The sequence below is a fragment of the Ipomoea nil genome, unplaced genomic scaffold, assembly GCF_001879475.1.
Source record: "Ipomoea nil cultivar Tokyo-kokei standard unplaced genomic scaffold, Asagao_1.1 scaffold1407, whole genome shotgun sequence".
Classification (NCBI taxonomy): Eukaryota; Viridiplantae; Streptophyta; class Magnoliopsida; order Solanales; family Convolvulaceae; genus Ipomoea; species Ipomoea nil.
The window spans coordinates 1,717,152-1,788,092 of record NW_017617835.1 but is presented as its reverse complement, the minus strand read 5'-3'; the positions used below and the strand labels follow the sequence as shown (position 1 = coordinate 1,788,092).

Genomic DNA, 70,941 nt, shown 5'->3' with positions numbered 1-70,941 from the left:
CCCACTCAACACTTTCCCAGAAACTTCACCGAATATACCTAACTACGCACACGCCCATACATGTATGTGTGTATATATATATATATATGCTTGAACCATCTTTTCTTCCTCAGATCAGCTCCATTCATTTTCTCTCTGCATTCAAAGTTTAATTTGAATTTTCTCCGAACCCGTTTTCCGTTTCCGATCATTATACTACCGAGAATGAATTCCATGAGGATGGCTGCACTCCCAATTCTTGGATTCATGTTGATGGCTCTGCTTCAACTCGGGTCGGGTCAAATCACGGCTCCTTCTCCTGCTCCGGCCGCCGCCCCTTCCAATGATGGTAAGTTGTAAACCTTAAACCCTGCCGGCAAATCTGCTGTTTCATCGTTTGGGTCGAAAAATTCACATTAATTAATTCAGGTAAATGAAGCTAATGATGTGATGTTGATTTGGTTGTTGCAGGCGTCGCCATTGATCAAGGAATTGCTTACGTTCTTCTGCTGGTTGCGCTGGCGGTTACATATTTAGTCCATTAATTAACAGAGTAGAAGATCAGAGATTCTTTTTTAGACATTTTACTAAGCTACCAAATTCTTTATTATTATGTATTTGATTTTCTCCTACACCTGGAGAATTTCATACTTTTGTATTCTTTCTTGATGGGATTGTAAAGGAGTTTTTCTTCGGTTAGTTACTACATATATTATATGTATAATACAAATTCGTTTACAGTTCATATATTCGCCAAGATTTCTTGAAATTGTTGGAACGAAAAGTAGAGTTAAATTTAGAAATGAGTTTTTTTACTTTAAAGTTATTCAAATTCAAATTTTAGTTCTCGGAGTATTAATTTCAAATGGTTGTGTTAGTTGCATTGGTTTGTTTTGATATGGAATATATAGTTAATTTGATTATGTTTTAAATGTTTTTAAAAATAGAAAATCAGATACTATATTTTAATAGAGTCAATAATATAAAAAAAAAGGAATAAGGGTCAAATAGGCCACTGAACTGCACACAATAATACAATTAGGCCACTGAACCTAAAAAAACAACAATTGGGTCCCTAAACTAACTAATTTTTTTCAATTTATCCAATTTACCAGTTTTCACAGTTTTTAACAGGTTACCCTTCCACCTAGGATGCATATGTGGCATTTTTTTTAATTAAATTATTTTAATTTTTTTAAATATTTAATAAATAAAAACTAAAACAATTTAATTTCCTATTAAAGAGACTAATCACAGTAAACAATCGGCTTCATCAATCATCGCACCTCCACCGCAAACCACCATTCGGAACTCACCACTCATTCTCCGTTCACAATCGGAACTCACCACACATCACTGCTAAGTTTTCAACCGCAATAACTTCCAAAAGGTATGGTTTAGCTTGATACTTAAAGTACATATAGGTATTCGTGTTTGTTAGTTTTATGTTAGGGTTTGGGTTGTATGTATTCTGGGGATTGGGTTTATGTAAGGGTTTTGTATAATTTATAAATTGTATTCCTGTAATATGTATACAATGATTTTAATTATGTATTCTAGGGTTTAATTTATAGATTTTAGGTCAATGATTTTAGATTAGGTTTATTTTATATTGGTTCATTTCAACATTTTTATTTTTACGGCATATGTTTGGGTTGTATGTATTCTGGGGTTTAATTTATATGGTACTGTTTGGGTGTAATTGCAGCTCTCTCCCAAATTTATAAATTGTATTCCTTGAATATGTATACAATAATGCTGACAAGTTTTTTTTTTTTTTCCTGAAAATGTGGTCCTTCTTTGTTGTTTTGATGTTGGAATTTTTTGAAAACTGGCCTGCAAATGGGGCCCATGCTGAAACTTTGATGGGTATGCATCATACTAAAGTTTATTGAATTTTTTAGAGTATTTAGTTAAATGAATGCTAGGTGTCATGTTTCTATTTGTTAAATGGTACTTAGTTTGCTTTATTGTTTGGTAGTACAGTGTAACAGTGTTGTTAAATGGTACTGAGTGTGTTTGGTTGTTTGGTGGCTTAAAGATGTGTTTTGTTTTTAATTTTTTTTTAAAGTTCTAATTAACTTCTTTACTGCACTGCTAAATAGTTTTTAATATTACCATAGTTATTGCAGAAATGTGTGCAAGTGTTGAGTTAGTAGTCCACCATGGTGGAAATTTTGTAAGAAGTCCTGAGTTCAAGTATATCAATGGTGAGGTTAATAGGATACAAATTGACCCCGATCTTATTTCATATCCCCATTTAGCAAAATATATAAAAGATGGGCAGTATGGAAATATGCAAAGTTTATACTACAAAGCAACCCATGAGCCTCTGAGACAACTCAAAGTTCTGTGGAATGATGAAAGTACTTTGGACCTCATTAGTTTGGCAACAAAATGGAAGAAATGTGACATCTACGTACATCATGGAATTGATGAACCTGAAGTGATTCCAGGATTGTTATTATGTGTACCTGAGAATGTTTATGAAGGACATGTAGCTGAGAATGTGGATCAAGGTCAGGAGATGGATCATGTAGTTGAGGTTCCACTTGAAGATGATTTTGAAATTAATTATGAAGCTGAATATGAGATAGATAGTGAACATGATGAGGATGATAATGGATGGGTTACACAAGATAATGAGATTGGAAATAACTCTTGGTTAGATGTTGGGTTGGATGCATCAAAAGAGGATCTTAACATGGAAGAAAATGATGTCAGACATGGAAATGATAAGGGAAAGGGTAAGGCAAAGGCAAAGAATATATATAAAGCTAAGTCTACAAGATCAAATCAGAATGAAGTTGAGGGAAACAAAGTATGTATTGATTATGGAAGTGATAACTACTATTATGACTCCGAAGATCCACCAACTTGTGATTCAGAAGATGATGTTGAAAGGGAAGCCTACAGATGCAAATTCCCATCTTATAACCCAGCTTGTGATTATCCAGAGCTTGAGATAGGAATGTTGTTTGATGATGCAAGTCAGTTTAAGAGTGCAATGATAAAATATGCAGTGCATGAGAAGAGAGATATTCAGTTCTACAAAAATGAGAAAATGAGAGTTAGAGTGAAATGTCTGCCTGGTTGTCCTTTCCTCTTACATTGTAGCTGGGAAGAGAGGTTTAAATGTTTCCAACTGAAAACAATGGAGTTAGAACATAGGTGCAATTGTAGATATAATTTAAGGGTTGTAAGTCAGAAATGGCTTGAAGAAAAATATGAGGAGAAGATTATAAGAGATCCTACCATGAAACACACTAAGTTGAAGGATGATATAGAGTCAGAGTTGAAGATTAATGTTAATGTGATTATGGTAAGTAGGGCGCACAAAGCTATCCGGAAGAAAATTAATCAAGGCTTTTCTGAACAATTCAAAAAAATAAGAGATTATGCACAAGAATGTTTAGATTCCAATCCTGGAAGCAGTGTGCCTATTACAACCAATAGAGTAGTCCCTAATGCACCATGTACATTTCAAAGAATATATGTGTGCTTTGACGCAATGAAAAGGGGTTTTCTTGCTGGGTGTAGGCAGGTTATAGGACTAGATGGTTGCTTTCTCAAAGGAACACTTAAGGGTGAGATTTTAGTTGTAGTTGGGAGGGATCCGGATAACCAAATGTATCCCATTGCATGGGCAGTAGTTGAGATAGAGAATACTAATTCTTGGGAGTGGTTTTTAGAGTTGTTGATAAAAGACTTGGGCATCACCAACAGCCATGCATGGACAATTATTTCAGACCAACAAAAGGCTAGTGATTTATTGCTTCCTTATTTGATTTTTACTTTATTTGATATATTTTTATTAATATGATTTACTGAATTTTTTTATCTAATTTCTTTACTGATCTGATTTCTTATATTTCTGTACTTCTATTATTTCTTTACACATTATTCTTTATTGCTAATAACACTAGTACTACTTCTTTTTTATTACTTCTAATACTAAAACTATTAATAATGGTTTTGTTTAATAATATGATGCCTTTAATTTACTGCTTTCTAATTAATATGAAGTTTTTACTGCTGCTTTCTTACACTTTGTAATATGTTTTTTTTTTATTATTATTATTTGTTTATGGTTTTGTAGGGTTTGGTTAGTGCCATTCAACAATTGCTTCCTAATGCAGAACATAGAAATTGCGCTAGACATATCCATGCAAATTGGAGCAAGAAACATAGAGGCAAGGTGTTAAAGAGACTATTTTGGATGTGTGCTAACTCAACAACTGAGGACCAATTCAAATTCATGGTTGAGCAATTGGGGAAGAACGATATCCAAGCTAGAGATAATTTGTCCAATTATCCTGCTAAATATTGGTGTAAGGCATTCATTAGGACAGAATCAAAGTGTGATTCAATTGACAATAATATGTGTGAAGCATTCAATGGAACAATTGTCAAAGCAAGGTCAAAGCCAATCATCCCATTGTTAGAGGATATAAGAGTTGCCATGATGACAAGAATTGCAACCAAAAGACAAGCTTTGGAGAAATGGCCAGGGAACTTTGGACCAAGAGTGATGAAAAAACTTAATGCAAACATAATGGAGAGCATTGGGTGGCACGTTGACTTCAATGGAGATGATGGTTATGAGATCAAGAAAGGGAGACAGCAATTTAAAGTTAAGTTACAAGGAAGAAGTTGTTCATGTAGAAGTTGGGATCTAACTGGTATACCCTGCCCTCATGCTTTGTGTGCAATTTTTGATAAGGGTAGAGATCCAGAAGAATTCATTAATGATTGCTACTCCAAAGAAGTTTACAAAAAAATCTATAGCTACACAATTCAACCTTTGAATGGAGAACTTAGTTGGCCTAAAACTAATGCTGAAGAAATCCAAGCCCCTGTACCGAGGACGATGACGGGTAGGCCAAAGAAGAAAAGAACTCGTGAGGCTAATGAGCCTCCTGTTGGAAAGATGTCACGACAAGGCAGGATTATGACATGTTCTATATGCAAACAAAAAGGTCATTCCAAAACAAATTGTCCAAGTACTAGAGGTCAAGGTCCACCCCCTACTATTACAGGCACATCATCAACTTCTAGGTCTTCTGGTGGTGGATTGGGTATTTACACAAATCCTAATACTGGAGCAGTCATATTCAATGTAAGTCATTTTTTTATGAAATATTTCAACTAAGCATTCTAGTATTATAATATAATTGTTATGACCTAAACATGTTTGGGAATTGATTTATTCGTTGTATTATGTAGCCCGGACAACCAGGAGAACATGTAATTTATCGGGGAAGGAAGAACGCAGGTGTTGTGGCTAGGGGCAGACTGTGAAGTCCATATTTGAAGTGCAAATTGTTTGTTGAAAATGTCAGAATGTTATAATATTGAAGTGCAGATTTTATGTGTATTGCTAGAATTTTGGATGCTCATTAGTACTTAGGATGGTCAGTATCTTATGAAAAGTATTTTGGAGTTTGGATGTTGAATGTAACATTTTTTTGTGTTTTGCCATCTTATTGCTATAATGGTGTACTTATTTTGTATTCTAACTATTCTCGAAAGATGTTGATGCTAATATGTTTTACTTTTTCCATCTAACAACTGTTTTTTTTTTTTTTTTTTAGAACGAAAGAAGAAAAAAACCGTTAAAACAATTCAATTACTGCCAAATATACCAATAGTTCAATTAATCGTGGCCAGGAACGTTCAATAGTTTTTTAAAAAAAAACCATCGTTAATTTTTTTTTAAAAAAAAATTTCAAATTAAATTATTTTAGTTTTTATTTATTAAACATTTAAAAAAAATAGTTTAAAAATAATTTTTTTATTTATTAAACATTTAAAAAATAATTTAAAAATATTTTTTTTTAAATGCCACATATGCATCCTAGGTGGAGGGGTAACCTGTTAAAAATTAGGAAAACTTGTAAATTGGACAAATTGAAAGAAATTAGTCAGTTTAGGGGCCTAATTGTTGTTTTTTTAGGTTCAGTGGCCTAATTGAATTATTGTGTACAGTTCAGTGGCCTATTTGACCCTTATTCCTAAAAAAAATCAGATAGTGAACTAAAAGAGATAAGAAGTTAATACTTAAGGAATAAAATTGAATTGATTGAGTGATTTTATAATTGGTATTAAAATTGAAAAAAGGGAAAATGACACTTTTTCCCCCTAAGTTATATACTTATAGCACTTTTTCCCCCTCAATTATTTATGTAAGCACATTAGCCCCCTCAATTATTTTAAAAGTGGTGGTTTTTCCCCCTGATATATTAAATTGACATTTCTACCCTTAAAGTAAATATTTTATTTATTTTACTTCTCCAACAAATTATTGTGTATATGTAGCAATGACCACGGTTCGGTTCGAACTGAACCGGACACTATAGCAATCGAATTAAAAGTTTCCGGTTATGATTCAGATCTAGAATCCAATATTTAGATTTCAATTTATTAAATTTATGAACCAAAAAAACTGGATCATGAATCGTGAACCGGCGATTTCGGATCCGGTTCGTGATTTTGAACCGTCTTTATTTTAAATTTTATTTTATTTTTTATTTTAAAATAGTCTAAATTCAACAATAAATGTATTTTATTTTTTCAATTCGGAACATGAACCGGCCATTTCGATTTGCGATTTTAATAAACTCTAAATATCGCGTTTTGATTCTAAATTGTAATTGGAATATTTTGGTTTGGTTGCTATAATATCTGTTTGGTTTGAACCAAATTATAGTAATAATTTGTTGGGGAAGAAAAATAAATGAAATATTTATTTTAAGGGTAAATATGTCCATTTAACATTTTAGGGGAGAAAAGAGTCACTTAAATAATTCAGGGGGGAAAAATGCTATAAGTATATAACTCAGGAGGAAAAAGTGTCATTTTCCCTTGAAAAAATTCTTAAAATTAGAGATTCATATATAAATTTAACACTGGCAAAGTAATTCACTAATACCTTGTATATGCAATTAATAAAAAAAAATTAAAATTATGAGCTATAATAATTTTTCCTCAATTAATTTCAAAAGTGTGACTGTGAAGGATGTATCCTCTGTGAATAGATATAACAATACATGGTAAAAATAGAAAAAAGAGACAATAGATACAAAGAGAGAATCATCCATCTATAATTAAATAATATAAACAAGATATACATAATTCTAGTATAACTAGAATACTACAAAGGATGGGAATAAATTTTAATATACTATAATACATATAGTAATGTCCATATATATTTATTCACAACAAAAAGCTTTTTTAATAATAAGTCTAATTTGTGAGGAAGACATGTGAATTGACATTGATATTAGGGTTTAAATTTCTTTATTCATGCTCAAATTGCAATCTTAATTTGAAAATAACGAAAATACTCTTGATAATTTCATACTTTAGTATGTCTTAAACGAAGGGGTAACAGGTGTGATGAATTTTGACACTAAAACAATAATCGTTGATGAATATTAATAAGAATTAATCATGTGGATCAACAATGTCATTTTACTAATACTCGTGAAATCAAAATTAGTATTTGCTCAATAATAATATAATAATAATAATATATGGACTATACAAATGGGCTGCTACTATATTTCTTTTAATTTTTTCTTTATTTTGTTTCCTTTGTAAAGAGTTGCAATCATTGGAGCCCAGTCTGTCAGTAGGCCCAACTTCTTGAGTGGCATAGGCCTACTAAATTATAGTCCAATAGTTATGTTGTGGAACCGTGTTCATCATGAGCATGGTGAACAAGGGATAGATTCATAATTTTTATACTGTAGATTCATAACATTTATACTGTAGATTCATAATTTTTATACTATAGATTCATAACATCTATACTGTAGATTCATAATTTTTATACTGTAGATTCATAATTTCTATACTGTAGATTCATAATTTCTATACTATAGATTCATAAATCATAATATCTGTACTGCGAAGATGAAATAATGCGATTGCGAAGAGAGAAACGTCGTTAACAACAAATGAAAAACAAAATTATGAATCTACAGCATAGAAATTATGGATCTACCACTGTGTTCACCATGCGCATGGTGAACACTCCACAGCATAATTTGCGATTATAGTCAATCACAAACCAATTTCATAATCAAATTTATTTGTAGTTAACATCGAATCATTATGTTTAAATAACGAGAAAAACCCATAGTTGCATACATTCAAATATAGGAACAAGAAAATATCACTCTTGTATAATAACCTACAAATTACACAATATTGAATTATCATTGACTTTAAGGTTATATGTCTCTCTATATATGTAGCCATTTAGAGACTAACAATTTTAATTTTTTAATAAACTTGAGTATTTATCTGTTTAAATATTTAAAATTATGTTAACTTGTTAAAATATAATTTTATTAGGATTTTAAGTAACAGATGTAACAATAGTGTTGTTATGAATTATAATTGACTTTAAGTAATATATGTATTTCTTTACAAATTTTATGTAGCTAATAATTTATTAAAAATTACAATGAATTTAAATTATTTATTATTTAAAATTTCGAATTGTATTAACTAATTAAGTGTTAACAATATTTTTAATTAAATATAATTAATTCAAATATATTCTACTATCCATACTCTATTATATGTCTTTATTATCAATTATTTATTTATAATTTTAATTAATGATCTACAGTTCCCAATTAAACACAGTACAATTATATTGAAAACTTAAGAGAGAAAAAAGTAAAAAATAATTTATTTAAAAAAAAAAAAACTAATTGAATTTAACACTGTTGTAACCGCAGGGACATTTTTATTCAAAAGAATTGAAGGAACATCTCTTTAAGCGTAAGGCATAACTCGAATCCTAATCCAATGTTTCTCAAAAAGAGGTTCTACGGTTTAAGTATAAATAATTCCCCTGTTTCGTTAGTTAGTTGGCTTTAGCGATAATGATTCACATTTCCCTTATATTAAATAGTTTATAGTTTATAGAATTTTTTTATATATGGTCATACACTCACACCATACATTAAAATGATAAAAAATTCTTTGTTTCAAATTGTTTTATTTCTCTATCTTTTAATAAAGTCAACAAAATACCATATTAAAATATAATGATTTTTATTTTAAAATATGACAATTAACACAACAAAAATTTAAAAAATTTCTTTTTAACCCTCATATTCTCATACAAATGATTAATTTTCAAACCTTATGAAAAACCTCCAACACGTGCTCCATAGGCTTCAAGCTAACCTAGTATAATAATATAATTGATTGATAAGATTAATCTAAAATCCTAGTCAACTATGCATTTTTAGACTTATCATAATAATATATTAATGTCATATGCTTCACACTCTCATAATTATCACTTTCACATTAAAATAAAACTACTTACTTGTCTTTTTTTTTTTGAATGCTACTAGCTCTATTACATTATAGTATCTGTTCATATACTTTCTCAACCTACTGAAACACAGAGAGCTAATAACGCCTCCACTGAGGCTCAAACTTACAACCTTCCAAATGGAAGTCCAACCCGGATACCATTAGACCACATAGTCCTGGTTACTTACTTGTCTTTAATTTGCTCACAATCTACTACTCAAGTTAAACTAATTGAGTTGTCCATACATGCAACAATTTATTTTTATGAATTACCGCTATTATATTGTTTGATTCCGAATTAATAATCAATCTACATGTTTAATTAATGAAAAAAATGACAAATCAGATAATAATTAATAAAAAAATGATAATTGTAAAAGTCTTTAGTATAACCTTACTAATAATAAGATTTGTGTATAGTATTGTTAATAACCAATAATTAATAATTACAGTAATACATATATATAGCATCAATTAACAACTCCCGTGTATAATGTAGAACATTCTTGGTCAAACTTCGCCAGCCATGTAAGTGCCCACAATAAGCTAATGTGTTTACATCAATCTAGCTGCCCCAGCATCCTTAATTCCTTATTATTTCGTCGTTCTTGAAATTTAATAATAGTATGCTCCTATGCTAGCCATCTTAGACTGTTTCCTAAATCCTTATAGTCATCAAAGGCCACCTAATTAAAGTATAAGCTAAGCATTCATATATAAATAAACTTGTTTCTGGATAAGACCAGACAACATATTACCACTCAATCTTGAAGAACAGAGAGAGAGCAGAAATGGAAGCTAACAAATGGTTCAGAAGCTTTAGCACAGGAGGAAGGAATATGAATATCCAGCTGGGCCGCCATTACGATCCTGCAACAGTTGAAGATGAACCGATGAGCAAGAAAGGGTCGATTTGGAAGGTGATTTGGAGGAAGTTTTCGAAAGAGAAGAGGAACAAGAACAAGAAGAAGACGATGATGATGATGAAGAGCAGATTTGAGTTCTCCAGATCTGTGCATGTACAGGTTCCTAGCTACGACGAGTACACTTATTCACAGAATTTTGATAAGGGTTCTAACTGGGATGAGCCTGATCAGCTCTTGAGATCTTTCTCCGTTCGCTATGCTGATCGATCAAGGATGATGATTTTCAAGTAGCTTCGTTAATTAGAATGTGATGATCATAAGTGAAGCTACAGAGATTCATGAGTTGATGTATATCTCTGCTTGTGCTCTTCATTTCATTTTTTATTTATTTATTTATTTTTTTCCTTTTTGGGGTTATATATGTATACCACTAACATGTTTGGTTGTCTTGTAAATTGTTTGATGCTAAAGCTTTTGGAGAATGGAAAATCATGAGAATGCCACTGTAAGCTTTTGCCAAAGATAATGAAGATTATATCAGGAAATACGTACTTTCAATTTCTATTCTTTGCAATTACATATCTTTCAAATAAGATGAAATCTTGTTTAAAGATGGACAAATCATTCTACTTTGGTTTGTGGAAAAATGTATGTAAAAATTGTGAACAAATATGAACTGTCCATTAGGTTTAATGGTAGAAAATTGAAGAAAAAAAAAAAGAAAAGAAAAAATGGGTCTTTTTATAAATTTTACAAATTTTGAAATTTATACATTTATCAAACTTATCATATTCCTTTTTACTTTATTTTCAATAGTTAAATATACTAAAAATAAGTGTAATCTACTTTATTTAGCAAAATGTAAGATATCATTCAATAAAAATAAAGATTAAATATGAAACAAAATTAAATGAGAAAATATGTGGGAGAAGGATGCAAATTGGAAAATAATTGTAAAATTATTGTTGTATATATCCTGAAATTTGAGGAACCAATCTAATTCCATTTAGATGTTGATTATTATCATTTTGTTGGACACAACAAACTAAAAAGAAATACAATGGGGTGTTTGAAAATTACTTATCAATGAATGTTTGGCTTATTTATTTGACCAATCAAACATAGTAGATAATGAAGTGTTCTGAGTAGACCCTAATCTTATGAGACATTTTTTTTTTATCATACTCAGACTAATCTCCTTTCGTATTGAATCGGTCCAAAAAGGGGTAAAGTGCGGCTCAATTAATCCCCTTTCGTATGCCACAATAGTCCATGACTAAAAGTGAATTTTGCTCATTTTCAAATATTATAAAACAATGAAATAAAATTTTAAATTACATAATATAAACTCATTTTAAAATATTCAAAATAAAATAATTCGTATTATATAAATATTTTTTTTGTATTACGTAAAATTATTTATTACTCCGTAGTATATTATTTCAAATTATTTTTAAAAAATTCAACTATATAAAAAAAATTTAAAATTATATACACACAAATATAAAATTTAAATTTAGTAAGTATTTTTTTAACTATTAAAATGTGCTTATTATATTATTTTTCAATTGATAAAGTTGTGTTTTAATGGATAAATTTTTTTCATTGCAATATTAAACTTAGTATCATATATCAAAGTAAAGCATTTTTCATATATTGTAATATTTTTAAATCAAAATATAAAAACAATACATTTTCTCAATAATAAAAATTGTATTCTTAATTAATATTTACACTTTTTAGAACAAATATTACAGGATAAGACTATATGGTCTAATGATATTTAGATTAGACTTCCATTTAGAAGGTTGCGAGTTTGAGCCTGACGTTATTAGGACAAATTTTTACCTTTTGCACATGGCCATGCTTCAACAATTTTCTTGGTTCTCTCACAATTATTGTCATATATATATCAAGTACTCTTTATTGTGTTAAGGGAAAATGATACTTTTTACCCCTGAGTTATATACTTATAGCACTTTTTTCTCCTTAATTATTTAGGTAAGCACATTAGCCCCCTCAATTATTCTAAAAGTGGTGCCTTTTTCTCCTAATATATTAAATTGACATTTATACCCTTAAAGTAAATATTTTATTTATTTTATTACTCCAACAAATTATTGCGTATACGTAGGGATGACCACGGTTCTGTTTGAATTGAACCGGATACTAAAGCAATCGAATTAATAGTTTACGGTTATAATTCAGATCTAGAACCCAATATTTAAATGTCAATTTATTAAAATTATGTATCAAAAAATTGAATCTTGAACCGTGAACCGGCGGTTCCGGATCTGATTCGCGATTTTGAACCGTCTTTATTTTAAAAGTTTATTTTTTATTTTAAAATAGTCTAAATTCAACAATAAATGTATTTTATTTTTTTCAGTTCGGAACATTAACCGTCCGTTCCGGTTCACGATTTTAATAAACTCTAAATATCGAATTTCGATTCTAAATTGTAATTGGAATATTTCGGTTTGGTTGCTATAGTGTTTTTTTAGTTTGAACCAAATTATGGTTATAATTTGTTGGAAAAAAAAATAAATTAAATATTTAGTTTAAGGGTAAATATGTCCATTTAACATTTCAGGGGAAAAAACAGCTACTTCAATAATTTAGAGAAAAAAAATACTATATGTATATAATTCAGATGAAAAAAGTGTCATTTTCCCTTGTGTTAAACAAATTAATCAATCACTTACATATCATTAATAATTAGTGTTACCATCTTAAAGTAAGATGTTACTTGCCAAACCTCAGCACATCAGTTATATATATATATCTCCCACTCTGCAATCCTGCAATCTGCATGCTCTATTCGATCTCTTCACTCTTTACTCCTAACCCATTCAAAAAAAACAGTAGAGAGAATTACAGAGAAATGGCACCGCCTACACAGTCCAACGGGAACACGGAGTCTCACGTTAAGATTCCAGAGATAAAGTTCACCAAGCTGTTCATCAATGGAGAGTTTGTTGATTCCCTTTCAGGTTCTTCAATTATTTTCTTCTCTTTCCTTAATTATCTATGCATACTGTTGGTTTACTTTTGAGAGAAAAGAATGATATGATGGTGGAAAGTGTACTGTAAACAGGGAAGACGTTTGAATCAATAGATCCGAGAAATGAGGAAGTGATTGCAAGAGTTGCAGAAGGGGATAAGGAAGACGTTGATTTGGCGGTGAAAGCTGCACGCCAGGCGTTTGATAATGGTCCTTGGCCTCGTTTTTCTGGAACTGTAAGTTCTCATCTATCTATTCATTCACTCTTCTTCTTCTTCTTCCTGTCTACTTTTTTATTTTCTTCGTAGATTAATTCCACTAAATAATTGAAATTAAAGTATTTAGTTCAATATTTTCTTCGTAGATTTCATTAAATAATTGAAAGTAAAGTATTTAATTCAATACACTAGTTGCTTTCATCTTAAAATTATCTTACTTTCACCAAGTACCTTATCCATGTGTTGATAGATTAAAGTGAACTGCAAAAATTAATCTTACTTTTTCTGTATAAATTTTTTTTAATGATATATTTTTATTATAGTAAAGATAATGTTTAAATTATTGGTGGTTGAGATGCCTCAGCTCCTCTCTATCCGCTAGATTCTTCAAGACGACATGATATGATTACAGACGGCAAATTATTGTGTGGATCATGTTTGATATAATGTTGTTGTATAAACCATAATAAAAAGTACATTTTTAATATATTAAAAAGTATATTGTTTTGAATATACATTATATAAAATAATGTATTTTTAAATTTGAATATAATATACATTTTTAATATATTAAAAATACATTATTTGTGTAGTGTATAGTATAAATCATAGTCCATACAATAATGATTGGATGAGAACCACTCCCTCTTCTTGGTAGGCTCGTGTTTTTCTTTTGGGTTGTCACCTCTTTTTTATCCAAAAATTTATTAATATATTGAGTTATACACTTTATTTTCATGTTTTGTAAAAATTATAATTATACAAGAAAAATGTTATAAGGTACAAACTGGATTACATAGTAGTAGTTTATATTTGGAACCCCTATTCTGCTATTCATAATATGATTTTTAAATAGTAGAATATAATATTACTAGTTTCGTATATTGTATTGTAATTTGGTGATGTTTTACATTGTCTGCATGAAAAATGATATTTGGCTTGGAATTTCCGACAGCCTTATAACTAAGGGGGTGAATTTATTTAATCAAGAATTATGTAGATTTTCGACATTATAATTATTTTCAAAGTAAGTCATAAAGGCATTATATTCCCGAAATATATTTGAATTTTATAAATATAAAGAAAAAAAATCTTAAATACAGACATGGGAATCTGAAAAAGTATTTTTGTCTGAAAAGATTGGCAGCAGGCATTTGCATTCACGGGAGGCTGTTATGTGCTTTCACAGTATCTACCTACTGCAATTATTGGCATTTGGCAAAACTTAGGGTGGCGACAAAACATATATAGTCACGTGACTATATATTGGTGTGGTTGCTCTAACCTATATAACTAATATAGGTCGGTGTTCAAGGTGGACACGGTTTCAAAATCATTCATAATTATGAATATGTAGTTCAAAAATTTTAAATATATAGTTCTATAATTATGAACATAGAGTTGTGAACATAATTATGAACATATAGTTATGTAATTATGAATATAGAGATTTAATAATTGTGAATATAAAGTTCAAAAATTATGAATATATAGCTTTATAATTATGAACATATAGTTATGTAATTATGAATATAGAAATTTAATAATTGTGAATATTAAGTTCAAAAATTATGAATATATAGCTTTATAATTATGAACATATAATTTAGTAATTATGAACATAGAGTTCTGTAATTGTGAATATAGAGTTCAATAATTATGAATATGAAGTTCAAAAATTATGAATAAATAGCTTTATAATTATGAACATATAATTCAGTAATTATGAAAATAGAACCGTGTCCACTTGCATAATGACTGTAGATCAGAGATCATTAGTATTAATAATATAAATAACCTGGCCCACTGCACACAATAATTACTACTACTATTAATTACTGTAGTAAATACTAATAATCTCTGATTCTCTGATGTATACTAGTTGTTGATTATATGGTATAACAGGAGAGGAGGAGGATATTGCTTAAACTAGCAGATCTAATTGAGGAAAATGCAGAAGAAATAGCGGTTTTAGAGACACTTGATGCAGGGAAACTGTTTAGTGAAGGGAAGTATAGAAATGCACCGGCAGCAGCGGGGACTTTTCGTTACTACGCTGGTGCAGCAGACAAAATCCACGGCACCACTCTCAAGATGTCGCGTGACCTCCAAGGATACACATTGCGAGAGCCCATAGGTGTGGTCGGACTCATAATTCCCTGGAATTTTCCAGGACAAATGTTTGCGTTTAAGGTTGCCCCTGCATTAGCAGCTGGTTGTACTGTGGTTGTCAAGCCTGCTGAACAGACTCCCCTTTCTGCTCTCCTTTTTGCTCATTTGGCCAAGCTAGTAATTGTTTAATCTTCACCTTCTTTATTTTTCTTTCCCTTAATTGTTATATAATTAAAGAGTGCATGTTTTGATTTTCTCAATCTACAAACAGGCGGGAGTCCCTGATGGAGTGGTGAATGTGATTACAGGATTTGGACCCACTGCTGGTGCTGCCATTAGCTCTCACATGGACATTGATAAGGTAATCTTAGCTTCCTTAATATATATGCATAGATTCCCCCATTCAATTCCCATTTAATTTAACCACAATTAAATTTTTGTTTCATTTCCTGGATGTTCAGGTTAGTTTTACAGGGTCGACAGAAGTGGGGCGTCTGATAATGCAGGCTGCAGCAACTAGCAATTTAAAACCCGTGTCACTCGAGCTAGGAGGCAAGTCTCCTTTCATAGTGTTTGATGATGTAGACGTTGACAAGGTTTCGGATCTAGCTTTAGCTGGAGTCACATATAATAAGGTAAAGTAGTCATTAATTTGGAGGATCTATCCTTAATTTCCCGAAATCATAGTGATAGTGATATTGGCTGGGGTTTTGGCCTGGCAGGGTGAAGTATGTGCGGCTGGGTCTCGTGTGTTCGTTCAGGAAGGAATTTATGACAAGTTTGTTGAGAAGGTGGTAGCCAAGGCAAAAGCCAGGGTGATTGGCGACCCTTTTGATCCTAATGTTCAACAGGGACCCCAAGTATGAATTTAATTTGCTTCAAACAAGCCCGCCCTTTACATATAATATATGCTGAATTGAAACATACATATATACAAGTCTACTTATCGATTATATATGCATGCATGCAGGCTGACATAAATCAGTATGAGAAGATACTTTCATATATTGAGCATGGAAAGAGGGAGGGTGCTACATTGCTAACTGGTGGTAAGCCACTGGACAGAAAAGGCTATTTCATTGAGCCAACTATATTTACAGATGTCACGGTAAGTATGTTCTATTCTATAATTATTTAATCATAAAAAGATGGATATATATTGATGCAGTACAGTACTTAAAATCTTCAATATATGTATGCTTTTGTTGGCTCATGCAGGATGACATGCTAATTGCAAAAGATGAAATTTTTGGACCTGTTATGCCTATACTCAAATTCAAGTAAGCTCAATCATTCTATCTCATACTATTAACAATATAATATATGCGAGACGAGAAACACCTCAACAAAGTTGGTCTGCTTATTATTGACTTGGTAACCATAAAATTATAATTAATTAGTTTGAGATAATGCAGGACAGTGGAGGAGGTGATAAAGAGGGCTAATGACACAAAATATGGACTAGCTGCAGGAATTATGACGAATGACTGGAACATTGCTAACACAGTTTCAAGATCAATAAGAGCAGGCATTATTTGGATCAATTGTTATCTGGCTTTTGATGCAGACTGCCCGTTTGGAGGGTATAAAATGAGTGGGTTTGATAAAGATATGGGGATGGAAGGCCTTTACAAGTACCTTCAACTTAAATCTGTTGCCACCCCAGTTTACAATTCTCCATGGCTCTAAACTTTTCTGCTCTACATTCTGTAATAAAATGGCATTTTTCACTCTACTTCTAAAACAATCCTCAGAGCTAGAGAGAACCGCAAAGCTTGAAGATTCTTTCCATGTAATAGTCAGGGGAATGGAGAACAACTCTATCTATCTATCTATATTGTTCAAAGTAAATAGCAGATCAGAAGCATTCAAAGTCCAAGATTTTAGAGCTCTGAATATTTTTTTTTTTTGGGTGGCGTTGAAAGTATTCATGCACAAGATGATAATATCATGCTTTCTTGGCGTGCTGGCATGGACACGTGTAAGGCGCTAGCAATGCCACCACTTCAATTTCATCATAATCTTCCTATTGCTGCCACTTCACACTCTGATTCTACAATCTAGAGATGAGGATAGTAATCTGGAATGACCATTTAAAAAAAAAAAAAAAAATTAAGAAAAAGAAAGAAAGAGAGAGATGATTATCTTGGTGACGAAAACTGCTTCTAAAAATTTCCAAAGAGGTTATATATATCTCCCAGTCTGCAAACTGCATGCTGCATTCTCTTCAACCTTTACTCCATTCAATAAAACAGTAGAGAAATTTAAAGAGAGATGGCACCGCCGCCGTCACAGTCCAACGGGAATATGGGACGATCTCACGTTAAGATTCCAAAGATAAAGTTCACCAAGCTGTTCATCAATGGAGAGTTTGTTGATTCTCTTTCAGGTTACGTTCTTCCTTTAATTTTCCTTTCTTTCCTTAACAATTTATATATGCATATTATTGTTGGTGTCGGGAGAAAATAATGATCCTGGGAAGTGTAAATTAAATAGGGAAAACATTTGAAGCAATAGACCCAAGAAATGAGGAAGTGATTACAAAAGTTGCACAAGGGGAGAAGGGAGATGTTGATTTGGCGGTGAAAGCTGCACGCCAGGCGTTTGATAATGGTCCTTGGCCTCGTTTTTCTGGCACTGTAACTTCTCGATCTCATTCTTTCACTCTTCTCTGCATAATCTGAAAAAAAAAAAAAAAAGTCCATTATACTTATGGTGATGATTAACAGGAGAGGAGGAGGGTATTGCTTAAACTAGCAGACCTAATTGAGGAAAATGGCGAAGAATTAGCAGCTTTAGATACACTGAACGCAGGGAAACTGTTTAGTGAAGGGAAGTATGCAGATATACCTTCAACAGCAGGGTATTTTCGTTACTACGCTGGTGCAGCAGACAAAATCCATGGCACCACTCTCAAGAGCTCGAGTGAGCTCCAAGCATACACGTTGTGCGAACCAATAGGTGTGGTAGGACTCATAATTCCCTGAAATTATCCGGCACAAATATTTGGGTTTAAGGTTGCCGCCGCATTAGCAGCTGGTTGTACTGTGATTGTCAAGCCTGCTGAACAGACTCCCCTTTCTGCTCTCTTTTATGCTCATTTGGCCAAGCTGGTAAGCTTAGCTTGATTGTAATTTCCTTTCTTGGTGTTTTCTTTTTTACCCTTAATAAAGACTATTAATTTTCTCAATCTACAAACAGGCAGGAATCCCTGATGGAGTGGTGAATGTGATTACAGGATTTGGATCTATTGTTGGTGCTGCTATTAGCTCTCACATGGACATTGATAAGGTAATCTTAGCTTCCTTAATACACAATATAGCTAGCCTTCTTTCTTAACTAAAACTGTACTTTTGTCTCATGATTTGCTCTCAGGTTAGTTTTACAGGGTCCACAGAAGTGGGGCGTGAGATAATGCAGGCTGCAGCAACTAGCAATCTAAAACCCGTATCACTAGAGTTGGGAGGCAAGTCTCCTTTCATAGTCTTTGATGATGTAGATGTTGACAAGGTTTCGGATCTTGGTTTAGCTGGAGTCACATATAATAAGGTAACCTCCATTTATCCCAGGTTTCCTTTCCTCAACTCGATCTTAGCATGATCGATATGGGGTTTTAATTTGGCATTTTGAATTGGCAGGGTGAAGTATGTGCGGCTGGCTCACGAGTGTTTGTCCAGGAAGGAATTTATGACAAGTTTGTTGAGAAAGTGGTCGCGAAGGCGAAAGCAAAGGTGGTTGGTGACCCTTTTGATCCAAATGTTCAACAGGGACCCCAAGTATGAGTTTGCTTAGCTTCAAACAAGCCCTATATATGACCAGTATGCTTTAACATATACATGTCTATTTGATTTGATGCATTTAGGCTAGCAAAAAACAGTATGAGAAGATACTTTCATATATAGAGCATGGGAAGAAGGAGGGTGCTACATTGCTAACTGGTGGTAAGCCACTGGACAGAAAAGGCTATTTCATCCAGCCAACTATATTTACAAATGTCACGGTAAAAACCTTCAATCATAAAAAGATGGATGCAGTTAAAATCTTCAATAGAGAATGCAAAACATTATATATATGCTCTTGTTGCCTCATGCAGGATGACATGCTAATTGCAAAAGATGAAATTTTTGGACCTGTTATGCCTATACTCAAATTCAAGTAAGCTCAATCAATCTCATACTATTAACCATTCCAGATGGGGCAACCCCAACCAAGTTGATTATATTGTTGACTTACTTAGTAATCACAAAGTTCAACTCTCAATCGGAGACGATTATTAGCCTTTTTTATTTGAGTTTGTCAGTTTAGACCATCTAAACTGGTCTGGTTTAGCTCCTTGTGATCTTTCGTTGTTGTCACAAAGCAAGATTTATCTCTGGTTACCTTTAAAAAAAAAAAAAATGTGTTACATTTTTTGTGAGATGATGCAGGACAGTGGAGGAGGTGATAAAGAGGGCTAATGACACAAAGTATGGACTAGCAGCAGGAATTATGACGAATGACTGGAACATTGCTAACACAGTTTCAAGATCAATAAAAGCAGGCAGTATTTGGATCAACTGTTATATGAATATTGAGGCAGACTGCCCTTTTGGAGGGTATAAAATGAGTGGGTTTGATAGAGATTTGGGGATGGAAGGCCTTTACAAGTATCTTCAACTTAAATCTGTAGCCACCCCTGTTTTTAATTCTCCATGGCTCTAAATACTATGCATCACCTCATTATTTTGTATAAAAAATAAATGATGATGATGCTAACAGAAAATTATGTAGTCTGCTATAGTTACTTACTGTAATAAAATGGTATCTTTCACTTATGAAAAAAAAACATAATTATTATTTCTCAGAAATCCATGATTATACATACAAAACAGAACATAACAGATAACACTTTTTTTCTTTTCATTTATGCTTTCCTCTTAGCTTGACGCCCAAGACTTTCTCCATTTTAGCCAACACGGCCTGGTTAGGCACCGCCTTGCCGCTCTCGTACTCCTGAACCACCTGAGTTCGCTCGTTGATCTGCTTCGCCAGATCTGCTTGGCTCATCTTCTTCTCGATCCTTGCCTTCTGTATTGCCTGTCTCACCTCCGCCGGAACTCTGTCCAGCGCGGCTGGCTCCGCCGCCTCGTCCAGCTTCCTCGCGTTGACGGCCGTGGCGGGAGCCTTCTTGTTGGAACCGGCGTCGAATTTCTTCACGGTCTGGACCTGAGCTCCCATCCTCAGCGCCTGGTTCACCGCCTTGGGGTCCCGGAGTTGAGATGCCTTGGGGTTTTGCTTACGGAGCACCACCGGCTCCCAGTCCTGCGTCATCCCTCCCGTCGGTCGGCTCGGCATCTTACTTTCGTAGATCGATCAACACAAAGTCTGAAGAGAAACTGAGAAATGGAGACGAAGATGCTAAGCTAGTGGATGAAAATTAATGGAGGAAGAAATGAGTATATATAGGAGTTGGACGGTCTGGAAGGTTCCAATATTCTGAAACGGAAATTGAAGTGATGGGTAGTCTCTGGAAGATTCGAGGTCGTATTTGCTGCGGAGACATAGCTTGTTCTCCAAGACTCCAAGATCGGTGGTCTCGCTACGGTTCCAAAATCCAAAATGTTTTCATTCTTCCAAAAAGGTTTAACCCAACCCAAAAGGATTCAAAATTCTTTTTATGATCCAACAATTGACGGTTAGTTTGGAAATCTGAAATTTATTCTTTTCATTTTTTCTTTTATATATATATATATATATATAAAGTGAGTCGCAATAAAAAATGTGTAGATTTAATAAAGATGAACAAAATTATGTATATTTAAAATTCTAAATAATTTTGTGAAAAGTACTAACGTCATTATTTTTTAAAAATGTAAAAAAAATGTTAAAAAAAAAAAAAAACTTTCTTTTCACTCCAAATTGTTAAAGTTAATAAGAAGGTAATGATATTGTCTTCTTTTTACTTTCAATTTGTAAGAGTACTATATATTATGAAGTTAAGCGAAAATTATAGGTCTCTCGTTTATTTGCACAGTCACTCTCTTTGAGACTTTCAGAGAATTCTGTTGTTCTCTCTACTCTCTGGTCTTAGACTCTTCTCTCAGTTCTTTGAGTTCTCTCACTCTCTCAGATTATTCTCTCAGTCTCTCTTCTGTTCTTCTCTGAGTCCTAATAGTCTCCGATTGAAGTTATTCGTCTTTGGTGAAAGCCTTAGCCCGGTAGTCCCTGAATCCGTTACCGTGAGAGTGAGACGCAAAGACGGAGACCTGACCTGTGGTCTATAGACTCTGGTGACCTGGGATTGTAGTTTACTGGTTAGGAATCGAACCCCTTTATTCTCGAGGGATTATTTTGGAGAAACAAAGTAATTGCTAAACTAATATTATAGTTTTACTTTTTTGTTATTCTATGATAGTGTGAAATGATTATTGTTAATGAGTTAGCTTTTAGGTTTGTTGAGGGTCAAGGTTTTAGGAAATTTATTATTGTTTTCTATTTTATGTTTAAAATTTATTCAAGACGGATAGTGAGTAGGGATATTCTGAAAACTTATTATGGTGAGAGGATTAATTTGAGGAATTTCATTAAGACTAGTTGTCAAAGGGTTAGTATCACTACTCATACTTGGACCTCTATACAAAGGATTATGTGCATAACTGCACATTTTATAGACATTAAGTGGAAGCTAAAAAAAATAAAAAATAATAAAAATTCCTTTGTCCCCATTTCTTCACACAAGGGGGAATATATAGCAAATGTACTAGAAAGTTGCCTACTAGAGTGGGGGCTGAAGTCTGTTTTTTCTGTGACAGTAGATAATGCTTCAAGCAATGATACTATCATAGGTTTTTTCAAAAAGAGAATGATGTCTTTGGGTTCTTCTGCTATAAGGTGTAAAGTATTTGCATATGCGATACATTGCTCACATCCTTAATTTGGTGGTACAAGATAGATCAAGGGAATTTGATAAGGCTGTTAAAAATGTTAGGGATTGTGTATAGTATATGACAAGCTCCCCTGTTACGCTCCAAAAAATTTAGAGACCTTGTTGACTTAATTGGGGTGGAAGCAAGAAACTCATTGGTTCTTGATGTTCCTACAAGGTGGAACTCAACATATATGATGCTTCATACTGCTTTGCTCTATCAAAAAGTTTTTGAAGTTTATGAAGATCATGACCCTTCTTTTATTTTTGATTTGGGTGGGAGTGGGAATATTTTTTTTTTCTAGGTTGAAGTTGTCGAACCATATTTTATTAGTTTGCTTATGAAGATTGCAGAGTGACACAACTTCTTGATCTTTGGAGATGGAATGTACTGAAAATTGAGCTGGAATAATGGCTGCACCACCTTCTTCTGAAATTTGTTTACTTGTTTTTCTCTTTTAATTTATATATATGATTTGAAATTATGACATCATATTTAAGGAAAATTTGGAAGTAAGCAGTAAAAAATATGTTATTTACATAATTGTTGAATTTGTAATAGTCCAATTGCACAATGTATAAAAGTTCAGTAATCTATTTGACACTTTTTTCTATTATATATGTGCAAGTGCTGAATTGACTTAATTACATGCCACATTAAAAATTGATCCTACTATAAATAAAAGCCAGTTCGAGTGTTTAGCATAAATCCGACCTTAGCTCAGTTGGTAGAGCGGAGGACTGTAGTGAGTTCTGTAATCCTTAGGTCGCTGGTTCGAATCCGGCAGGTCGGATTTTCTTTTTGTCTATATTTTCGTTCATCCTTCTACACACCAAAAAAACAGAAATCGCCGTTGCCGGGGATCGAACCCGGGTCACCCGCGTGACAGGCGGGAATACTCACCACTATACTACAACGACCTTTGCTCTTGCTGTTAAAAATCAAACGTGTTATTGTATAATCACATCCGGCATCATTAAGACATTAACCTGACCCACACAAATGATACTGGGTGGCATGGTGATATGGCGACACGAAACCTAATACACCTCTCATATTTAGAGTTTTTTGCATTTTTAGTCCCACGACTATAGTGGCATTGGCAGAATTGATCCACGACTTTTGAACCTTACAATTTTAGTCCACGACTATTGATTTTTTTGCAAAAATGGTCCTTCCGGCCACTTTTCCGTCAAAATTTCACTGAAAATTTTTTTTCCATTTTTAGCCGGGTTAAAATCGACATTTTACTTATCTCAAAAAATTAAAAGAAAAAAATTGATATTTGACTACATACAATATTACTGGGCTACATACTACTGCCCCAGGCGGCGGAGTTCCTGGAGCAGGCAGGGTTGTCAGTAAGTGGCGGAGCGGCCGTGGCGTTCCCCGGGCTCCGGCAGCAGCATTGGAGTGGTACATGTACTCCGCCGCCTGGGGCAATAGTATGTAGCCCAGTAATATTGTATGTAGTCAAATATCAATTTTTTTCTTTTAATTTTTTGAGATAAGTAAAATGTCAATTTTAACCCGGCTAAAAATAAAGAATTTTTTTTTTCCGGTGAAATTTTGATGGAAAAGTGGCCGGAAGGACCATTTTTGCAAAAAAATCAATAGTCGTGGACTAAAATTGCAAGGTTCAAAAATCGTGGATCATTCTGCCAGTGCCACTATAGTCGTGGGACTAAAAATGCAAAAAACTCCTCATATTTATACCATATAGTTGTATGAACATAAAAACTATAAAGCTGATTAATGTTACGTGTTAAAATTAAATATAATTTTTCAATATAATTATTACCGCTAATAACTCAATCATGTGTAAACTTTTCAAATTTTGATTATTACAGAACCTGCTATAAATGTCTAAGCAACCAAACAATTTTTACTATGACAACCTCTCTTTGTTTGAGGTTGTGAATCATGAAGGAGAAGTGCGTGAATTTTGACAGAGGATTGAGTATGAGCACATTCTTAAATTCTATAGCGATTGTAGGCGATTTGGTGACCTGTTGCTTGAATGCCGTTGAAATTGAGGAAATCAGCCGGCAACGGCGCCAACTGAAGGGAGAGATGAGGGTGGCGGAGTCACGACGGAAGTAGAGGTGGAGGTGGGTCGTCAGAGTGAGACGCTGCCAGCTAAGGGAGAGTTGGAAGAAGAATATACTTTTTTCAAATTTCCATTTTGCCTTTTAGTTTGACCAGCAAATTACACTGAGGACAAATTCAGATAAAAAAAGCATAGTCAAAGACTAATTTGAAAAATTTTAGAAGTCGATGACTAAATTGGTGAAATCTTCATAGTCGAGGGACCAAATCGGTAATTAACTCTTTTTTATACTATGGAGTAAAAGTTAAGTTTGTGAAAGTAATAATATAATACTTTTAAAATAATACGGAGTATATATTACATATTTATGCATGAACAAAAAAAAAAAAACACTAATACTTTAAGGTCAGACTGGTAAGGATTACATTTTTGACATTTTTGGTAACATAGTTAACTTATTAATAAATTTTGACTTATTTGACAACTATTAGCTGTTTGACTTGGTTAAACAAACAATATAAGTGTTTGATTAATTAGCTATTGCAACAACTTATTACTCTAAAATATTAAAATTCAAATAACTGTTTAAAGTAACTTTTTAAATCAACTTTTTAAGAAAATCATTTTGCATGTAATCAGTTATCAGCTACCAGTTAATTTACCAAACATCTTTTTACAATTAGCTAATACAATTAACTAGTCAAACTCACTAAATCAATCAATTAATAACAACTATCAACTATTTACCAAACACTCCATTTGCCTAACATAAGTAACACTCAAATTCCTAACCATGAGAGTTTTATTTGAAAGTATTTCAATTTACTTAATAAGTAACATTCAAATTCCTAATAAGTCAAAATGAAACATTATGGGCCGTTTAGTCAAAATTCGAAAAACTTAGGGGCCGAATTGGTCATTTAGCCAATATTTAAACCTTAAACCCTAAACCCATATCCGGTTCGCCAGCTCTACCTCCGCCTGACCGCCACCATGCGTCACCTCCTCGCCGCTCTCCGCCGCAGCGACCGGCGTCACATATGTATAACTCACCCAATCTATTATATTCCTTTTGCGCACTACCGGCCGCAGAAACCCCAATCACCTCCATCGCCACCATTGCCGCCAAAACCCCCTAAAAAGCCGGCGACCTTCACTCTCCACGGCGAGTCATGGGAGGACCCCTACAGCTGGATGTCCCAGCTCAACGACAAGGTTGCAATGCGCCACATGGATGTTTACATGGAGCAAGAGGAGAAGTACACTGAAGCCGTTATGTCTGACACCGAACGCCTTCAGTCCAAGCTTCAATCAGAAATGGCCCCTCGCATGGCTTATGACCTTTCAACCCCTGCCCTTCGATGGGGCCCCTGGTAAATTTCTCTATTCCTGTATATAGGTAGAAGCAAACTATTGCGAGCTGAGCTAATTCAAACTAAAGTTTTGCTTCAGTGTTAATACTGATATTTTAGTAAAATTAGGGATTTGAGGGTTGAACAAAGTCTTCTACTTCAATTATCAACTTCATAAATCTTTAACTTCTTCGATTTCTGAATCAGAAATGTGTTTCTTTACTATGTGGAGGTGGATGTTGTTCAGCGCAGGTTGTACTATAGGCGAGTAGAAGAGGGGAAACAGTATCCAGTGTTGTGCAGGAGGTTAGTGAGCAAAAATGAAGAGTTTATATCTCATAAATCTCCTTCATCAGGGTTTGATTTTACTTCTGGAAAGAGAATTGAGCAAAAGCTTCTTGATTACAACCAAGAAGCTGAAAGATTTGGAGGTGATGTGAATTTCCCACCTTCCTTTGCTGCCTCACCATAAGTAGGTTCTGGTTTATGATTTCACCTTTCGATTACAGGTTATGCATACGAGGAATTATCAGAAATATCCCCAGATCATCGATATCTTGCTTACACTATGTATGATAAAGACAATGATTACTTTAAATTATCTGTAAGGGACTTGAATTTTGGTTCTATGTGTACTAAGCCTCAGGTTGATCGGGTGTCAAATATAGCTTGGGCAAAAAATGGACAAGCTTTACTTTATGTTGTTACTGACCATCAAAAGAGGCCTTGTCGGTTAGTAATTATGTTTTAGTCAAATTACAGCATTCAAATGTTCTTGAACCTTGATGTCTTATCAAGTTTTTATTATTTGTTATTTACTTTTAGGTTATACTGTAGTATGCTTAGTACAGATGAAGAAGATGCATTGCTTTTAGAAGAACCTAACGCAAGTATCAATTTGAACATAAGACATACAAAGGACTTTCTCTTTGTTACTGTAAATGTGCTTGCACCTACATTTTCCAAGGTAACATTGTGGCAAAAGTTTCTAAATTCTATCACCTGTTGTTGGACCTTTTTTGCTTGTTTTTTTTTTTTTTTTGGTCAATGACCCATTTTTAGGTCTTTCTGATAGATGCCTCTGTACCTTTGTCTGGTCTTAAACTGGTGTGGGAATGCGAAGGGCAAGCCCATTGCATAGTTGAGCATCATCAAGGTTATCTTTACCTGTTTACGAATGCTGCAAAAAATGGCCAATCTGTTGATTCTCATTATCTTTTACGTGCTCCTGTTAACTATCCATTCGATCAAAAAAAGTGGGAGGTTAGTTTTCGTTTTCATGCCCTTTTGTCATTCTTTGGTTCTTGATAAATATATTTTGTCTGTATTTAAGCATTTACTCATCTTTATGATAACTTAAGCTGATAGGGCTCTCCTCATGAATGCAGAATGTTTTTGTTGATGACTCAGAGGTCATTGAAGATGTTGATTTTAGCAACACGCATATGGTGCTCATAGTGCGAGATGGGCGAAAGTTTAGACTTTGTTCTGTTCCTCTGCCTCTGCCCAGTGGCAAGGTAATTAAACCTGTAAGATCATTGATTTCTAATCTGTTCTTGCGTTTACAATACTAAGCCCCTCTCTGTTTAACTTCTTCTTGGCAGGTAGGGATTCAACTTGAAGAACTTAATCCGCAGTTTTTGCCTCTCCCTGATAATGTTTGTCAAATTTTGCCTGGACCAAATTATGACTTCTATTCCCCTACAATGCGATTCACAATTTTATCTCCTGTGGTATGTAATTTAAGGTTTTTCTTAATTGTTATATTTCTTATAAAAAAGTTAAAGTTACAAAATTGTTAAGAGTTCCTTCTTTTGACAACTCAAAAAGAAGCCTGTAGTAACTACACGAGTTTTCTACAAGCTAAGCTTTTCTATCTAAAAAAGCTTGTAATCTCTCACAAAAACATATACTCCTGTATACATCTATATATAAGTGGTCTTACAATTTGCTTTGAGCTAATACATGCTAGTTTTTTGTCCTAAATTCACATGTCATTGATGTAACATGCCAAAAAAGAGGTGCTTTTGATGCAATAATCTCCTGGAGAAGTGAAATACATTGGTTGCTAAAGTATATGACTTTTTACTTGTGTGATGGGAATTTTATTAATCATATATATAATATAGATATATAAAGCCTGAACCAAAGAGAGCCATCTTGGCATCTTGTGTTTCATGAAATTTTTCAAGCTGTAGGATTATCATGCAAATTATATCTTACTGCGATTGTGATTTTGAAATGGATTTAAAAAGTAATACATTAGATGAGTAGTTGTGAACATTAAAATTAAGGAAAAAACGGGAGAGAACCATTAGTTACCATCATATATTCCTTTAAATATACTCACAATGTACTAGTGACACTTGAAAGCACAAGTATTTTAAAATAGAGTACTAAAAGAAATAAATTCCATTTTTTTTGAACAGGCATAATTTGATTTCCCTTTTTATTTTCTTAGATGCCTGATGCAGTTGTTGATTACGACTTATCAAGTGGAAGCTGGAATATTGTTCAACAACAAAACATGTTTCATGAAAGAACAAGATTGCTATATGGATCAGCTTCTTCTGGTAATGAGAAGTCATCAACTGCAGGCTCTACTAAGCTAGCCAGTGCTGAAAATTATCAATTGTGGAGTGACCTCTCTGAGATTTATGCATGTGAGCATTTTGATGTTACATCTCATGATGGGGTAACAGTTCCTTTAACGGTTGTATATTCTAGAAGGGGGAAAAAGCAAGCAGAAAATCCCGGGCTACTTCATGGACATGGAGCTTATGGTGAGATCCTAGATAAACGGTGGCGCACTGAGTTGAAGAGCCTGCTTGATCGTGGTTGGGTTATTGCATATGCCGATGTCAGGTTTATTATGCAAAGCTTGCTTTATAGTTATAATTTCAATTTCTTTACTTGCACTCCCTTGGGATATAAAATATAATAATGATTATTTATTCCTACATGAGTTTAGATTCAGTTTCAGCCTTTGGAACTAGAATGTTATTCTCATGGTACTACTTGAAATTTACAATTTTGTCCTTTATTTAAATTTTTAGGGGTGGAGGTGGTAAGGGTCGAAAGTGGCATCATGAAGGCAGGTGCTCAAAAAAGATTAATTCCATTTATGATTATATATCATGTGCTAAATATCTGATAGAGAGGGGAATTGTTGAAGAAACTAAGCTAGCTGGTTGGGGATACAGTGCTGGAGGTCTATTGGTTGCTTCTGCCATTAATTTTTGTCCAAGTTTGTTTCGTGCTGCAGTTTTGAAGGTGTGTCTAAAACTCAGAACTTTTGGTTATTAAACCTGTTGATCTTACACTATTTGCCTCAATTAAGTTGATCCCCTTATTCTTGTTCTTCAATGTAACCTTATAGAAAAAAGTTGGTTTGAAATCCTTCCTCTAAATCTATATCTTAGCTTATGCAATTAGCTATCTGCTTGCGATGCAGGTGATATTATTTTAGTTAAGCTAATGCTCTTTCTTCCAATGCGCATCAACTAACTTGATATTATGTTTTCATGATAGGTTCCATTTCTGGACCCAAGTAACACACTTGTCTCCCCGATTTTACCACTTACACCTGCGGATTATGAGGAGTTTGGGTACCCCGGGGACATTGAAGATTTTGAGGGAATGCGGAAATATTCACCATATGATAACATACAAAAAGATGTTGTTTACCCAGGTGTGTTGGTGGCATCATCATTTAATACACGGTAATTTCGACCTCTCTTCACTGTTACATATGGTGTTAGTAACATATAACGGTGAGTGGGTTTTGGTTGAATAACAGCCCTTTCTTTGTTTCACCTAATTATGTTTGGCAAAGAGAGAGAGATAACAAAAATTTATATAAAATTTCAGGTTTGGAGTATGGGAAGCAGCAAAGTGGGTTGCTCGGGTGCGCGAATACTCCATTTATGAGCCAAAACGTCCAATACTACTGAACTTGACAGCTGAGATAGTTGAAGAAAACAGATATCTGCATTCCAAGGAGCTGGCATTAGAGACGGCCTTTCTCATCAAGATGATGGAATCATAATCATTAATCAATCAGCTTCGACCATGCATTTCTGAAATTCCAGAATTCCAGTTACTTCATTTACCAGTAGTCCAGTACTCCTTCCTTCATCCCATTTACAGAAACTTCAAAGTAGTGTTGTAAATTCATAAGCATCCCTCACTGGTTTTTCAATTTTCCTATGGCACTTTTACTCTCTTAACTAATGTAATTCCCAGCTACATTCATAATTAAATAATTTTTTTATGAATATTGAATTATATCATATTATAATTAAATAAATGATATTTTGATGTTCTCATAATGTTTTAATATTTTTTTTTCACTTCAGTTATGCTTTTAATTAGTTTTAATTTGCTAAAGATCTTGTGGTCAAACGATATAAGTTTTGCCCTCTTATAAGAAGTCACAAACATTGTAACAAAATCAATAGTACTAAAAAAAAGAGTCACAAACATTGTAACAAAATCAATAGTTCTGAAAAAAAGAGTCACAAACATTGTAACAAAATCAATAGTACTTAAAAAAATTAATTTAAATTAAAAAAGGAAATTTATTCCTCATTTCCTTGTGAAAAATAAATTAATAAAATTGAAGTAAATTAATATTGCGTAAATACTAAATACCATATGACAGGTGTCTTAAGATCCAATGGCTGGGAATAAACCGTCTAATACAACGTTCATAGTCACCGATGATAGACACCCTCTTCACAGTCGTTGCGAAAATTCTACAATTCAGTCCGCGCTCAGTGATTGAAGCTTTCGCGCCAATTACCCTCCTTCTCTCCCTCTCTCCCTCTAAGCTAAACTAAAGCCTTCCTTCGCTCCTCTTCTCTGCTGCGGCTAATCCACACACTGCATTGGCAATGAAACGTCAGTCATCTATACTCTCGTTTTTGAAAAAACCCTCGCCGGAGGACCAACGTTCCGGCGGAGCCGCATTAAATGGCCATCAACCTACTCATCTTCAGCACAATAAAAATGCTCCTCCGCTTACTAAATCTGCCGTGCTTCCGTCCACCTTGGATTTGACTGAAGAACCTAAAGGCACCGATACTCCTCCTGAAAAGGTACCGCGTCAGATTTTCCCGACCAACGACGATGGCAGCGGAACTAAGCCTTCAGTTTTCGATAGCATTAAGCACAAGTTCGTGAAGTTTCATAACGGAGACAAATTTTCGGATAGGTATTTCGTCGAGAAGTTAAATATTGCGTTGCATTTTGCCAATTTTGAATATGGAGTAGTGTTTTTGGTAGAAGAGAAGAAAAACAAATATATTCACACATTCCTTTTACAATTGTTGGATTTTTTTTTTTCAAAAATATTTTTGAATAGAATTTGAAGAAATTAATTGATAAGAGAACTTCTAACACTTTCTAATTTAGAAAGAATTTTTATATTTTATATGTAAATAATTTTGTGATTTTAGTTCTATTTACTTTGTAACAACGCATGCAGATCAATAACTTCTAATTCAAATTGAACTTATATTATCATTTCATATTGTTGATATATTTATTTTTGATGAGATGGAAGGTGGAAATTGTTGTTGTTGGAAGTTTTATACATAAATAGATATGTTGATTGCATATCTATGATATCTTCAACTACATAATTTTATACATGTTTAAGTGAGCTCAAATTGATCATATTCAAATTTTCTGGGACAATAAATAGGAACCTGGCAAGTGGTGGTACTTTAATGATGTCCTCTGTTACTAGTGGAAGTGAAAGATCAGAGGTACATAGCGATGCTTCTTTGGGTTCTAAACTCTTAGCAAAGGAAAATGCTGTGGGTTTCAATAGAACTATCAAACAAGGAGACAATGGATGCTCCTCTGTTATTGTGAGCAATGATGATGCTCTTGGACCAGAAACACCAGGCACACGCCCTTTGGTTCCTCGGTTAAAGCGAGTTCAAGAGGATGCTCAAGGTCTTCAGGATAAGGGCGACTGTTCTGCCTTGAATATGAACAAGAGAGTTAAAACCCTGCAGGATTCTATTACTGTTAGGAAGAACCTTGAAGAGGTGTCTGAAATGACTAGTAAGTTTGAATGGATACATCCTTCTCGAATCAAGGATGCGAATGGTAGAAGACCAGGTGATCCTTCTTTTGACAAGAACACACTGTATATTCCTCCTGATGCTTTGAGAAAAATGTCAGCATCTCAGAAACAGTATTGGGGTGTCAAATGCCGATATATGGATGTGGTGCTTTTCTTTAAAGTGGTCAGTTCTTTATCTTTTTTATTCCCTGCTTTGAGTCACCTAGCTGCATGCACACAAATCATTAGTGTGCTATTCTAGTTAGTAGTTACAGATCAATTACAATTGTACATCTCTCCTGGCTACTGTTGTTTGAAATTTTCAGTGTTGCTAACCAGTACTACAGAAGGCAATATGTGTTAATGAAATCTGACTCTCCACATGTATTGCTATAATAAAACGAAAATTAGTAATTTATTCTGCTTCTTTAATATACTGTCATCCCTATCTTGGAGATGGTCAACATGACTAGTTTGATGCTTGTACAATTTTGAGAAAGAGGAAAAACTTGGACTATTTTTTGGACAAGAAATCATCTCATGTTCTTGTAGATGCATCATCTTTTTCGCCTCTATGATTTTCATGCTTTGTAATTTCTTTCTTTTTTATTTGCTTTTTTGGCATGCCTTGATATCTGTTTATTTCTTTCTACTTATAGATTGGAACGTTTTATTATACTTGCTTTTTGGCATGCCTTGAAATGTTTCAGGGGAAGTTTTATGAGCTTTATGAACTAGATGCTGATATTGGCCACAAGGAGCTTGACTGGAAGATAACCATGAGTGGCGTGGGAAAATGTAGACAGGTATTTTCATTTACATCAAACTGATGCTTACAAATGTATTTCTATCTTATTGCTTGCACTGAGGTTAATTTTCTTCTCAAATAAGGTTGCAAATTAATTTCAAGTGACTTTTTCTGTTCTCTTATCTTGTGGTCAGGTTGGCATATCAGAAAGTGGGATTGATGATGCTGTTCAGAAGTTGCTAGCTCGAGGGTAGGGCAATTGTCTTAAAATATCGCATTTCTAGTTAATAGTAGTACTTTTCTCCTGTGAGGATGTGTAATTTTCTATTAGCAACAACTGCTGACTTTAAGCCAGAGGATATATTATTTACTCCATACCTTTTATAGGGATGTGGAACCAACTTAAGGTGTTTGTAATGTTTTACATAACGAGTAGAATGAATGAAAAATTTAACCTATGAAATCCTTTTTTAGATCTTATTATTTTCCATTTTTTCATTAATAAATTTGAAGGTATAAAGTGGGGCGGATAGAACAACTAGAGACTTCAGAGCAAGCTAAATCCAGGGGTTCTACTTCTGTAAGTGCAACATGGACCTCTGATTTTATCCACTTTTTATTTTTATTTTATTTTATTTTAAATACTCATGCAATTATTATTATTATTATTTTAAATTTACTTGTAAAAAACATATATCACTGTGAACTGTTGGGTCTCTTAAAAAAATTACTTTCTAACACTCATCTTGTATGCTTGTCAATAAGATAAATCCTTGACAAATATTATTATTTGGCAACATATTTCTTGCAGGTTATTCAAAGGAAACTTGTTAATGTACTTACACCTGCCACTTCAAGTGAGGGTAATATTGGGCCTGATGCGGTTCATCTTCTTTCCATAAAGGAGGTCTCTCTCTCTCTCTCTCTCTCTCTCTCTCTCTCTCTCTCTCTTGCTTGGAGTCCTATACATCTCTAATATTTTTTATTTTTTTTTGTTGAATCTATAGAAATTCAATTTTATCGCTAATTCTGCTTATGCACTGTAAATCATGAGAAATGTGAGATTTACTAGGAAAGAATTATGTTTATTTGGTGTTTTCATATAGGGGTGCTTGGATATGGAGAAGGGTTCCACTGCATTTGGGTTTGCTTTTGTTGATTGTGCTGCTTTAAAATTTTGGGTTGGTTCAATCAGTGATGATGCATCCTGTGCAGCTTTGGGGTCTTTGTTGATGCAGGTGCGATATTAATTGTATTTTTCTTGTAAGTAATTCAATGATAATGTGAACAGTCACTCTTTGATATATTTGTGCCTTTCTTTTTGTTGTCAGATATCTGCTAAGGAAGTTATATATGACTCACGAGGTAAAATGTGTGTTTATTATTATCTTAAACTAAGTCGAATGGGTAATTGCTTCTGACTTTAATTCTTCATTTCTTCCACAGGACTGTCAAAAGAAGCTCAGAAAGCTTTGAAGAAATACTCGTTAACAGGTTGGATTCCCCACCCCACCCCCCCCCCCCCCCCCAAAACAAATGGCTCTATGATGCAGCTGAAACATGAATGAAGACATAGGATAAAAGATTATATATTCATTATGTTTACTACTACTAGTGAATACTCAATTTGACATTGACTTTTTTTTTTTTTTTTACCTATTATTACTTAAAAGGAACTGCTGCCCCGCAATTGACCCCCATTCAGCAAGATGCAGATTTTGTTGATTCTTCAAAAGTGAAAAATTTCATTCAGTTGAAGGGATACTTTAAAGGATCACTTAATGGGTGGGATCATGTCTTTGATGGAGTAATGCACCAAGATCTTGCATTTTGTGCTTTTGGTGCACTTGCCAGTCATTTAACGCGGCTAATGGTAAGCCCTATTATACTGGCTTGTAATATTGAAAATTATACATGATACTGTTGATTATTGGATTCTTATTTCTTTACAGTTAGATGATGTTTTACGCAATGGCGACATCCTTACATATGAAGTCTATCGAGGTTTCCTTAGAATGGATGGACAGACACTAGTCAATCTTGAAATTTTCGGCAATAATGCTGATGGTGGTCCATCAGGCAAGTTCTTGTACAGTTTAGTTATAATCTCATCCAAGACAGACACCACCAAATTTATTTTTGTAATTCTTAGATGAGCTCTTAAAAGCTTGTTCACTTGTATGACAGGGACTCTGTACAAGTATCTTGACAATTGCATAACATCATCCGGTAAGAGGCTTCTAAGGAGCTGGATCTGTCATCCATTAAAAGACGTCGATACTGTTAACCTCAGACTTAATGTGGTTGAGGAACTTATGACTCATTCAGAAACAATGTCATTTGTTGCTCAATACTTTCGTAAGCTTCCTGATTTGGAAAGGCTGCTTGGACGTGTTAAAGCTAGTAATCAGTCTTCTGCAGAACTTCTGCTGCCCACAATTGGGAGAAAATTATTGAAACAGCGAGTACGTCCTTTTTGCCTTCTGAGACTTTTGTACTAATAAAACCACCCATGTTTTCACACATGCCATATTGTAAAATATTGAAAGTACAGTATTAAATGATGCTGTTGGTATGGTTTTTTAAAAAATATCTTTTCTTTGAGATTATCCTCAACTTCAGGGTGTAGCAGGCTCACATTGTAGAAGATTAATAGCAAGTATCATTATGTATGAATATATATGAACAGAACAGTCCAATTAGAAGTTGGTGACAAACACTTGACTTCTTGTTTACCTTGGAACAGGTTAAAGTGTTTGGATCACTTGTTAAAGGGCTGAGGATTGGCATGGATTTGTTGATGTTATTGCATAAGGAAGAGCAGCTGAGCTCTTCATTATCCAAAGTCTTCAGACTGCCAGTTTTACATGGTAATGATGGGTTGCATAAATTCCTTACCCAATTTGAAGCGGCAATTGACAGTGACTTCCCAAATTACCAGGTTTGTTAAATCATATTTCTTTTTATAGTGGTTATATACTGTATCAAGATGCTTGTGGGCCTTGTGCATGGAAAAGCATATTCTTGGTCTAGTTAAGGTGAGGCTTCATAGAATTAGACATTAGGACTTAAAATATTCCATCCCCCACTGAACCCCAAAAAAACAAAACAAAAACAAACACACAAGCACTCCTTTTACTTTTTACATATGCTTGTTGTCACTAATCTAATTTTACCTAATCTAGCCTTTTAGTAATTTCTTCTTCCTGTGGTACCAGGATCATGATATAACTGAGTCCGATGCCGAAACCCTATCAATTCTGATGGAGTTATTTATTGAGAAGGCTACTGAATGGTCGCAAGTGATTTATGCCATTGGTTGTGTTGATGTGTTAAGGTCTTTTGCCGTTACTGCAACATTTTCTACTGGAGCTATGTGTAGGCCAATAATCTTACCTCTTTCAGAGTCAACAAATCTTTCACACGAGAATAAGGGACCAGTGCTGGAAATGAAAGGATTGTGGCACCCCTATGCCCTCAGTGAAAGTGAGGGGCTGCCAGTTCCTAATGATCTCCAGCTCGGTGGGGAGACAGATTACTACAATCGTTGTACTTTACTGTTAACTGGACCAAATATGGGTGGAAAGTCTACACTTTTACGTGCCACATGTCTGGCTGTTGTGATGGCCCAGGTTAGTGTTGTTCTGGAACTTTCATAAGGTAGATGCTACTTGGATTTCTGGAGTCGAGAGATTTTATTATTTTTGTTTTCTATTTGTTGCAGATGGGCTGCTATGTGCCTTGCGAGGCATGTACTCTCTCACTTGTGGACATCATCTTCACTCGTCTTGGTTCCACTGACCGAATCATGACTGGTGAAAGTAAGTTCCTTGTGTTGAAACTTAGAAGTTGAACCAGCTTTTATAATTAATAGTTTAACTTGTCTTTCATTTTAATAAAAAGATTTGAAGTACATTTTTTTTGGCTATACCTGAGGAGAATGAGGATTGAACTTGTGAATTCCTAGTCTCCTACCTAGAGTCACACACAAGCTTCTACCGCTAGACAACAAAATCTTTGGCATATGAAGCGTTTGGTTCTCATTCTCTCCTATCTATTCCTTCTGCAGGCACATTCTTTATAGAGTGTAGGGAGACTGCATCAGTGTTGCAAAATGCCACTCAGAATTCTCTTGTTCTCCTTGATGAATTGGGCAGAGGGACAAGCACATTTGATGGATATGCTATCGCATATGCAGTAAGATGCCATTTTCTCCATTTGTTGCTTGTGTTTTAATCACATTGCTTGGTTGGCTACTTAATATACTAATAATGCATAATGATGTGTGACATATCTTTACTTTGATTGCATTTTATAACTACCAGGACAAAATAAAAAATGGATGCTACATTGCTTGTAGAACTCTTTTAAGTCTAAAAATGGAAAGTTTTCATGATGTTTTGTTTTGTCATGTGCATCAAACAGCCAATACGGTTGCTCATCTTTTAGCTAGTTTTGCTACTACGCAGTTAGTAAAGTCAGGAATGACTCTAGACCTCTTTTTATTTCTTCTTCTGTTTCTCATGACTTAAGTGATGTTTAATGATATTTCCTTTTCCTTTAAAAAAAAGTGGAAAGTTTTGATTCAGTGTTAATATAGAAGTGTGATCCATGGCTTTAAAGGGTCTTGGAGAGTTGGAGTAAGAAATTCTTACTCCATTGGCTGGAATTAGTTTGATTTTACTGTTGTTTCTTATTGATGTTGCACTCTATCATTTTATTTTTTGTTTAATAAAGTGAAATTTGCAACATAATACAAAATCTCTTCAGGTATTCCGTCATCTTGTGGAAATTGTGAACTGCCGCCAATTGTTTGCTACACACTATCATGCACTGACGAAGGAGTTTGGATCCCATCCTCATGTCATCTTGAAGCACATGGCCTGCTCATTCAAATCGAAGTCTCTCAACGATCAGGAGCTTGTTTTCCTATACCGGCTGGCCTCTGGAGCCTGTCCGGAGAGCTACGGAATGCAAGTAGCACTCATGGCCGGGATCCCAAAACAAGTGGTTGAATCTGCATCCAAGGCTGGTAAAGTAATGAAGACAAAGATTGGAGAAAGTTTTAGATCAAGCGAACAGAGATCAAGCTTCTCAACACTCCATGAAGAGTGGTTGAAGTCTCTGGTACTCATCTCCAAGTCGGGAGTGAGCGAGCTTGATGAGGACGCATTTGATACGTTGTTTTGCATGTGGCACGAGCTAAGAAGCTCAGATGGATTCCTCAACTCAGCCGCATCGCATCAGTAGTAAAGTAAAATCCCTATAACAAAATCCTGTTTGAGCAGGCTAGTGATAATTTTCCGGTGAATATATTATATGCTCCCTATATTAGGTGTACTAGGGCTTTTTTTACTATCTCAATCGAGCCAGAATAGAGCTATCGCGTCGTGTATATAATTATCAGTTCGCTTTCAAATAGACATTCACTCATGATATTAGTATGGAAAATGAGTCAAATTAGCCTTTTAAGTCAAGCGGGTAGTGTAATTAAGTTTCTTAAATTGTTCAATTGAATCCAAATTAACATGTTTTGCAGGTTAGTTATTTTTGTGTTGATGCATGTTTTGTTTTTGTTTTTGTTTTTGTTTTTTTTTTTTTTTTTTTTTTTTTTTTTTTAATTATGTTTTATTTTTGTTTTTTTAAAAATAGCCACTAGTTTCGGCTGCGGGTGGCTGTCCTCGTTTAAGAATGATGGTTGACGGTCATGGTTATTCTCGTCTCAGATCTAGAACAAGAGTGGCATTGTTTCAAATTTCAGAGATGAGATAAAATTTCTAAAACAAAAGCGGCAGCTATGGCGGCCTTCGTTTAAGATCCTCTCTATCTCAAGAGTTCCAGCACCAGATCCATTTTGCACATTTTTCCAAATAGGATCACCAATGCTAATAGTTCCATCTTGTTTTGCATTTTCAAATCCAAATGTTGCCTTGCGATTCCATCTTGTTTTGCATTTTCAAATCTAAATGCTGCCTTGGAGGTTTTTGGTGGTTGAGAGTGTTGAACATAATATATGTGTAATTTAACTATCAGTTTAACTTTTTAGTTGAGATGGATCACATGTTTCAATTTAGTATCATAGTCAACTCATGTCAAAGGTCACTTAAACTTTTAGTTGAGATGAGTCATATGTTTCAATTGTGAGCACCCTTGTAGATAATTTTTGTAATATGACTCTTATGGGATCGCTCTACTTTCTTCTTGGATGTGTGCATTTGTAGTAACTCTATGGATACTCACTTCTTTGACCTTTTCTGTTCATACTTTCTCCAGCTATAGCTATTATCACCAAATAGCCACGAAGGAGACAGCCCTTAGCTGTCGACAACCGGTTGTTGTATTTAAAAATAAATATTTAAATAAGAGTGCATTAACTTACTAAATAGATTGATTTAGACTTAATTGAACAATTTTACCTGTTTAGAAATTTTGAATTGATCTAAGAAATCAATTACACTATTATTAACTTAAAGGGGCCAATTTCATGTTTAGTGCAACAACAAAATAACAAGCAAGCAACTGATTGAAATGCTGCACGTGCATATGAACAAAATGTGCCAAAATGCAAATAAAAAATAAAGTTGCTCAAGAGCACGTCTTCTGCTCTCCAATCATCTTCTTCCCACTACGCCCTGCAATTCTGCAAACAAGAATTTAAGCGTCAAATTAAGGTTTTTGGTCTGCCCCTTCAAACCCAAGTTCACTCTCACTCGACTCCTTTTCAATGGCGGCTACCTTTTATCAGCCGTCATCTTCACTAAATCTGAGTAGACTGAAACCCTCCGTCTCCTCCTCTACAAAACAACCCAATCCTCTGATTCCTTTCTCCGCCATTAATATCAGCCGAAGCAGCCCACTCTTTTCTGCGCTCACGTATTCCTCCCTCACCGTTTCTGACCCAGAACCCGTTTACGCTTCCGTCAAGTCTTTTGCACCTGCCACCGTCGCTAATCTTGGCCCCGGCTTCGACTTCCTCGGCTGCGCCGTCGATGGAATCGGCGATTTCGTCACCGTCCGCGTTGATCCAGACGTTCCTCCCGGACAAGTCTCCATTTCCGAAATCTCCGGAGATGGGAATAAGCTCAGCAAGGATCCGCTCTCCAACTGTGCCGGTATTGCCGCCATTGCCGTTATGAAGATGCTTAATATCCGATCTGTCGGGCTCTCCCTCTCCCTAAACAAGGGCTTGCCTTTGGGGAGTGGATTAGGGTCCAGCGCCGCCAGCGCTGCCGCCGCCGCCGTCGCCGTCAATGACCTATTCGGCAGCCGATTGTCCGTCTCCGACCTCGTCTTCGCCGGCCTAGAATCGGAATCTAAGGTCTCCGGCTACCACGCGGACAACGTGGCGCCTTCTATCATGGGAGGGTTTGTGCTCATTCGGAGCTACGATCCATTGGAGCTGATCCAATTGAAATTCCCACAAGAAAAAAACCTCCTCTTTGTGATGGTGAACCCAGAATTCGAAGCTCCCACGAAGAAGATGAGGGCGGCGCTGCCGGCGGAAATACCGATGTCCAGCCATGTGTGGAACTGCAGTCAGGCCGGAGCTCTGGTGGCGTCTGTTCTGCAAGGAGACTTGCCGGGGCTGGGAAAGGCTCTGTCGTCGGATAAGATAGTGGAGCCGAGAAGAGCTCCATTGATTCCTGGGATGGAGGCAGTGAAGAAGGCGGCTATTGAGGCAGGAGCTTTCGGGTGCACCATTAGCGGCGCCGGACCCACTGCAGTGGCAGTTACGGATGATGAAGAAAGAGGAATGGAGATTGGGAAAAGAATGGTGGAAGCCTTCTTCCAGGAAGGGCATCTCAAGGCTTTGGCTATGGTGAAGAGGCTTGATAGGGTTGGTGCTAGGGTTGTCAGCAGTGAACCCAGATTATGATTATGATTATGCAATGCAAAATTTCATTTTATTTCAAGAATGTAGTTTTTCCATCCAATTTCAAACTCGGAGATCCCCACAGTAATAAGAAAGAGTAACTTTTAATTCAAAATAAACTTATATCATCAATTTCATATTGTTATCTATTACTGGTGGAAGTGGAAGATCAGAGGTACTTGTGTGTTGCTATCTTGCTCACATAAGACAAAATTTTCTCGTCCTCATAGGATAATGGAGGGGTAGGAGCTCACCGAAACTCAGGACATTGGATGTAACTCTCACACTGCAACTATTAGGCTCGATCACTCTCACACTGCAACTATTAGGCTCGATCTTGTGTCTTTGCCTATAATCAGACTCCTACACTGCGTCTGTCATGCTCAATCTTTGCTCATAATCTGCTATCTGGTACTACAGAATGCAATGTGTATCTTCCACAAACTATGTCTTTGCTCATAATCTGCTATCTGGTACTACAGAATGCAATGAGTATCTTCCACAAACTATCTTCCACAAACTATATGTCTTTGCTCATAATCTACCATACTGCGGCTGCCAAACTTGATCCGTACTACAAAATGCAACGTGTATCCTCCACAAATTGTCGGGCCAAGGTGCGAAGGCGCCTGGAGTGTCACAAGAATGCAATGTGTATTAATGAAATTTGACTCTCTACATGTATTGCTACCAACTTAAGGAGGTGTTTATAATGTTTCATCATATGGAAAATTCTATGATGATATATAAGTATAGTTATGTTTTGTGCAACAACAAAATGACAAGCAACAGATTCAAATGTCGCACCTGCAAATAAACAAATATGTGCTAAAATGAAAAGTAGAAATTCTTATTTGAGCTAACTTTCAACTTCATTGTCATAATCTAATCAATAAACAAAAGTGCAAATTATGCAGTATTAAAGCCAATTCATCCATCAGCTGCTTACAATACAAGAAAAAAAAGAAAAAAGAAAAGTTGCTCGAGAACACATGACTTCTGCTCTCTAATCATCTTCTTCCCACTATGCCCTGCAAACAAGAATTTAACCATTTGAGACATGACATTTTCTCAAATAGTTAAAGCTTTCGAAATATGTTTTCTCAAAGTAAAGGGTCACCATACTCATAAGGGCAATGGCCTGAGAACATGTAAAAGAATGAGGCATATAGCATATTCATCTAAGGTTAAACGATTAAAAATAAAATAAAGACTCAGGATTACTCTATAATAAATCTCACTTGACAGAATGTCAAACTTACCATACTAAATTTTGTCACAGTTTTTGTGAGGTCCAAAATCTGTATATAAACTTGAAGTGGATTGATAAACACAGAGGATATGTAGAAAAAATAGCACAACTACTGCACTCAGCTCTTTCAAAAGGACATTTGCATAGTAGAAAACCGAAGTCTAATTTATCTTTACCAAATGAAAGTAAAACGTTAGCAATTCTAACCAAGAAACAAGAAAAGCAAACAATCTACATAGGTAGCATTGAAGATTCCTATCATATGTTATCAATTACCATAAACAACTAAAAGTAAAATGCTACAAATACAGACATATAAGAAAATAACAGATAGGAGAGTGATATATTCTTTCATAGGGCTTATTGAATAGTAAATGTCCATAACTATATTTAATCACCTGCATCACCCATTGAGCTTCTCAGCTGAAACATTATTGTTCTCCTCCTCTTCATCGTCTTCATCATCATCCCCACCGCTATCTTCTGTATCCCTTATCTTAGCAATTTCTGCCTGTGCCCTCTCAACAATTTGCTTCTTTTGCATCTCCAATTCCCTCTGGAATTCCCACTTCATCTTTTCCAATTCCATCATTTGTTTCCTCTTACTATTCTCAATCTTCTCATATATATCCCCGAACCTTTGAATCGACTCGGCTAACAACTTGGCAGATTCCTCGTCTTCCTCCCATCCTGCATCCCCTTCCATCTCTTCTTGCTCGTCCTCGTTATCTACATCCGATCCTGCAGGACTATCCCTCATCTCATCCATAACGTTAGACCTATCTAAATACATTCGAGGGTCCATAAACACGTACTCGCCAGAATCAACCCCACAACCCAACCCACAATGCCCTTTCATCCTCAAATTCATCAATACATCCATTTTCTTGAAAAAAGGCCACTTGCTCGAAAACCCACCTCCCATTTTCTCCATCTTCTCCCTCTCCTTCTTGTACTTCTTCTTCAACACATCCAACTGATTCCTACAGTCGATCTCGCTCTTCTCCACCCCAATCAGCTCTGAAACCTTCTCAGCTACATCAACCCAATCCTCACCCCTCAAACTTCTCCTCCCCAACTCCAAATATCTCTCCCCCCACACCTCCAACAACACGAAACTCTCCTCCTCACTCCACGCCCCCCTCGAGCTCCCTCCACCTCGCGTAGTTCCTTGTAAATTTCCCACGGCACGAGGGGCAAACTCGTAATTTGACGCTAAAGACTCCATCTTTCTTTTCTTCTTGTTCCTGAAATCATACCCATTCTCAGCCCCCCCGTTGAATTCCGGATCATCTTCTCCTTCATCAGACTCTTCAGTATCATCGTATTCATATTCGTTCTTGTATCTACTATAATGGGTGTCTTTAGGATAAGAGCTAGGGTTCCTAATTGGGCGTCTCGATCGAGAAGAAAAGCTGTAAACAGAAGTGGGTTTTTGTGAGTACCTTCCTTCATCATCAGAATCATCCATATCTTCGGAATATCTTCTCCCCGCCAGCTCGAACCTCTTTCTTTATATCTATATAAATAAATTGGGTTTTTTCCCCCCTTATTCTTGACAGAAAATTGGAGAACTTTATTGTTGAAAACCAAAATTAGAGGCGAAATTGATATGGGTTTGAAGGAAACTTCAAAATAAGAAAGGGAAAAATGAAAGGAATTACAGACCTTGGAGCTCTGATCTCGGAGATTAGGGTTTTGATAGTGGAAGAAAAGAGGGGAGATTGGGAACTGAGGTGTCAAAGAGTTCTCAGAGCTAAGATCGTGTTTACGCTTCTGCCCTCACTTTTATTTTACTTTCTGTCAATAAGATGCCTATTGGCTTGGTCCGCTTGGTCCTTGGATAAAGTCCCATCACCCAAAACCTCTGAAAACAAAAAATATTCATCATGTTATTAAAAACATTAAATTACCACTTTAGTTATTAATTTGTAATTTTTTTGAAAGCTATTATTGACTCCATCCATTACAATGTAGTATACATAAATAGTCAATACCGTCTCCACTGAGACGGGAACCCATAAACTCTTATATGGAAATCTAATATTAGTGTCATTAGGAATTTCCATCTTTTTAATTAGGTGAATTTTGGTCTATAGTATAACCATTAGGAATTTCCTCTTGTAGTCTCATTTTAAAAAAAAAATACTTAGGTAATTCCAATTTCGTCGGACTAATCTTAAGCCCGTAGGATAATGACCTTAGAGTAACTGTTGAGTCGTGAGACGTGCAATCAGTCTACCGATCAAACCCTAATCTTCATACGTGCACAAGGGATCCAATTCATACGTTATCATTCTCATGTTTTCAATGACATTCGAGCCCCACTACATTGTCATTTTCAATCGTGATATTAAGTTAAGCGATGAACCACTACACTCAACTCTAAGGCCATATTCAAGTTTTGGGCTAGGAATCCTAGGATGGTTGGAGGTACTTTACGCTTGTATTTTGGAGGCCCATTAATATAAATTCCAAATCATCCCATATATTCTTTTCATTTTACGTTGTCAGTATATTTGATTACAACACGCAGAAGCCCACTTTTGAATGCGCCAACAGAAGTTCTAATAGCAAGTTGGGCTCGTGGGTTTATTCTTGATGATTTATTTATTTGATTTTTAAAGGTGAATTAGGTAATGGCAAATTATTGTTTGGACAACCTAATAAAGTAGTTCAAGTAGTAAATGAGCTCTCTTTGTGGGGAAGAATTCTAGAATAATCTGGGCTCGGACCTGGATCACATTGTGGTTGACACCAAAAAAAATAAAAATAAAAATTGTGTGGACCATAACAAAAAGTACATTTTTAATATACTAAATATACATTATTCGTGTACTGAATGTATATTATACAAAATAGTTTGTACTGAATGTACCTTAGCTTATTTTATAATATACAAAATATGGTCCATACAATAATGATTCTTAGGTAATGTTGAAAATAACTTTTTACCAAACACCCCTTATCATATAGATAATGTTTGATTATAGGCAATTTGACTCTATCTTATTAGTTAAAAATCAATGTAATATACTTAGATTAAAAAAAAATAAATCCATAGATGACTGCATATATATAGAATGTTACGTAAGTGCATGTGTAGCTTCAATTAATAGAGTTGAATAGAGGTGTAGTAATTAAAGTGAGACTTACCCAACCATAATCAGACTTTCGATCATTTATTACTATTCTTTTATGTAATTCTGTGAAGAGAAATAAATGGGCGCTGATAGGAATGAGTTTAGTAGTTGATAAACTCATTATTAATTGTGCATGTAACGGATACCCCATTATATAAATTCCCAGCTTGCAATACAACACTTTGTACCTACACACTCTCAAAATGGTGAAGATCAAGAAAGACGCCATTTTTCTGTCATGCATATTCTTTGCTCTCTTCGCTAAGCTTAGTGCTGCTACTTTTACTGCAAAACCTGATTGTCTTGGAAAGATTGACCACTTTTTGCATGGAGGACTATTGCCACCTCTCCCCGGAGTTGTCCCTCCGGCGACACCTGTGCCGGGAGTTGGTCCTCCGGCTACTCCTGTGCCCGGAGTTGGTCCTCCGGCTACACCCGTGCCGGCAGTTGGTCCTCCGGCTACACCCGTGCCTGCAGTTGGTCCTCCGGCTACTCTTGTGCCCGGAGTTGGCCCTCCGGCTACTCCGGGAGGTGGTCCTCCAGCTACACCGGCGGTGCCGGGAGGTGGTTGTTGTGGGTGGCCTCCGGTTACACCTGCACCAGGGTGTGGGCCAGGTAATATACTATGTGGAGGGGGCATAAGCAACGTTGGTGGAATTGGAGGTTTGATTGGAGATCTTGATGGAGGCTTTGGTAAAGGCATTAATGGAGATACTACTGACTGGGGCGTTGGAAAGTTTGGGGGGCCGTTTGACGACGGAGATGGTGACGGTGACGGTGGATTTGGTAATTGGGGCAAAAAGAAAGGTGGTGGAGGGTTTGGTGGAGGTTTTGGGGGCGGGTTCGGTAAAGGCTCCGGAGGAGGGGAGGGCGGGGGCGGAGGAGGAGGTTTCGGAAAAGGCGGCCCCGGAGGAGGGGAAGGCGGAGGCGGAGGCGGCGGATACGGAAAAGGCGGCGGCCCCGGAGGTTCAGGGGAAGGTGGGGGCTTTGGCGGCGGATTCGGGAAAAGTGGCGGTGACGATGGAGGTGATGATAATTGGGGCGCTGACAAAGGTGGTGGGATGGGAGGAGGATTCGGCGGCGGGTATGGTAAAGGCACCGGAGGAGGAGAAGGCGGAGGCTTTGGAGGAGGATTCGGTAAAGGCGGCCCCGGAGGAGGGGAAGGCGGAGGCTTCGGCGGCGGGTTTGGTAAAGGCGGCGACGACGGAGGAGTTGGAGAAGGTGGAGGGTTTGGCGGCGGATTCGGAAGCGGCGGAGACAAGGGCTTTGGAGGATGGAACGACAACAAAATTGGTAAAAGCAGAGACAAAACGTTAGTTTAATAATCTCCGATGTTGTCTTAACGTATGTAACAATGCATGCAAACATAATAGCTGTTGTTGTAAAATAGAATTAAAGCAATTGAAAATCAAATTGCATGTATTCAATTCTTCATGGGTGATAACATAACATGAAACAAAAGCGAATGAATTGAAGTAAATTAAACCATATTTTTATATAATAATATGTTATTGTGTTTTATTAGTTTTAATTAATAACAATTGCTCATCAGTTTGATAAAAATCTTAAGAATTTAAGTTCGAGAATTACATAATATATACCACGAAAATTCATAGACACATAATTTCGGATAATTATTATGGAGTATAAGTTTACATAATATTACGCACATCAAACTTTTTCTTAACAAATAATGTTTTTAAAAATAATTTTACGTGACTTTATTTAGTCAATTTATAATATTATATAAGGATTATAAATAAAATTTGATTTAAACCAAGTTCAAGTATGAGTAGTTAACAAATATAAAAATGTTATTTTAGACATTATTTATTTATTAAATGTTTTTCTAATGATATGATATTTGATAAATGTCACAATTATATATATATATATATATATATATATATATATATAATAATAATAATAATAATAATAATAATAATAATAATAATAATTCGCCTGGTCAACCATATGCATCGTTGTGTGTGTCTATTATCAAGAGCTTATCCCTCCATTTTACATGAACCTGGAAGCTAAGTGTTCCTTATAATTGTGGGTATTTGAGATTGTTTAAGTAGTTGAGTTTAAAAATTCAGTAGAGTATGCTAAAAACTTCGTGTATTAATTATGCAGGCACCACTATAGAAAGTAAATTTTTTTGTTTATAACTCATTAAAATATATTTCATAATTTATTTTTCTACAAGATCTTAAGATAGAGTGAGGTCACGGAGACTTAAAATTAGCTAAAGTTCAGCCTTTTTATAAGAGAATTAATGACAGTATGTTAATTAAAAAAGTCCGAGTTTTGTGCTTTGACTTTAAGTCATGGTAATCATCATCACCTTTGACTTTACATCATGGTAATCATCACCCTTTGACTTTGGTGAGTCCTCAAATTTCCTTCATTTCCAATTAGTGAGATTTTTGTAACTAACATTTTTTTAAAAAAGAAATATGATTTATAATTACCATGTTGAAATCTATAATAAAAAAATTTCTAGCATGTAATTTCAAAATAAGTTCTTATTAATGCGTTCATTAGAGGACGAGGACTTGCTAGAATGTAACACCAAGAAGGCAAAGGCAACTTCAAACAACTTAGTGCCTAGCTAGCTTTGAGGATGTTGTCATAGAGACATCAAAAGTAGAAGAGAGTGGTCTCAATGCCTCCATGTAGAGATTTTCATATAAGGATACGCTTGCTAGTCACATTAACTTTTAAGGTGTTCGACAACTCGGGGTAGAGGATTTCGACATCTCTAATCATAAAAAATTTGGCCGAAGACAATGATGAAGTGGACTGCTCAGTCATTGAGTTAACTAAGAATGAGAAGATAATTAGGTTTAGGTGTCCTTGGGTGCGCATCTTGATCATTAAAATGATCATCGGTAGAGTTGTGAGTTGTCCATATTTTATTCACAGTGTTAAGGCCATGTAGCACCCTCAAAGCATCATTGGACCTAGTAGCTCTTAGAAACAAGTATTCTTTGCCTCTTTGGCCAAAGTTTGCTTCTCTTGAGCACTACGAGTATGCCAAGTATGAAAGCCCCTGGATGGTTATGGACCTCTACTTGATTGTCATGCAATGGACTCCTACACATATTTGTTTATCAAAATGTGCTCGATCAACTCGATGAAATAGAAGACATGGAACAAGGTCGGGCTACATGGTGCTCAAAGTACGTGGATTTATAAAAAGTCCATGACAAGTTTGATTGGGGCTTTATTTGTGCTACCCTCTTAAAATTTGGTTTCAACACCTCTTAAGCGAGGAACACAATGAATTGTGTGGAAGCTCCTCAAATGGTTATACTTTGGAATGTGAAGCAATATGAGTGGTTCCAACTAACTAGGGGTATCGGTCAAGGAGATGTCATCTCTCATTATCTCTTTGTTCTGCTTATCAATCCCGTTAGTCATATCATTGTCATGGAATAACTTGTAGGGAATTGAAAGGGCATTAGAGTTTCTAAACAGGGGTTTTTACTATATATCTTACTTTTTTTTTTTTTTTTTTTTTTTTTTTTTTTGCAAACAAACTTATACTATTCATGGAAGCCTCTATTGATTAGTTAAAGGTAGTATTTAAAAAAAATTCTTTTGGAGTAGTTTCAGATGACGAGGTGAAGGAGGTTGCTACACCTCTTTGTTCGTCCTCCGCTTTACAAGAGGATGATGGTCAATTTGTGGATGCTCAGCTATACCGTTGGGTAATTGACAGGTTACAGTATTTGAGTATACTCGCTCAGACATATTCTTTGTGGGAAATCGCTTGGCGCAATTTAGGCATACCCCAACAGATTCTCACTGGTAGGCCGTTAAATGATTGTTTCGTTATTTGAAAGGGATGTTGTATTTTGGGTTTTTATTGAGATGTGGTGTGTCACTGTATCGGTTTATTTTGATTCTTATTGTGGTAATATTCATGCATATGGTCAATTTACAATTGCATACGTGATTTATTTCAGTTCAAATGTTGTTTCCTGGAAGTTTGTTCTACGACGATCAGTGACTCGATCTTTGACTGCTGATACAGAAGTGCTATGGACTCAAAATTTTCTTGGAGAAATTGGTGTGGTGCTACGCAAAGTTCCCAAATTACTTACGGAGAATCTTAGTGCCACTTGTGTACGCAAGAATCTAGTACATGTTTCATTCCGGGATGAAGCGTTTAGCGTTGGACTATTTCTTTGTTACGTTCGTGAATGTGTTGCAAATAATCCTTGTGTGTTCAACATGTGTGGTCATTTGAACAGGTGGTTGATTTGCTTACCATACTTCTTGGTTGAGGATTATTTTTACACTTCAAACCCGAGATTGGAGTCGGATCTTCCATCTCGCGAGGGCGTGTTAAGAAAAAGATATGTTCTTCAGGAGTTTATATTTATTGGTATTTATTTAGTTAGCTTTTATTTATTGGTAGAAACCACTTTCATATTTTTCTATATGTATTTAGCTATAAATACTTGTGTATTTACCAAGTATTCATCTCTTATAGATCTAGTGTATATATTATTGATATAAGCTTGAATTGAAAACTTAACTTTGGTCCATGATATAATGATTGTTTTTCCAAAAATAAAGAATAAAAAATGAGAAACGAAAGAGAGAGAAAGAGGAAGAGAGAGAGAGAATTGGATAATTAAACAGACCTTATGCCATGGAACCGTGTTCACCATTCATGGTGAACACGGTTCCAACGGTGTTAGTACACCGTTATCTTTTTTTTTTCTTTTTTTTTTTCTTAATTAATTGCGTGACTTTTCTTCTTTATTTTCACATTTTGCGGTTTCACTTTAATTTGAGGTGAACAAAGATTTCAGACATTCATAAATTATGAATTCATGCCTGCACATTCACTTTGGAACCATGCCTACACATTCCCGTCCGAAATCACGGACATTCATAAATTATGAATCCATGCCTGCACATTCACTTTGGAACCATGCCTACACATTCACTTTGGAACCATGAGATTATGAATTTTCTGTTATAAGATTATGAATTTTCTGTTATGAGATTATGAATTTTCAGTTGTGAGATTATGAATTTTCTGTTATGCGATTATGAATTTTCTGTTATGAGATTATGAATTTTCATAAAATTCATAATCTCATAACAGAAAATTCATAATTTGATCAAACGCGCGCCGTTAACTCCACATCCACGAAAATTTTTTTTTTTGGGCCTAAAAACGACGTCGTTTTGTCTTGTGTTCACCATTCTCGGTGAACACGATTCCATGGCATAATTTGCGATAATTAAAGTGGTGGGCTGTTGGTTCTATGGTCTAGCAACCAAATGGCCCATCAACATAAACCCACAAAGAACTAGGAAATTATGTAAACGAGTGCTTAAGAATGTTGTACATGTGTTATATTGGCAAATTATGCTGTGGAACCGTGTCCACCTAGCAAGGTGGACACGATTCCAAAACTGTTTATAATTATGAATATATAGTTCTGTAAGTATGAATATATAGTTCAGTAGAATTCAATAATTATGAATATGAAGTTAAAAAAATATGAATATATAGCTTTATAATTATGAACATATAGTTTAGTAATTATGAACATAGAACCGTGTCCACCTTGGAAGGTGGACACGGTTCCACATGATAACGATTGGTATTATATTTCTTTGTATGAAACCTTCTTCCAATTCAGGGATTTTATACACATACAAGCCTTGAATGCCAATGGAAATCATATTCCTACAATTCGATCTAGACTTTCCATAAATCATGCATAGCTTCCTAAGACATAAGATTTTTCCTTAAAGATAAATTTTTATAAATGTGATCGATTTTCATTCTTCCCAAAAGGTTGAATAATCTCCAACCCTGGCCCGACAGAACATATGAGAGGATGTAAATCATGGTAACTCAGCTGAACACAGTTATTAGATCTTTGATTGCTTACTGCGACCATCTAAGCTGTCCATGTAGAAATATGATCGATTTTTATAATCACAGTCAAAGATGTCTTGCATCCCAAATTACTTTGTTTTGGGTTGATTATATTATCCATTCCCACCGAAAGAGCTAGTCCAATAGAGTAAATGTAACTTAATCTTAATTATTTCATGATAGAGGCAGGATCAATGTTGAATTAATGTGGCGTTTGGGGAGAAGAAAAGGTCAAATGTCAATCGGGATAACATCGGTAAACTGAGATGAGATCAAATTCTTCAATTGTGGGATGCATCATTATTTCACCAATACAGATAGATATTGCATGCTCCCATCTAGTAACAGTAGTCATTTGCTGATTTCAAACTTCGTGTCCACAAAAAGATGCTGACGTTACTTTATTATATCCAACAACTCAAGAGAACGAAGAAATTATTAATTGAATTCGAAGTGGGTTAGTTGTTATACAATAATTTTTTTTTTTTTTTTTTTTAAATCTTAATTCCCTCTAAGCTACAGAGTTGAATTCGACTTTTCAGTAAGGCAGAGGCCATGTATGATATATATCCTCAAATGCGTAAATAAGCTTTTATATATACAGAAAATCTGGATGGGTATGCAAATGCATGCATTGGTCCCATTGGATTGGTATCTAACATACTGTACAGAAGGAGATTGGAATGAAGAATGTTAAAAAAGGAGGTGGCAAATCTCTCATGTCAGATCAGCAGAATAGAAGAGAAAGAGATAATGGAAACCACATAGGTTACCATTATTATTTTATTGAAAACACCTGACGACAATGTTGACGAGGTTGTCTTGTTTAGTCCCTGTACGTGTTGACCTCGGTTGCAATAGTGTGTAATTTGATTTTGGGTTCTCTAATTCCGTAAGATTTGGTGAAAGTTTTTCGCCAGAGAAATGGATTGCCGTGACAAAATATCTGTTTGACTTGTCGCAAACAAGAGAAGAAAGTAAAGAATAATGAAATTTAATAGATGGCCAACGTTTAGTGTGATTGAATTTTCAATATCGTTGACATTTAATTTTAGAGAAGGCAAAAACTTGCGTGATACCGTCTCATTGTGAAACGGGCCGGATCAAGTTGTCTATAAGAAAATGTAATACATATACGTAGAAACGTAATACTAATTATGAATAAAATGTTTATTATTTATATGAAAAATTGTAATACTTTTTTACAATTTGATTTAGCAAGTATTATATTTTCTCTAAGTAACAAACACTTGACAACATTACTTATTAGGAAAAATATAATGTTTTTTTATAGAAAATATAATACTTTCTGGTAATCGCTTAACTGCATCAATGTGACGAGTTAAAGTATCCAACGTTTTTTTTTTATAATTTAATCACTTAGGTTGCGTTTGAAAACCTGAAAAATGACTTCTGAAAAATGTTTTTTGAGTTTCCAGTGTTTGACAAGAACGGGGAAATGAGGTCAATGGAAAATGATGCCTTAGTAAAAAGAAAATAGGTATGTTTTGGGAGAAAATGACTTCCCTTTATTTGGGGAAAGTCATTTTCCAAGGAGTGTACATGCAAGCCCGCAAATCTAATTTCTGGCGGGTCGGCCCACCAAGCCCGCGGTCTAGGGTTCATGCAACCCTAGCCCGCTTCACGAGCATTTTTTTTTTTAAATTCAAAAAAATAAGTAAAGTCTACAAATATTAACATTGTGAATTTGCAATTCAACTTTAAAATCTAACAAAAACTAATATTAATTTAAAGTTCAAAAAATAAATAAAGTATACAAATAATACTCCGTATTAATTTTTTCATATTTAATTTTTTTAAAAAATACATTTTTAAAATGTTATATATATATATATATATATATATATATATATATATATATATATATATATATATATATATAAAATGTTATACAGCTAGCAAGGCAACGTTCTGCATTGTTGTGTAACATATATATGCATATTTATTTATTTATTTTATTAGGGTCTGGCCTGTGGGCTGCGGGTTTTAGCGCGTTAGGCCCGCTATTTCACGGGCCATTTTTTTGGGCTCTAATTTATGAAATTTATAATATATTATACGCTTAAAACGGATATTGGATAAATGAGAAATTGATTTTTAAAGTAAACTCATTTGAGTCGAAAAATGAAGTATACAATTTTGTTCATTGTCCGGAAAATGAACCAAACACAAAAGGACAATTTTTCCTTGTGCAGCCAAATGCCGGAAAGGAAACTGTTTTATTAAAAAATAACTCATTTCAGAAGTCATTTTCTTGCTTTCCGAACGGAGCCTTAATTGCTATTATGAGTATATAGTTTGAAGGCATCTTTGATCCTTTTGCCTTTAATTATAGTTATAATATAATGAAAACTTTTACAGGGCGTTTGGTTGGAAGGGGTGAATTACGTGGGAAAGGAATTGCAATTCCATAGGAGATGAATTACTGAGAATAAAGTGGGAATTTAAATTCCAGTGTTTGGTTTACGGGAATAGAATTACTGGGAATTTTAATTCCAATGTTTGGTATACATGAGAATTGAAAGTGAATAAGTAGTATAAAGTCCAAAATGCCAATTATTGGTGTGATATTAATTTTAGGTTTAAAAAAAAAAAGAGGGATAATTTTGTCTCATTACTAATTTTTTTTCTTCCTAAAATTCCAGGAATTAAAATACCAGGGGTGGGGTGAGATTTTAATTCCATGAAAATGGGGGAATTGCAATTCCTTCCAACTAAACTAAGGAATTTTATGGCCTTTGAAATTAAGTGGGAAGGGAATTTAAACTCCCTCCAACCAAACGTCCTGTTATTGTGTCAATCATCACTCATGTAAAGACCCTTTTGCCTTTAATTATAGTTATAATATAATGAAAACTTTTATTGTGTCAATCATCACTCATGTTTTTTGTATTAATACAATCATATATAGTATGTAATTGTGGTATTGGATTATGGATATACTACAAGAGCAATTGTTTGACATTGTCCAATACAATTTAAATATATAGTTGTAGTTCATATGGAATTTTGTCTCAAAAATATTTTTGAATTCTAGCCATAGTATACAAAACCAATCCAAGGCACGAGACAGTATGGATGGCAACGGGGCGGGGGCGGGGGCGGGGAGTATACTCCCGTTCCTGTCTCCATCCCCGGCGGGGAATTGGAAAATAGTCCCCATCCCCGCCCTCGCAGGGACGAGATTTCCCGTCCCCGATCAACTCCTAGTCAAAATTTTAAATTATTGTAATTTTTAATTTTAAAAATTAAACTTTTAATTTTAAAAAATTAACACACACACACACATATATATTTGTTTATTTATTTATTATTATTATTAATTATAATAATTAAACAGTGATGGGGCGGGGCGGGGCGGGGTATCCCGTCCCCGTCCCGATCTCCAAAATTTTTCTCCGTCCCCATCCTCGACAAGAGCGGGGAACATTGCCATCCCTATGAGCCACTCACACTTTTCTTAAAATGGATTCGCTTCCTTCCAATGATACATGAAGCGCACATCCAAACTTTCTAGAGAAAACATAGAGATTTTGATGTGTCAACGGTTTTTAAACATTCTATCCAACACTACAAACATTTGGCGAGCTAAGTCCAAGGGTTTTTTTTTTTTTTTTTCGGCACCCCACCCTTCTCTACACCCGAAAAAAAGAACATTTATGTTACACAATTCAAAATTTTAAAAAAGTTAGATCGTATTTATACTAGTGAAAACTTACATTCATTTTCAATATGAGACAAATATTATTACTTAAAAGCCTTTATGCACAATTTTTTTCGCAACTCAATGCGTACACTTTAATAATTAATTTTTTATTCATTTATTATTTTTTTGAGTGTATAATATATCAAATTCATCATCTCAACTAGCGGGACCGAAATACACTTTGTTATGATCCAAATCGAAAGTAGACTCCACTCAAAATTATACCCCAAAATGAATGCATCAAGGCTCTGTTTGGTACATTTAGCTAAAAAGTTAGCTGAAAGCTAAAACCTAGTAGCTAATAAGCTAACTAATTAAAATTAAAGTTTTTAGTAAAATTAATTGTTGAATTATCTGATAAGTGTAAAAATATATAAAAGGATAAATTAAGATACTAGAATTATTTTATTTAATGAAGGGTAAATGGTGTCATTTTTGTAAATTAATAAACTTTTTTTTTAAATAGCAGTTAAAAACCGAGTAGCTTATTTTGAAGGTAGCATTTCAAATTAAGTTATTTTTAATCTCCTCATGTTTTGCCAAACATAACTTATTTGTAGTTTAAATAAGTTATTAGTTATAAAATAAACACTACCAAACAGAGGATAAATGACTTTTTTTTTGTTAATTTTTTCAACAATAACATAATTGATACAAAAGATACAAATACAAATTGTAACTTTAGAAATATCCATAATTTGGGAAAAGAAATATCCATAATATATAATGAAAGATATAAAAACTTGTTCTGTTTATATTTTGATAAATGAGATCACAAATCCATTCTGATGAAGTGTACGTAAATGGATCGGAGACGATTTTTTATTAAAAGAGAGTTAATTACTAGAGTTTCACCAAAAACATGTCCAATATCCATTATATATATAGTGCCATCGAATTGTCAATATCGTTGACATTTATAGATATTAGAAAATCATGGTAAGACATCAATTGGAAACTTGTGTACATGTATAAATGCACTAACACTTAGTTACTTATAACGATTATATAGGGCATTTTAGAGTGTTTATATTACATTTTTTTAATGACCAACTTGGGACAAATCAGTGAGTGAAGGACAATGATTTTGAATCGACCCTCAAGAGGACATCAAGACCTTGTTGGAAAAAGATGTTAGAGGTGTTACTACTAGAAGAATTTATTAATTCTGGGACAATTAGGCACTTCAGTCGTACCAAAAAAAAAAATATTATATTTTTTATTACTAATTATATTTATTTTTTATACATTTAGAGTTTTTATATAGGGATGGTTCACGTGCGAAGGGTCTTGCAGGTGAAAAATGAAGTGAGGTCTGAGCCGATGATCTAGATTAGATCAATGGCTCAAATGAAGGAATTTTTTTTTTTTTTTTAAAACACGCTTCCTGGCAACATGGATTTCCTAATCTGTCGCTATTTAGTGACGAAAATTCAAAACCAGATTAGATCAATGGCTCAAATGAAGGAATTTTTTTTAAAACACGCTTCCTGGCAACATGGATTCCCATGTTACATGTAGTAACTGTTCATATACTTTCTCAACCTATTGAAGCCCAACGAGTCAATACCGCCTCCATTGAGGCTCAAACTAACCCATGACCTCTCAATTGGGAGAGTCACTTCATACCGCTTGACCGTCACTAAAGTCTTAATTACACAAAATAAAAAAGAAAAAAAATATGTAACTCCGGACAAATCCATCGCAATTTCGTAGCTAAAGTTGTGCGCCAAGCTTTGGCGCTAAAATTGACGTTAGATTTAGCGACGCCGCGACGGTAAACTTTCTTCGCTAAATCTGTTGCTAAGCCGTCATAAATCCTTCACTAATGGCTACATTATATTTCATCGCTATTTGGTCGCTAATCCATCGCTAACATAGCAAACGGAAAGTTTTCGTCGCTAAGTGCGTCACTATATACAATTTTTTTTTTTAAGTGGATCTCCGAAACATCACCCCACCTAGCCATACGGATTCTGAATTCACACATTGCATCCAATCCACTTATTACTCTCCCAAATTAAAGGAAATTAAACTTGTATCTTGAACCTCATTCATGCGCATTACCTTAGAAATGTATCATGTATGTAAACCGCAGCAAGTAGCTTAGCACAAGCAAGTCACATGAATGCATAGTTTCATCCCATTTGTAACACAAAACATTATTTAATGTCCAACCCCACAAGTTGTTTTCTTAATATTTTGTCACCTTTTTCCACCCTCCACTTTAGAATTTGGAGCCCCACAACACAGCAATTATTAACAAAAGTTGAGATTGCGTTTCAAACTTTTAATAATTTGCTTCTCCAATAGTCGCCTCAAAAGCTAAGGACAACTGAGGAAGGTCTTATATGGTAAATGAAGATTACTAGATACATATATAAACTAATTTATCTGCAATTTTATCTGGGTTAGGGCATATATACTGGAATTACTGAAATCAAACACAACATGATTGATTTAAAGTGGATGTTCTCCATTTTTGGGATTTTATTAATACCATTTCTCCCCTTTTTAGATTCTCCATTTACTAATTAGTAGCTAGTTATGCTAGAATAATGTCTGTAATGTAACTCTTTATTCATGCTTTAACCTTTTTAATGTTTTGTTTCTATAATTGTAAAATGACTTAAGGGTTGACAAACATCAACATCACATATGTATCATTTCATAAATTCGTGTCGTGTCCGGTTGAAGTGGTAACTCCACTATTTAATAAATTACACGTACACATGAATAACAATATTCTACCGTGATACTTTTGTACCATTGTATTTACTGTACATATATGCTACAAAGAGGTCCACGCCTGCATACTACAGAGTTCGTTTTTGAAGTGATGAACGAAGGATTAGAAAGATAAAGTTTAGCATCCTATCATCAAAATATGTTGTTCACTGCTACATAAATATAACATAATAAAATTGGATATTTCGTTACTATCTATAACTTTTAGTGTAATGGTAGTAAATACTTGATCCTGATTACAATTGGTATATATATTGTCAGTTACGCAAGTATAAAACTATAAGGAAATGATTTGCACCTAGCTTATTTACGCCTGTGGGTAGGGATGCCCATCTTAGTTCGAAATTGCTGGGCTAACCCGATAAGTCCCATCGCTCAAACGAGTCACTAAAAATTTAGTAGACTAGCTCGATAGCACAAGCTACTTAAAACTATTCTTTGATTCACATATAGGACAAAATATATAGAGAACTTATATGCAAGCTCATCTTAGTACTCCGTAATTTTTATTAAATTTGTAAATAAAATTTTAATAAACTTATTACTAAATAAGATATTTGGTATGAAAATAAATAATAATAAAATATTTTAGTATAAATATATTAATTATTTTTAATTAGAATTTAGAAATGGAAGTTTATATTGATTGAATTAATGATGTATACGTTTATATTTATTAGTGTAAATGTACTAGTTTATCAAAATTGAGAATTCAAAGAATATTAATTTTAAAAATGTTAAAAGTTTTAGTTGAGCCTGCCTAATAAGCTCAAAGCTCAATAGGGCTAGTCTAAAATCGGCCAGACTAACCTGATTGAAATCTCGACCTGTGAGTTACCATTAGGGGTGTAAATGAGCCGAGCCGCTCGCGAATCGCTCGTGAGCGGTTCGGTCAACGCTCGGCTCGAACTCGGTCAAAATCGAGTTCGGCTCGAGCTCGAGCAGCTCGTGGATTAAACGAGCACGAGCCGAGCTTAGGTATTGTAGGCTCGCGGCTCGACGAGCCGCTCGCGAGCTTTATAATATATTATATAATATATAATATATAATATAATTATATTATATTTAGTATATGAAAATAATAATTAGGGAGGGAAATTAAAATACTTTAATAATTATGTATGGATAAAAATCATAAAAAAAAATACTTTAAATTTTAAATCAAACAGGTCAAATTTGAGATAAAAACTAAGCTCAAATTCAAGCCTAAACTCGATCTCAAATTCGAGCCTAAACTCGAGCTCGAGTTCAGGCTCGAATTCGAGCTCGAGCTCGAGCAGCTCGACAATTGCCGAGCTCGAGTTCGAGCATCAGTTCACGAGCTCGAGCTCGAGCAGTGCTATCATTAACGAGCACGAGCATGAGCATACCCAGGCTTGGGCTCGGCTCGGCTCGTTTACACCCCTAGTTACCATTGTCAAAAAAAAAAAAAAAAAAAAAAAAGATACTATACATCATTTTCTAAATAATAATATTAAATTCAAATTTCATTACTCTTCCGACTCATTAAGTAAAGGTACATACTAAGAAAATGTAACCTTACTTACATGCCTAATAATTTGTTTTCAACTAGTGTGATCAGCGTAACATTTATGGTATGTGTTATGTCAAGAACTCAACAGTGAGTTAACAAAAGAGATAAATTCTTGAAAATATAAAAATAAAATAAAATAAATATCAGGGAACATTATAGGATGGGCGACGACGTCGGGAGTTAAAACATGTTAAATACACTCGTGAAACATGTTGATGAAAAGCGACGAGAAAGACTAAATTTGAAAGTCAACACCAAACAAAATGGCAGCTCATTATATCCTAAAAGAAGAGAGCTAGCTGGGTTGTATTGATAGAACACGTACAATGAACAAATACCAACCTAGCTTGCAATATCCAATTATACTTTGAACTCATTATATTCTATGCAATATTATTATTATTTTTAATTTAATTATTAAGCTATGTTTCAAATATGGATACTACCTACTTAAATATCACATTGCATCAGTGCATCACGCAAGTAGATACTAGTGGTCGGGGATCATATATAGCTACGAACAAGTTGCTTTAACATACTAACTAACCGCAGTGATCAAATATCATAAAGCATTTATCAATACTTAAAACATTACAGTTAATATTTAGCTGCACAATTTTATTTACTTATACTTTCATAACGATTAGTGTCCTCATGTATTGATATCATAATGCTAAACTTGGTCACCTAAATTAACGTCCAATAATGAAATAGCTTTAATTTAAATGAATAATTAAAATGTATTGTATTGAGCTCTATGGAGGTCGGTTAGTTAGTGTTATGTATGTGATTGCCGAGCCCTTTCGAGTACATATATACATCAATCCTAATAACTTTTTCTCTTTGTGAAACCACGGGTATAAGTAACCCTGAAAGATACATACTGATGACCCGCCCTACCACCGCTTCTTAGTACATGTGACACTTCTTCAAATGGTGAAGTGTTCGATCATGCGATTTGTTTGACTCGCACTAATCAAGGGTGATTATATTAGACAATCGGTGTGGCACGTGTTCATCGTTATGGGGTCAAGGCACCTTAGACAAGCTGCCGTCGTATGCCGACCAGCGTCTTGGAGTATCATTATTGTGTATACCATACTATCAAATAATGTATATTCAGTACACAAATAATGTACTTTTAATATATTAAAAATGTATTTTTTGTTATGATCCATATAACACTGTGTTACCACTAGGGGTGGGCGTTTCGAGTTTTGGTTCGGGTTTTTTTTTTCGGTTTTAAAAAAGTTAAACCATTTGGTTTAACATTAGAGTTCGGTTCGGTTTGAAACGGTTCGAATTTACTTCGGCTCGGTATTTGATTCAGTTTAAGATCCCCAAATTTCAACATTTTTCTAGTTTTTTGAACATACTGCCAAATAATACATATTCACATAATCACATAATCTAAATCCAAATTATAAACATTATATAACAATTTTTTTTTAAAAAAAAAATATTATATAACAAAATAGCAATCCAAAGTTCAAACACAATACTAAGCACTAATTACCAAGCATTAGTTAACTTTTTTGCACAATCAACTCTTCAATTAGTTTACTTGGAATATTTTTATTGACAAGACGAATAATCATCTATCTGTATAGTTGATATTAGAAGAACAAGCGTCAAATACTATATAGTTAATTTTGGGACACAATATGTCAATGCTAGTGCACTCGAAATATATTTCAGTACTAGAAAATAATTCTAGTGCACTGGAAATCAAAATTAGAATGACTGTAAAGCACATCAAATTTATAGAAACATGAAACTAAGGAAAATACTGAATATTGTAAATATAACTCAAGTCAGTTGTAATTGTGAGATAAAGAACAATTGCGACAAACAACAAAAGTGCAATGTAGAGAACAATCTATAAAGAAATCAAATAAAAAATTTAAGGGAGACACCAGTGAGAATAAGAACTGAGTGGCGGAGCAGGCATCAAGAGACTTGGATTTAATTATTATTATTATTATTATTATTATTATTATTATTATTTATTTATTTAAAAAATCATATGGTATTCGATTCGATTTGGTTTTTACCAAACCGTTCGATTTACAAGAATCCCAAACTGTTCGATTTTTTATTAATAGTTCGATTCAATTCAGATCAGTTCAATTTGATTCGATTCAGATAAATCAAACTGAATTGTCTACTCCTAATTACCACGGTCCACACAATAATTTGCATGTCTTAGGGTCCCGGGCCATACAAGCCTAACGCAAACAAAACAGTATATGACAAGTGTGCACCTCCACCTCCACAAATGTTATATATACAAGCCTAACGCAAACAGTATATGGACGTACGTGTGCACCGCGATTCCGAATTTACTACTTGACAAGTGTTGTGGTTTGCCTGAATTCGATTATACGGCAGATAGATCAAAAACAAATTCGTAATTTAAATTTTTTGCTATCAAAATATGACTAATTTGGTCCAAGCCTTAGACATGATGATGTACACGGAAGACTAGCTGTTGTCAAATATTGACTGCGTGTTTGCGTATTGATCATTGTCTCAAGTTGTATTCAAATAACTCCATGCACCAAAGATTAAGAGGTAAGTTATCTCGGGACACAACTCAATTGGTCGATCAAAATAAGATGATATAAAAAATAACTCTAATCAATTGATAATTACAATGTTACAAGTTGATTCTAGAAGCGACATATTGATTTTATTGGTTTGAGACGGTCAATTGAGTAACGATTTATCTCTTTGTGATTCTTTACCAGAGATAATTCCACCAGAGGTTCCTTGTCTTTGGTGGCAATTCCAAATTTAGTCCTAGACTATTATTTTTGTCATTTAACATCCTAGACTATTATTTTTGGACACTTTTAGTCCTTCTCATGACTTTTTCTATTTTTAGTAAGACCATTTTTGTCTTTTCATATTTTTCTTTTGTTATTTTTCAGGTTTCAACCGATTTAATCGGTTTAGAAATTTAGGTAACCTCTGATTTTTAGTAACCATATTTTTCAACCGGTTTTTAGTAAAGTTCTAAACCAATTAAATTGATTGAAACCGGAAAAATAACAAATGAAAAATATGAAGAGACAAAAATGCCCTTACTAAAAATAGAAAAAAAAAATCATGAGAAAAACTAAAAATGTCCAAAAAATAATAGTCTGGGATATTAAATGGTAAAAATGATAATCTGGGACTAAATACAATCAACTTTTGATGGAATTAACCCTTCTTTACCAATTAGGGTCACAATATGAGATTTTCCTAATATACGCTCTCGAATAGTAAGTACAAATTTCCTTGGTCACTCAAAAAAAAAGATATATAATTTTAGCCGTTAGCGGTTAGCAAATTGTATATAAAGAGTTAACTATTCTTCTTACATATGATCCATGGTAGTCCTTGTCATCCTTGCATCATTTCCCATTCTCGATGTTGTGCCTATAAATACGTACACTAAATTTCCTTCAATTCTTAGCTCCCCCTAAACACTCTTCCTTATTAGCTTCCTCTTCCAACTAAGTAGTAGCCAATAAGATGACGAATACCGAGACTGACCAATTGCAAGCCCGGCCGGCGGTGAACTTCGCCGAGCCACGGAGCTTCAAAACTGTTGTCAACTCCAAAGTGAAGGAAACCCTTTTCCCAGACGATCCATTTCGTGAGTTCAAGAACGAGCCATTTTCACGCAGGGTCACTATGGGAATCAAATACTTCGTTCCCATTTTTCAGTGGCTACCAAACTACAATCTGCACCTCTTCAAGTACGATCTTCTCGCCGGAATCACCATCGCCAGCCTCGCCATCCCGCAGGGAATCAGCTACGCTAAGCTCGCCAACCTCCCTCCGATCATCGGACTCTGTAACTAAGCTTCTTCTCTCTCTCAATCTTACGTTGTTTAGAATCATTAACTCATGCAGGCTGATAAATTTTCCGACGGGTCATCGTGATTGCAGATTCGAGCTTTGTTCCGCCGTTAATCTACGCAGTTTTCGGAAGCTCAAAGCACTTGGCAGTTGGGACGGTGGCGGCGTGCTCGTTGATCATAGCCGCCACCATTGAAGAAGCCGTGAACCCACAAGAAAACTTGGAACTTTATCTTAGTTTGGTGTTCACCGCCACCCTTTTCTCCGGTCTGATTCAGACAACTTTGGGTATTTTAAGGTACGCTACTGAAAAGGCTAAATTGTTTCATTATGCCTCCTTAGCTTCATCGTATCATTGCCAGAAAAAGTTTATTCACTTTTCTATTATATTATATTAAAAAGATAATATATATTATTAATATTTTTCAGACTGGGAATAATAGTGGATTTTTTATCGCATTCAACCATTACTGGGTTTATGGGAGGGACCGCCATGCTTATATGCTTGCAGCAGCTAAAGGGCATGCTTGGGTTGCAGCACTTCACAACACATACTGATATGGTGTCCGTTTTGCGTACCGTTTTCAGATATAGAAATGAGGTTAGTTTAATTTGTGCTCATTTAATTTATCAAAAAAATAAAAAAAAATTCAATCACATATATTCAGATTTTCTTGAAAAAAAATGTTATCTATTTATTTTTTGAATTAGAGGATGCCAAATAATAAAAAGTGATAGTATATTTAATATTATTTTTTTAATTAATTTACATGCCTAATTAAAATGCATGGCTAGATAGGGATAATTAGGCAGATTCCCAAACTTGAACTTGTTTGGTGGAACAATATGGGAATATGGGATAAACTTAAAATTTGCATACCAGGAATATTGTAGTTCACATGGACCTTTCTATCTAGTCAGATTTTTGAAATATAAATATAAAGTTAAATGTCATGTTGGTTAAAACTTCAAGAATAAAATGATATAGTAGTATTAATGGAAGAGGATATAATAAAATAAAATGAGATTGCTCGAGTTTTGTATTCCCATACTGTCCAAAATGTCAGGAGATAATGTAGAAATTAAATAGTGTGCCAAAGTGATAAATTGTGTACATACTTAGTAGCAAAAAAACTTATATCAAATCGAGAGTTACAAAATGAATTTTACTCGGTGTTTACCTTCAGATAATGATTACGTGTTTTTCTTGTCACAAAAAAAAAAAAAAAAAAAAAAAAATCTTATATCACATGTTATGATTTATTTAACAATAAGTTAGGGAATACACATCTATCGCGTTATTAAAAGAATATTTTATTTATGTGTATACTTATATATATACAGGCATACACTTTATATTGTAATGATTAGTTTTGATGATTGGTGCAGTGGAAATGGGAGAGTGCAGTTGTTGGTATTATCTTCCTAGCTTTTCTGCAATTCTCTAGATATGTGGTAAGTGCATATGCATTATTAAAAAATTAATTAAAAGTATACATATTCTATGCATGCAAAATTAAAACAGTAATAATGAAAAAAAATTGTGATAATTAAAAATAAAATATAAAAATTATGAATTGTGCAGAAGAAGAAGAGACCAAATCTATTTTGGGTTTCGGCCATAGCGCCAATGGTGACTGTGATAGTGGGCGGGCTGTTTGCCTATTTCGCACATGCAGACAAACACGGCATCCCAATTGTAAGCCCTTTCTTTCATTGAATTTTCCTTTGCAAAATTATTTGGGTTTGATAATAGTATAGGGACATGCATATATATGTAGAAGGATCTTATCTTATCTAATTGGACATAGGACTAGTTTCGTTTACGTCTGCACATGCCTGTCGTCTTCAAATCTTCAAATAATGTTTGTACACAGTACGATACACATGATATATATATATATATATATATATATATATATATATATATATATATATATATATATATATATATTTTAAGGTAAGATCAGAGATATATTTTGTTTATGTATACCCACGTACACACGTATGCTAATATATATGGTTCCAGAATAAGGTTGTCAAAAGTCACTACTGGAAATTCTGAAATTTCCGACCACCTGAAAATGATCTTAAATTAAGTTGATACCAAAAAGTCAAAAAAGTCGTCGGAAATAGCAACAAAGGTTTTTCCGGATACCAAAAGTGGTCGGAACAAGCCTTTCAACTTGATTTAAGATCACTTTCAGGTGGTCGGAAATTTCATAATTTCCAGTAGTGAGTAACCAAACTTTCTTATTTTTTTCAAATTAGTACGTACGTTACACTTGCAATTGCTTTCCAATTCAAAATGAATTTTTCTTCCCGAAAATGGCTAAATTGTTTTGGTTTTAAATGTTATCCTTATTTGGTATATGACTTTTTCAGTTAGTGTTTAACTGTTTACTCTTGTGTGTGTGTTTTGAAAGTAAACCAAATTTAAAACATAGTTTTTGATTAGCGTTCATGATAAGCTAATCCTTCTAGAAAAAATAAATAAATTATTTTAAAATCCTTTTTCACCCTCTTAAACACAACATAAGTGGAGTAGTGAACTTTCTAGGACTCCAAGATACGTAACTATGGCCCAAACTCAACGACCTTATTGCCTTTTCTACTTTTTTTTTTTTTTTTGTGGGGGGGGGGGGGGGTCATGATTCAGTTTAACATTTTAATTTAAATTTCCACTTATTTAGTGTTTAGTATGTTATATATGATAATATATTTATTTTATTAATTTAAAATGTATTGTTATATTAAATTGACAGTTTTGTTGTTATATTATAATTTAGTCTTTTTTTTAAAATGAGTAATATATATGAATTATTTGTATTTTCTAAGTAATTATAATTATTATAATATTATATTGTCAATAAAAAATAATATATTCATATGTCCCTATATATTATAAGTAGCTGATACAATTTGATGGTCAAAATTATAAATTATAAATATAATAATACGCTAATCACTAGTACAATTAGTTAAAATTGCTAATTTCCAAACAGTGTGATCTCTTTCTGATCTTTTTAGGGTTGATAATTGAAGCTATGACTTCTAATAACATAAACTTTATATATACTACTCGATTTTTTAGTTAAACTTTAATTTGTTTTTGCTGAAAATTAAAAATATAATGCAGGTGGGACACCTAGATAAAGGAGTAAACCCTTCTTCAATCCAGAAGTTAAACTTTGATCCTAAATACATCTCTGCACCTATTAAAGCAGGAATCATCACAGCATTTGTAGCTCTAGCGGTAAGTATTTATTTATATAAAGTCCATGTTTGATAACGTAGTTAACTTATCAGTCAATTTTAACTTGTTTGACCATTATTAGCTGTATGACTTAGTTCAACCGCCAATATGAGTGTTTAATTAATTAATTTTTTGTAACAGCTTAATTGCTCAAAAACACCTGTAAAATTTTCTAAACATCTTTCTAGAATCAACTAATACTATCAACTAAAGCACTAACCCAATTAATTAATAGCTATTTACAAAACACTCCCAAAATTTTCTCCACTTAACCTCATTATTATTCAATTCTTGAAAACCAAATGTACAGGAAGGAATCTCCATAGGCAGAAGTTTCGCCATCATGAAGAACGAGCAGGTGGACGGAAACAAGGAGATGATAGCCTTCGGGCTCATGAACATCATCGGCTCTTTCACCTACTGCTACTTGACCACCGGCCCCTTCTCCAAGACCGCCGTCAACTTCAACGCCGGCTGCAAGACCGCCATGTCCAACGTCGTCATGTCCATCTGCATGCTCTTCACTCTCCTCTTCTTGGCGCCGCTCTTCAGCCACACCCCTCTCGTCGCCCTCGCCGCCATTATCATGTCCGCCATGCTCGGCCTCATCGAGTACGAGAAGGCCTACCATCTTTACAAGACCGACAAGTTTGATTTCTTGATTTGCATGGTCGCCTTCTTTGGAGTTTCCTTCGTCAGCATGAACGTTGGCCTCACCCTATCGGTATATATCTACACATTTTCTTGTGTCTTTTTTATCTCATACAACTATACATAATATGCAAGATCAGATGTTTGTTGATAATACTAAATACAACCTAAGAAGATTACGACTTCAATTCTTACTAAGAGCGGCCTATTGAACTTCTTGATTAAGCTGGTCAGCTATAAGCATCATAGACTAGTTTACTTTCTTGTGTTCTTTTGTCGAGATTTACTCAATGCATACTCTCAAGCAGTGGCTGTGAATTTTTCTCGTCATTCCATAATTTTTTTTATTGATAAAATTAATGTGATTTGCAGATTGGGCTTGCTGTGGTGAGGGCACTTTTGTATATAGCTAGGCCAGCAACATGCAAGCTTGGGAACATTACAGACACAGGAATGTATAGAGATGTGGAGCAATACCCAGGAGCAAAAGGAGTTCCTGGAACCTTAGTTTTGCAGCTTGGCTCTCCAATTTATTTTGCTAATTGCAATTATATTAGAGAAAGGTTCTTTTAATTTTCTTTTATTTTTATCATAAAATTTATTTATTTATTTATTTATTTATTTATTTATTTATTATTACTATTATTATGATTTCTTTACTAATAACTTAGCTTTTATGTTATTGATGAAGCAGAATTCTGAGATGGATTAGGGATGAAGATTCGGAAGGAAATGACATCGAATATTTATTACTAGATTTTGGAGGTAAATATTTATTAAAAACTTATTTTTTCACTTTTTAAAAATGGTTGTAAAATACTTTTATGAGTGTTTGAAGTTTTCCATAATACAGTATTTACATAATTTGAGTGATGTTGCAGGTATTACATCAATCGATATAACAGGAGTGGAAACTTTACTCGAAATTAGAAGAAGCTTAGAAGCAATGGGGATTAAGGTAATTAAACACACTCAATTCTTCCTAAGATAATAAGGATTATGCTTCAAGATTCGAAACTCGACAGCAACAATGTGGGGATTATGTAGATCCCTTGTGCGCACCAGCATTCAGCCCTATCTGCGCGCTGAGTCATTAACTCACCTAATTTATATCTTCCCACATAATTTATTGGACCGGGGTGTGAGGCCATTCATAGTCCAAGGTGGACAATAATTGTTTTTAATGTAAACTTGACATGCATATATGTTTTTGCAGATGATTTTGATAAATCCGAGGGTTGGGGTGATGGAGAAGTTGATAGTAACAAAGTGCATAGACATGATTGGAAGAGATGCAGTGTTTCTGTCAATTGAAGATGCCATTCATAGTTGCCAATTCTCCTTCAAAAAATCTGGAGTCCTTACAAAAATTCAAGAACCTGAAACTGTCTAAGATTTTGGAAATTAAATGCACAAGCAATTTTTTTTTTTTTTAATTATAAAAATAGAAATAAAAAGGCATAAGATATGATGAAGATCATGTTGTATTCCTGCCCAGTTGTATTCAAGATGTAGGCCGTAAGGCCTTTTCAATTTAGCCCAATCATACTGGGCCTATATGGTTTTGAGAATTTCAATGTAGGCCCATTTAGCCCACTATACTAGGCCCGTTTTGAGCATTTCATTTCATTTCCATCAACTCCTCTTTAGAGTGATGGGTTGTTTCTATAACTTAACTACAATTCATCTTAACAATTTTTTGAAAAGCGATCCACTATTTTAATCATTCTTCCAATTGCATCTTTTGTTTACAAAATTTTACAAGAGATCAAATGCGAAAGAGGTCTCCAGTTAAACAATGGAGTGAAATCTCAATCATAATTAATCTATCCAAAATCAACAGCACAAAAAGAAGAAAACTTAAAAGAAAAAGATAATGACAATATGGTAATTTTGTGTAAATTCAAACTCTAAAGTGCATAAGTTTAAAGCTTAAGATGCATAAATTTAAAGTTTAAAGTTGATAAGTTTAAAGCTTAAGGTGCGTAAGTTTAAAGCTTAAGGTGCGTAAGTTTATAACTTAAGGTGCGTAATTTATAGCTTTAGGTGCCTAAGTTTAAAGCTTAAAATGCGCAAGTTTATAGTTTTAGGTGCCTAATATAAGTTTAAAGCTTAAAGTATTTAAGTTTAAAGCTTAACGTGCGTAAGTTTATAGCTTTAGGTGCCTAAGTTTAAAGCTTAAAGTGCTTAAGTTTAGAGCTTAAAGTGCGTAAGTTTATAGCTTAATTAAGGTGATAAAGCTTAAGGTGCGTCACTTTCTAGTTAAAGGTCCATCAATTTAACTTTTAAGGTGCGTATGTTTAAAGCTGTTAAGAGTCCCACATCTATAAAATAAGAGAGAACATATGGGTTTATAAGGCCATGGGTTAGACTAGCTAATTGGTTGGATTCAATCTTTTAGTGTGGTTTGACCCATGTGTATTATAGCCCAGTTGAGTGACCATGGCCCAATCTTAAATTATAACATGGTATCAGAGCCTGTTCGGTCCACTTTGGTGGCGTCCATTATAAGGCCATGGGTTAGACTAGCTAATTGGTTGGATTCAATCTTTTAGTGTGGTTTGGCCCATGTGCATTAAGGTCATGGGTTAGACTAGCTAATTGGTCATGGGTTAGACTAGCTAATTGGTTGGATTCAATCTTTTAGTGTGGTTTGGCCCATGTGCATTATAGCCTAGTTGAGTGACCATGGCCCAATCTTAAATTATAACAAAAGCTTAGGGTGCATTATTTTCCAGTTTAAGATGCATAAGTTCGAAGCTTTAAGGCATCTAAGTTTATAGCTCTAGGTGCCTAAGTTTAAAGTTTAATTTTTTTTTTTTTTGGAAAGAAGTTTAAAGTTTAATTAAGGTGCCTATGTTTAAAGCTTAAGATGCTTATTTTACAGCTTAAGGTGCATCAGTTCGAGACACTTGATCATTCACATCCATGTTGCCAAGAAGCATGTTTAAAACAAAAAAAAATTCATTTTGAGTCGAAGATCTAGATTAAATCAACAGCTCAAATCTCACTCCATTTTTCTCATAGGAGACCCTTCTCATGAAAATAGACCTTTAAGAAAGAGAAGTGATTTCTTCTAGAGTTGAGCTTGATTTTTTTTTTTTTTTAACATAATAATAACATTAAAGTAGTATACATCAAAATGTTTTATCCGTATATATGTATTAACACATTCTTATTAGGACAAAAGTACCATATTCAACAACCGCACAAAGGCTTAGTGCTGCTCCTCAGTCTAATGAATAGTGATAGCCATGTGATCCAATATAATGCATGCTATCCCATTAAACTTTTCTACTCTTCAAAGGTGGGACCGAAGATTTTAAATGCAACATTTTTTCACCCCAAAAAACAAAATAAATTATTTTTTTTTGAAGGTTAATTAATTAATAACCTTCACTTCTCATATTTTGTCCCATGTTTTTTTGTTTACGTATTAAACATTTGGATTAAAGACAAGAAATGAAGTGAAACCTTTTATTTCTTGTGTCTCCAACATTCAACGGTAAGCTCCATAATCTTAAATTGAACATAAATGTCTTAGGCTCTGTTTGGCAGAGCTTATTTAGGATCTTAAAATAAGTTATTATTATTATTATTATTATTATTATTATTATTATTAGATTTGCAACAATATTGCTACTTCATTATGAGATGCTAGATCATGATTATGCTAATAGTTTTATTTCAAAATGTTAATTTTTTTAAAGATAAAATGCTAAATTTTAATATGTAAACAAAGTAATTTAAATTTTATGAAGATGTCCTTTTTAGTCTTTTTACATTTATCAACTTATCAAAAAGCTAATTTTTCCAAACACTTTCCATCATAACAGCTAGCTTAACAGCTCTTCAGTTTTCAGCTCCGAGCTTATAGCTTTTCAGCTTTCAGCTCATTTTCAGCTTTCAGCTCCTAGCTTATAGCTTTTCAGCTTGGTTTGCCAAACATAGCCTTAATGTTTTTACTTCAAATTAAAATTGTAAAGAAAAATAATTTTTTTTCATAAATAATAAAGCTATTTTCATGATTATTGTTTACACTTTAAAATATATATATATATATATATATATATATATATATATATATATATATATATATATATATATATATATATATATATATATATATGAAGCCAACTTCAATCTCAGGTGAATAGTTTATTTTTGGGGTGACCCTTTACAAAGACAAATAGATATATGTTATGTACCATAACCAAACCAATACTTTCATTCTTGGTTGTCTTGCATTAACTCTTTCTTTAAAAAAAAAAAAAAAAAATTATGACATGGGGAATTCACAATCACTACTCAATGATATGTATTGTAAGATCTTATG

The 70,941-nt window shown here is 34.3% G+C and overlaps 7 protein-coding genes, 1 long non-coding RNA gene, 2 other non-coding genes and 1 pseudogene across 13 annotated transcripts; 8 read left to right on the top strand and 3 right to left on the bottom strand.

Moving 5' to 3' along the window:
• The first annotated feature begins 86 nt into the window (after nt 1–86).
• LOC109186424 lies at nt 87–724 on the top strand. Its single transcript, XR_002055135.1, has 2 exons — nt 87–328; nt 451–724. It is a non-coding gene; the product is annotated as an uncharacterized LOC109186424 (long non-coding RNA).
• Nucleotides 725–12,939: 12,215 nt separating this feature from the next.
• LOC109186419 (aldehyde dehydrogenase family 2 member C4-like) lies at nt 12,940–17,313 on the top strand. Its single transcript, XM_019336390.1, has 9 exons — nt 12,940–13,183; nt 13,288–13,430; nt 15,318–15,701; nt 15,796–15,885; nt 15,986–16,159; nt 16,247–16,384; nt 16,495–16,632; nt 16,743–16,804; nt 16,940–17,313. Exons 1-9 carry the CDS (start codon nt 13,003–13,005, stop codon nt 17,211–17,213), a joined length of 1,584 nt encoding a protein of 527 aa, XP_019191935.1. The 5' UTR covers nt 12,940–13,002; the 3' UTR covers nt 17,214–17,313.
• A 327-nt stretch (nt 17,314–17,640) lies between these two features.
• LOC109186420 lies at nt 17,641–20,303 on the top strand (annotated as a pseudogene).
• Nucleotides 20,304–20,420: 117 nt separating this feature from the next.
• Nucleotides 20,421–20,951, bottom strand: LOC109186423 (multiprotein-bridging factor 1c). Its single transcript, XM_019336393.1, has one exon. It carries the CDS (start codon nt 20,856–20,858, stop codon nt 20,424–20,426), a length of 435 nt encoding a protein of 144 aa, XP_019191938.1. The 5' UTR covers nt 20,859–20,951; the 3' UTR covers nt 20,421–20,423.
• Nucleotides 20,952–23,138: 2,187 nt separating this feature from the next.
• Nucleotides 23,139–23,222, top strand: TRNAY-GUA. Its single transcript is given in 2 exon segments — nt 23,139–23,175; nt 23,187–23,222. It is a non-coding gene; the product is annotated as a tRNA-Tyr (tRNA).
• Nucleotides 23,223–23,277: 55 nt separating this feature from the next.
• On the bottom strand, nt 23,278–23,349 carry TRNAD-GUC. The gene has a single exon. It is a non-coding gene; the product is annotated as a tRNA-Asp (tRNA).
• A 2,062-nt stretch (nt 23,350–25,411) lies between these two features.
• Nucleotides 25,412–30,087, top strand: LOC109186418 (protease 2). Of its 4 annotated transcripts, XM_019336386.1 has the most exons (12): nt 25,412–25,852; nt 26,084–26,262; nt 26,341–26,563; nt 26,657–26,798; nt 26,894–27,094; nt 27,220–27,348; nt 27,436–27,564; nt 28,293–28,696; nt 28,888–29,104; nt 29,363–29,553; nt 29,702–29,894; nt 29,934–30,087. In XM_019336386.1, exons 1-11 carry the CDS (start codon nt 25,473–25,475, stop codon nt 29,877–29,879), a joined length of 2,373 nt encoding a protein of 790 aa, XP_019191931.1. In that variant the 5' UTR covers nt 25,412–25,472; the 3' UTR covers nt 29,880–29,894; nt 29,934–30,087. The 4 variants fall into 4 exon arrangements, with proteins under 4 accessions (XP_019191931.1, XP_019191930.1, XP_019191932.1 ...); XM_019336385.1 differs by having other exon boundaries at nt 29,702–30,087; XM_019336387.1 differs by having other exon boundaries at nt 25,452–25,852; nt 26,064–26,262; nt 29,702–30,087.
• A 492-nt stretch (nt 30,088–30,579) lies between these two features.
• Nucleotides 30,580–38,172, top strand: LOC109186417 (DNA mismatch repair protein MSH7). Its single transcript, XM_019336384.1, has 17 exons — nt 30,580–31,046; nt 31,539–32,091; nt 32,618–32,713; nt 32,850–32,905; nt 33,169–33,235; nt 33,467–33,562; nt 33,762–33,893; nt 33,987–34,020; nt 34,102–34,149; nt 34,329–34,528; nt 34,608–34,734; nt 34,843–35,120; nt 35,402–35,596; nt 35,874–36,287; nt 36,380–36,476; nt 36,725–36,852; nt 37,426–38,172. The coding sequence occupies exons 1-17, from the start codon at nt 30,727–30,729 to the stop codon at nt 37,903–37,905; spliced, it is 3,321 nt and encodes a 1,106-aa protein (XP_019191929.1). The 5' UTR covers nt 30,580–30,726; the 3' UTR covers nt 37,906–38,172.
• Nucleotides 38,173–39,235: 1,063 nt separating this feature from the next.
• On the top strand, nt 39,236–40,671 carry LOC109186421 (homoserine kinase-like). Its single transcript, XM_019336391.1, has one exon. The coding sequence runs from the start codon at nt 39,380–39,382 to the stop codon at nt 40,529–40,531; it is 1,152 nt and encodes a 383-aa protein (XP_019191936.1). The 5' UTR covers nt 39,236–39,379; the 3' UTR covers nt 40,532–40,671.
• A 686-nt stretch (nt 40,672–41,357) lies between these two features.
• Nucleotides 41,358–43,535, bottom strand: LOC109186422 (trihelix transcription factor ASIL2). The gene is made up of 2 exons (XM_019336392.1): nt 42,179–43,535; nt 41,358–41,559 (listed from the first exon to the last, which is right to left on the bottom strand). The coding sequence occupies exon 1, from the start codon at nt 43,249–43,251 to the stop codon at nt 42,184–42,186; it is 1,068 nt and encodes a 355-aa protein (XP_019191937.1). The 5' UTR covers nt 43,252–43,535; the 3' UTR covers nt 41,358–41,559; nt 42,179–42,183.
• An 18,749-nt stretch (nt 43,536–62,284) lies between these two features.
• On the top strand, nt 62,285–68,204 carry LOC109186105 (probable sulfate transporter 3.5). Its single transcript, XM_019336010.1, has 11 exons — nt 62,285–62,693; nt 62,789–62,996; nt 63,128–63,299; nt 64,088–64,153; nt 64,284–64,397; nt 65,838–65,954; nt 66,265–66,678; nt 66,978–67,168; nt 67,300–67,370; nt 67,487–67,563; nt 67,822–68,204. The coding sequence occupies exons 1-11, from the start codon at nt 62,369–62,371 to the stop codon at nt 67,996–67,998; spliced, it is 1,932 nt and encodes a 643-aa protein (XP_019191555.1). The 5' UTR covers nt 62,285–62,368; the 3' UTR covers nt 67,999–68,204.
• Nucleotides 68,205–70,941: the final 2,737 nt, after the last annotated feature.

Excerpts from the sequence above, each read along its gene's own strand:
- LOC109186419 (XM_019336390.1), top strand. The coding sequence starts at position 13,003 with ATGCTCTATTCGATCTCTTCACTCTTTACTCCTAACCCATTCAAAAAA. Across the intron at positions 13,184-13,287 it reads GTTTGTTGATTCCCTTTCAG|GGAAGACGTTTGAATCAATA; the intron begins GTTCTTCAATTA and ends TACTGTAAACAG. Across the intron at positions 15,702-15,795 it reads TTGCTCATTTGGCCAAGCTA|GCGGGAGTCCCTGATGGAGT; the intron begins GTAATTGTTTAA and ends ATCTACAAACAG.
- LOC109186423 (XM_019336393.1), bottom strand. The coding sequence starts at position 20,858 with ATGCCGAGCCGACCGACGGGAGGGATGACGCAGGACTGGGAGCCGGTG.
- LOC109186418 (XM_019336386.1), top strand. The coding sequence starts at position 25,473 with ATGCGTCACCTCCTCGCCGCTCTCCGCCGCAGCGACCGGCGTCACATA. Across the intron at positions 26,799-26,893 it reads TTGCACCTACATTTTCCAAG|GTCTTTCTGATAGATGCCTC; the intron begins GTAACATTGTGG and ends ACCCATTTTTAG. Across the intron at positions 29,554-29,701 it reads GCATCATCATTTAATACACG|GTTTGGAGTATGGGAAGCAG; the intron begins GTAATTTCGACC and ends ATAAAATTTCAG.
- LOC109186417 (XM_019336384.1), top strand. The coding sequence starts at position 30,727 with ATGAAACGTCAGTCATCTATACTCTCGTTTTTGAAAAAACCCTCGCCG. Across the intron at positions 33,894-33,986 it reads TGGGGTCTTTGTTGATGCAG|ATATCTGCTAAGGAAGTTAT; the intron begins GTGCGATATTAA and ends TTTTGTTGTCAG. Across the intron at positions 34,021-34,101 it reads AGTTATATATGACTCACGAG|GACTGTCAAAAGAAGCTCAG; the intron begins GTAAAATGTGTG and ends TTTCTTCCACAG.
- LOC109186421 (XM_019336391.1), top strand. The coding sequence starts at position 39,380 with ATGGCGGCTACCTTTTATCAGCCGTCATCTTCACTAAATCTGAGTAGA.
- LOC109186422 (XM_019336392.1), bottom strand. The coding sequence starts at position 43,251 with ATGGATGATTCTGATGATGAAGGAAGGTACTCACAAAAACCCACTTCT.
- LOC109186105 (XM_019336010.1), top strand. The coding sequence starts at position 62,369 with ATGACGAATACCGAGACTGACCAATTGCAAGCCCGGCCGGCGGTGAAC. Across the intron at positions 64,154-64,283 it reads TGCAATTCTCTAGATATGTG|AAGAAGAAGAGACCAAATCT; the intron begins GTAAGTGCATAT and ends TGAATTGTGCAG. Across the intron at positions 65,955-66,264 it reads CAGCATTTGTAGCTCTAGCG|GAAGGAATCTCCATAGGCAG; the intron begins GTAAGTATTTAT and ends CCAAATGTACAG.